The sequence below is a fragment of the Delphinus delphis genome, chromosome 13 (genome assembly GCF_949987515.2).
Source record: "Delphinus delphis chromosome 13, mDelDel1.2, whole genome shotgun sequence".
In the NCBI taxonomy this organism is placed as follows: Eukaryota; Metazoa; Chordata; class Mammalia; order Artiodactyla; family Delphinidae; genus Delphinus; species Delphinus delphis.
The window spans coordinates 59,394,177-59,466,265 of NC_082695.1; the positions used below are offsets into that span (position 1 = coordinate 59,394,177).

Here is a 72,089-nt window from a genome sequence, read left to right on the forward strand (position 1 = left end):
TTCCACGTGTAGATGTATTTCTGATGTATCTGTGGGGAGGAAGGTGATCTCTGCGTCCTACTCTTCCACCATCTTCTCCTGTCTCAATTTCTAATTTCTGAAAGTACCTTACATACACTGTTAGTAATCTTCACAACCATTTGAGCTGGGTAAACTGAGTCAGGAAGGTCAGAATTATTGAACGAATGAATGAATGAGTGAAAAGTTCAGTAGCTTTAACGTATCTGGGACAGTCATAGTCTAACCAATTTTCAATCCACAAGCATTTTTTACAATTCTGAAAACTTCCACATAATTGTAAATGGGACAATAGTAGTAAATTACTATTTGGATAAAGAAAAGATACAAGGTAGCACAACATAGTTTACCAACTTACAAACAGACACATTCAATTTGGTGCTAAGTCATGAAATATTCTTCTGCAATTTATGAAAAATATCCAATAGGCATGTAATGGCCAAAAAGTACAAATGATACAAATATCTATACACATGACAATGTACAAATTGTGACATAAATCTATCAGAAACTAGAAAATCTATGTTGGTCTTATAGTTCCAGCTTGCTAAAAGATACAGGTTTTGGGTGGGAACACAGATAAATCCAGACCTGGCAGGGTTTCCAGAAAGTATGGGAACTAGCAAAGAGTATGCCTCTGGATGGCAGTGGGTCCAACATGAAATAAAACAGTGCCTTAATCGGTATGTTGTATGCTGGGATGGAAAATATAGGAGCAAGGGATATTTGGAGAATCAGACAGCTAAGTATTTGACACTAACAAAATCTACCAGTATCCCACAGGGCCTCAGGTACCATGCAAGGGTTTGAGGGATTCCAGTATTTAATTAAATCAAAATGTGACAATGGGAAGAATTAAGGACAGCCTCAGGGATAGATGAACTGGGGATGTTGCAACAGGACATGTCTCAGTTAACCTGATGGGTTCAAAATGCAGGAAGTGGGTATACGGGACAAGACAATACCCTAACTGTAAGAATAAAGGTTTCGGCAGGGTAGGGCCTCATGTTCCTAAGTGTTGAAATAGAGCTCTTTAGCTTCTTCCTCCTACATGTAAGATTCTTTTAGAGGTTAAGATGATGCTGGGCCTGCAAGCTAAATTTAAATGGCTGGAATTAGGGAGAGAAAATAAGTTACATAGGCTCGGAACCAGGAAAAGCCGAACTAACGGTTTGCCTAAATAGAATTGAATGTTGGAACTGAATATTTTAATATGTAAACATTTTACTGACCCCAAAATGTGGCTTACCACACTCCCCCCAATCTCACACCGCCCACCCTAACCTGCAGTGGCTATGGGTCCCTTGATTTCCATGGAAATATAGAGAAAAGAGACACTGATCTGGCTTTCAGGTATTTAGTAAGTTGTTAGCCTCACATCACATACTAGTATCATGTAAGTAGGCCATCTGAAGTAGGAAGCTTAGGGGAAAAACCTTGAAAAATACTTAAAAGCTTAAGCCACATCTCTATACTACAACACCTTTCACAATTTCTTCTCAGATAAGCATCATCCCCATCAGTGAAAAAACTCGTATCTCATAATAATAAAAACAGGCCTAAATATTAAATGTGTGTCTTTGGAGGTCCCATCTATGGGATATCTTCCTGGTACTAGAAAAGTCGCCAGAAAGATCAATCTTTGCACCCCTCCCTGAAAGCTTACCACCAAGGAAAATGACTAGATCCATAGATTTCCTCCCTCAAACCAGCTTACCTCAAACATAAATCATTAGCAACTCAGCCTTTACTCACATTATCACAGTCATAAGAGTGGTTAGGGAGCAAAGCACTAACCACGGGAACTAAAACAGAGGTCACCCAGGCCAAGCTGGGCTGATGGCAGATATCTGCTCCTTACGCTTGGGTGCATAATGCGACTCGCCACAATGCCTTTTTCACAGACCCTTTTTAAAGTTTCTCCACAAAATCCAACAGGTCATGTTCGTTCATGATGCTTCGAGATAAACAATCGTCAAGAGAAAAACATGCAATATGTCTTACAATGTTGCAGTCCTTAAAAATATGTCAAGGAGATAACCATGTAGACAAAACCAGAGCATTTAAAATAATCTGTATTCTACAAACATACCAGTGAATGCTATTAATAAGGTAATATGACAGAAAACAAAATGAGACATATATGTAAGACTGTTCCCTTTAGTGTACAGAATTCATGGCAGTTGCTGCACTATCGAGCTACTTACATCTATGACTGTCTGTTCTGGTAATACAAAATGAGGCCAAAGTGTGTCAACTTGTTTCCCACAGAAACCAAAAAATCTACATGAATCACTTTTCTCCTGTGCCCTTTCACCTTATCTGCTCCCAGTTCTCCACGAATGTCCTCTTCCTTCTCTAATTATTCTCCTCTTCATTTTGCTTGGCCTTGCACCCAAGCATGCAAGACAGAGAATCCTAGAGGTCCAAGATTCTAGAGTGGCTGTTTGCAAGGGGGAGGAGGAGATTACAGTAACTGCCACACTGTATATACTTCTGTGCAAAAAGGGACAGTATTCAGAATGTCGCTCACATATAAAAGAGCTGGATGGCAGGATACCTGTGTGGCCCAAGGAACTAGAGGTAGCAAATTATGGGGAAAACAACTGTAACCAAAGGCTGCAAGAGGAAATGTTTGCAACCAGCTCTGTCTCCTAGCTCTCTGGTATTTGCGTCCAACGGGCAGAGTCTATTTTGTGAAGCATCAAACACTGAAAAGAAGACTCCTGCTGCTGGAAGATGACAGCAAGTAACATTCATGAGGGTAAGAATGCAAGATCAAGGTTTGTCCTAGACACAATGCCCATAATGGAAAAAAAAAAAAAAAAGAAAGAAAGCAGAAGAGAAATGTTAGTCCAACCTGGCCCATCCTCGCCCTGCCCAAGGAAGGTAGGAGTCAAGGAGACGAAACTAAAAAAGAGCCTTGGACCACAACATTCTCCACAAGGTACACTCAACAAACTTCACCCTACTCTTTAACCAAGTTACAAAAAGAGCTTCTTAATCCCTACACCTGCTCCTTAAAAGCTGCTATAAGTTCACTAATTAGACAGATACGATTTCAGAACAACTGTAATAGTTCAAACTAGATGGCTCTTTCCTTCCAAAGGATATTAATTAAGATATATATAGCTCTAAGTATATGATACATAAAATATTAATACTCTGTAGGATATAAGTAACTGTTAGTAAATTATATTAATGAATGTCTGTAAGAAATGTTGCAATGATTTTCCTAATGTAGGAGCCTGGGGGAGGTAAATTGGTCTTCTAGGATTTCCTCCCCAGAGCTCAGAAATTTAGGTGTTGTTTTAGCTATCCTACACTCTCTCCATCCACCCCCGCCTTCCTGTTGGGGATCAGACCTCCCTATTGGCTATCTCATACCTTGAAACTGCCTGCTTTGTGACATCATTCTCCTACCAAACCCACTACCACTTGGTAGAGTCTTGGGGTTTCCGTTGAGTTGTCTGTAAATAAATTTGGATCATCACAAGTGACCAGTGACCAGTAACCAGTGACCTTTGTACTGGACACATGCGCCATTCAGCTGCAGCCACTCAGAAATGCTCTGGTGTTGTCTCCTCATCCCTTGTATCTGCAGTTGATGCTTCTTCTTCTTCTCTGACCATGTCAGGTAAGAAAAGAAACTTTTCAAAGTTTTTCATTAGATTTATTTTGCCCCTAAATTTACTAGTAGATTCAAAATAGCACGGAATAATGAGGGAAAGTATTGAACTAGAGCTCTGGAGACCTAATTTCAGTTTTGATTTTGGCATTTACTAACTGTGTGACTTTGGACAAATCATTGACTCTCTCAGAAAGCCTGATTTTTTCCTTATCTGTTACATTAGGATAATACATTGGTTGACCACTCTGATCCCTTTCTTTTCTAATATTGAGTCTTAAAGGGTACCCATGTAGAAAATGAAATCAGAGACTTCTCAAGAGTGTTTCAACAGAAAGACAGAAAAGCCAGGTGACAAAGAAAACTAGCAATATATACCAAGATGTTTCATCTCTAATGGTCTCCCTCCACTAATATTTCGACTAGTTGAAAAGAGAAAACAGGGAGAGAGGATGGAGAGTACTCGGCTATAGGGAGGTCCAGAGTCAAATGTAAGGAAGTTTAGGATAGTTTTCATCAACTTTTCACCAGAAAAGTCATACTCTGTTTTTTTTCTTTTACTGCCTCTCTGAATACAGTTGGTACTTGACAGTTTTGAATATAAATATCTTAGAAATATGTTCTAGAAATGATGCTTCCTATATACAAGAAACCAAAGTGGTTATCTAGGGGTCTGCTTTTCAATGTTTTATTCTTTCTAATTTTTAAACTATGTAGATGTTTCTCCAATTAAAAATTTTAAACGATATCTTCTAAATTGAATCAGAAGGACTATTTCCTTTGTGTGATATGTAGCTTCTAAGGCAAGGTTGCTTTTCATCTTTACAGTTCTTTCCTTCCTAACACAGAGAGCACATTGATCAACAGCCATCATTCATTTTTAGATCTTAGCTACTTAAGAAGAAAGAGTCAAGCCCCACATCTCTAATTCCACATTGAGGGAATTCGCTGGCGGTCTAGTGGTTAGGACTCGGTGCTTTCACTGCCAGGGCCACGCGGCGTGGCAAAAAAAAAAAAATTCCACATTTATCTAGAACAATATTGTGGAGTCCTTTCAATGTTCTTACGTTTGAAAATCTCTTTTAATTGGATTCTAGTGATGATGGTGTTTTTAGGTTTTGGGATGTCATCTTCTTGGATGCTGAAGATGATTATAATCTAAGCTCTAGGATAAATACAAAAACCTTCTTGATACTTTTTAAGCTTCCTTTCTGCTTATTATATATTTCTATTCTTTGAAACATATATTTCTACCAGGCTTAATACCTGTTACTTGCTGGGTAAAAATATGAATGAGCACAATAATGAAATTCTTTTACACTTATTATTTTGCTGTTTGCTTTGTACCAGTTTTCACTGAAATACTTGCCTGCATATATTGTGGCTACCTATACATTCACATTGATTGAATTTTGTTGCTTGTTATGCATTTTTACTGATATAGCTTCTCTGTCTGTATGTATTGGCTAGGAATTCATTCAAAATCACCTTCTATCGTGTTTTTTGGTTAATAGTATTCACTAAAATACAGTGGACAAAATTCACTTTCATAACATTGCACGTATGGTACAGAAGGTCATTTGTTAGTAAACTCATTATGCTTTGATACTTGCCACATACCCCAGTTTTCATAACTATGTATTTCGTCTTCATTATGTAATATGTTTTTCATGATTTTTCTTTGTCTTTCTAGAACTTATTGCATCTTCCTGCATATAAATCATACACAATATATCAGTTTATTCATGTATTAATTATTACTGCTATTATTATTGGTGGTGGTGTTATAACCACTTTATAGATGAGTAATCTGAAGTAATCAGATAACTTTTTTCTTTCCAAAAGCACTTAAGAAATTCACTTTTGGGTAATCATTTTGAGGTAGGATGAGAAACCAGGCTTGAAGAGGGTAAAAATGACTCTTTAAATTTACCAGGTGGACTGAGCTATATGTGAACTCTAGGTAATAGCGTGGGAACTGCACAAGCAAAGTGAGACACTGAAGATTACAATGGTAATAGCTGTACTGTTTTCTAATGGACAAAAAAACTGCCTATAGTATAAGTTCTATTTCTCCTGCTTTCTGGCAGTATCATGCTCAGAGTAGCGTCCTGCCAAGGAAGTCAGGATACTTAGGTTCTGAAACCTGGCTAGGATACTAACATAATGAGAGAATTTGAACAAGTCAACCCGACCTCTCTGAGCCTCAGTTTCCTTCCTCATGACACTGTGAAAATAGAAGTTCTCTAAGGACCTCCTAGTTCTAAAATGCTTCCAGTCTAGGAAACAGCATAGAAGTCAATACTAGCGCAGGCTGAAGGGAAAGATAGGGTAGGGAGAAGGTTGCTTCCAGCCTAGAGAACAATGTCTGAACCATACCACTTGGGTCTTCTGCCCATCTGTGCCCAACATGGGAGCACAGGCAGTTAATACAGAAGAGTGTAAAACTGCTCAGTCCTTACAACCATCATAACGGTCTGATTTTTGGTTTCTCAGTAAGTATTGACGTTAGAGGTGTCCTGATAGCAAGAATCTTAAGATAATGCTGTTCCTCAAACATAGTGAGAATTTATCAATCTCCCTGATTTTTTCATTACCCTCTTGTTCTTACAGAAAATTTCCAAAATCCACCTGTACTTGGAACTCTAAATTCTCTGCAGCACTCTCTTCCTGTGGTGAGGAATGCAACTTCCCTAACAGGAAGTGTCTGCAACTTCTCCAGAGTCTCTGCTCCTGCCGTCAGTTTGGCATCAGCTACGGCTACCTCTTTCCAGACACTCATGGGTAGTGCCTACCTTCACCAACAGTCTAGCACAACTATGTTATCTGCAGTTACTGACTAGAGCCAGATCTCCACTTCAGCTGCTTCCTATCCAGGTGTTCTTGACTGGGACATCACAGGAAGCACTGAAAAGAATTCTTCTTCACTCGGAGACTTTACTCTGGCAGTCACTGACCAGCACACAGCTGCTTCCTCCATGTTTATGGCAGCCCAGTATGATAAAACTGCAGACCCCAATAACATGGTCCCTCTATATCCATCACTTTCTGCCAGGCTTGCTCAGGGAACACCATCTCAAATTCCAAATCAGGGACACAGCCTGTCACTTCCCTACCAGGAAGGAAGCCAGGTATATTACTATAACTAAGGCACATTGGGGTCTTTACTGTATGGAGAACTTGGCTCCTGCATGCAATCCTATGGCTCTGTGTCATACACATGAAGTAGGGCCTCTGTGCAACCAGAAATGGTAATGGTACTAAAGGAGATTCAACCCACAAATATTCAACCACCAGCTTCCACCTCTGGAATCTACTACCCTGTGCCTGCTCAACCCATCACAGAAACAAGTTTTCAAGGTGAGTACAAACAGCAAGAAAGTTGAACAATGAGGTCAGCATTAAAAAATGGGGTCAAGTCTACAGCTGGAAAGTGGTGTACAGACAGGTAGAATTTAGATCCTGAGCCTTTAATAACCACTACCTTCGCTCAGGGCTCTCTGTTTTTAGACTCTATATTAGAACACCTAGGGCTTCCCTGGTGGTGCGGTGGTTAAGAATCCGCCTGACAATGCAGGGGACACGGGTTCGAGCCTTGGTCTGGGAAGATCCCACATGCCGTGGAGCAACTAAGCCCATGTGCCACAACTACTGAGCCTGCATTCTAGAGCCCGTGAGCCACAACTACTGAAGCCCACGTGCCTAGAGCCCGTGCTCCGCAGCAAGAGAAGCCACTGCAATGAGAAGCCCGCACACTGCAACCAAGAGTAGCCCCCGCTAGCCACAACTAGAGAAAGCCCGTGTACAGCAATGAAGACCCAGTGCAGCCAAAAAAATTCATGCATAACATAAATAAGTGCAAAAAAAATAAATAAAAATAAATTAAAAAAAAAAGCACGCCTAATTGAGGTGGGAAGGTGGGAGGGACTCTCTAAAGGTCATCTATGCTACATGTACAAGAACCCCGAGAACATACCAATAGGTACCACATTTTTCACTGTTGTAGCCGATCATTCCCCCTGTACTACCACAGTGTATCACTCCCTTCCCTGATCTACTGCTAGAGTCTCTTTGGAAGGTGTTTCAGATCTCTTATTATGATAGTGCCAGTTTACCTGTCCTCACTTCCTTAAATTATACGAGGATTTAAGACCTTGTGGTCCGGGATCCTGTCCAGAGCAAGTAGGCTAAGACTCTGTCTTTGTTTATATGTTTCATCAGGAAGGGCTCTACTCCCTCTCCTAGTTCATGGTGTGAAGTGTTCTTAGCCTTTCAGGAAAGTGGGGAGAATTGAAAGGACTCTATATGAGAATGCTAGGCTTTGTAAAACATTTCATTTTTAAAAAAATAAGACTCATTTTTTATTTGACTTCTAACAATCCTATGAAATACAAAGAAAGCCAAGAAATCAGTGACATGAAATGATCACCAGTAAGAATTACAACAGTCTCCGCTTATCTCGTAGCATAGGGCACTGTCTGTGATTCTTAAGAAGAGTTAGTAGAAATGCCTTGCCCATCTTGCCCCTAAGCACCAACACAGCAATCACGTACCTTGAAAGGTACGTGATTGCTGTGTTGGTGTTTAGGGGGAGCATCTCACTTACCAGGGAATGACTTCTACCTTGATTCCTTTGTAGGGATGGAGACTTCCCTGGTGATGAAAAATTCCCTGGGATTGCAGCCTCCAAGCCAGACATTTTGTGTGACACAAACTCAAGAACTCCCCAAGTCCTGCAGGGGCAGAAATATTCAGATAATTGAGAGTAACCCACCACCTGAACTTGGGGACATTTCAGGGACAGCTCCAGTCCAGAGTGCCAGTAGTCTCCTGGCCCTGCCTCCAGCTCCAAGCCAGGGAAAAATAGACAGGAAGCACTTGGAGGATATTACAACCAAGCTTTCAAAGCCTCTGGATGCCTACCAGATCCCAAGAGAAAACCAAGAGCCTCCACTACTCCCTTTAGATATGCCTGATATTCACCAGCTCCTGGCCTGCACGGATCCCCTCAGCCAAGAGGAGAAGCCTGGTTCTGAAAATGCTGATCTGGGAAAGAACAGCCTGAGTATTGAGGACCGAGGGACAGTTGAAAATGGGATGGAATCTAGCAGTGGTTTTGCAGATATTACTACACTGGCGGAGGATATTCACCTTCCCCAGCTCTTTAATTCTTTGAAAGATCTTGATCAATCCAAAGGTCCCAACGTGATCAAAGCCAAAGACACCAGAGCCATTAAGGCAAATCAGGTGCAGGAAAAGACAAGTGTCATAAAGGTTCCCTCTGATCAACCCAGGAAGAACAAACATAAAGCCTCTGAGCCTATCAGTGGTGCTCCCAAGGCCAAAATCCAGCCAAAGCATCCAGAGGGGGAGAAGTGGTTCTATGCAATGCTGCAGTCAGTGACAGGGCTCCTGTGAACATGGTCAAGGATTCTAAAGGCAAACCTCAGAAAGCTGCATCCAGAAAGATCAGCAAAATGAAGAGCCATGGACAGGAAAGGACCACAAGGACCAGAGGAAGAAAGAAGGCTGAAGAGAATAAGCAGTCAGGGAACAAATTCAAGGCAGAAGAGAAGCCAACAATTCCCCAGACGAAGTGAAAGCAACACCAAACTGAGCTTATCCAAGAGAGCTTTAAAAAGCCTCGAACCTCCATAGGCATGCGCATGCTGGAGTCTGTGAAGGTTTTTCATGCACTGGGGAAGAAGAATGATAAGAGAACTGGGCTCTCCTCCTGTTGGGTCTTGGGAAATTCAAGCAAACCTAAAGACCCCCAGCCACCCCAGCTATCCAGCCATGGCGGAATACCCCACGTGAGGGTAAGGGTCCTGAGAAAACTCAAGTCGAAGCCCAGAAACCAGACAGCAGTGCTGAAAGAGAGTGTCCGTCTCCACCCCAGTATGAGCTGCTGCCTCCTGGGAAGGTCAAGTTGATACCTCTGCCTTTTTCTGCCTGGGACAAGCCTCAAGCTCAACCTGCTCCTCGGAGGCCACAGTCTCTGGCCTCACATCGGCCTGCGGTTGCTGACCGTACCCACCCTGCTTCTACTAACTCAGCTCAACCTGCTTTAGTGAGTTCATCCTAGCCAGCTCCTGCCTCTTTGCCAGGTCCTGCCAAACTATCTCAGCCAACTGTGACCAACCCAACCCAACCCAACCCAACTGGGTTGGACCGACCGTACCCAGCCTAGTGTCCCTCAGTCTGCTGCTCCTAGGCCTGCACCCTAAAAAACTTCATCTTGCACCTCTCTCCAGTGGGAGTCTGTTCCCCCTGCTGTGACTAAGCGCCAGTCCCCAGCCAAGCTCCAAACTCCATTTCTACTCCAAGACTTCAGCAAGCAACCAGTTCCATGGAGGGAACGCAATGTTCCTGAGGCAGTAATGTCAAAGCCCATCGAAAAAGAGCAGAGGCCAGAGCGGGAGGCCATGAAGAGGCGGGCCCAACAACAAGGTGAGAATGCTGCCAAATACACCTCTTTGGGGAAACTGCAATTTTTCATTGATAGGGAAAAAGAAATGGAAATTGCTGACTACTACGGATATTTAAAGTAAGAGCTGCTAGGATTGTTGGTGCCACCTTGGGGACCAGCTGTTCTTCCATGTATAGATAAGATAGGTATAAATTTCTCTATTTATTTTGATGTATTTTCAAACAATAAAACTGAATAAATAAATGTAATAAAATTAATAGGTGAGTAATAAAATTTTTGAATTTTGAGATGCTGCTAACTGTGGTGTGTGTTTTTTTTTTTTTTTTTTTTTTGATGGGGTTGGAATCAAAGTCTGCATGAGAAAGGAAGGACTGAAAGTTGGATGGGACAATGAAGGAAAGGGGTAAAAACTGAGGAAAGAAAAAGGAACTTGGCCCAGGGCTAGGAAGGCCAAAAGACATTTATGGATTTATGAAAGGAAGCAGGAGTGAGGATGAAATGGCAAAAGTAAAAAGCAGGGTCAGAGGTCAGGGTTGAAAGAACCAAATCTGAGTAGAGTTGAAGATGACAGAAGGTGACTCTAGGTTTACTAGGAGAAATAGAAAAGGTCTCTTGGGGAGGTTGGCCGTAAGTCTCACAACCACCAGATAGGTATTTAAGAAAACAGGAGGTTCAGGACACATCTCTGAAAGGTTTGAGTTGCCTTATTCAGGTGTGATTATAGTGGGGGGATAGGGAAATCTACGAGAGAGGTGGCTAAGGCTCAGAGTTATCCTAGGGGTAGCTGACAACAGGGGCAGAACCAAGGGAACTGCTGCATCAGGAGGCCCACGAATAGGGCCTGGTATGTACATCACCCTGTACTCAACACCTAAGCACCAGGGCAGCTAATGCACTATTCAGTTAATCCTGGCAACGACAGGCAAGGCCAGTATTCCTGTGCCACTTCACTTAGAGAGGTGCAGCAAAGGGCTGAGGTCACGTCGCATGTGGAGGTACAAGGCCTCAACTGGAGGCCCAAATGCCTCCGAAGTCCTCAGTATTTACAAGTGCCTGCAGGCGGCCAACCTGGCTTTCAGAGCACAGCATCCTGAGGTTACTGGTGGATGAGATCAAACTTCTGGACGGGCCTAAATATTATCTTGAGGGGCTTCCTCCATTGACCAGGGCGTGTGCCGCCTTCTGTAAACATCACCATCAACTGAAACGCACAAGAAAAATCCGACGGAAGCGTCCACTCTCACGGGTGAAAGCGGTGGAGGCACGCACACTGGGCAGTCGCTCCAACAGCCACAGGACCCAGATGCCCAGCGGTTCACGGGTTCCCTGGGAGGCCTTGTGGGGCAGGTCGAGGGAGTGAGGATGGGAGAGAGTGGCAGGGGTGGGCGTCAAAAGGAATATAGTGGGGAGAAGGGAGAGATGGAGACAGTGGATAGTGGATAGTGACCATGGGAAAACTGGCAATTTTCATTTTCAAAATTAATTTTTTGAGATGTTATTCACATGCCATAACATTCACCTTCTGAAACTGCAAATTCAGTGTCATTTCGTACATTCACAAGCCTATGCAACCATCACCGTCATCTAACCCATCACGTTTTCATCACCCCACAAAGAACCCCACGTAACCATCAGCAGGCCCTCTTCATCCCCTCCTCCTTCAGTCCCTGCAACCATTAATTTCCTTTCTGTCACTATAGTTTTGCCTTTTCTGGACATTTCATGAAATAATACAAATGTGACCACCGTGTGTGGCTTCTTTCACTTAGCATAATGTTTTCAAGTTCGTCCATGTCGTAGAATGTGTCAGTACTTCATTCCTTTTTATGACTGTATAATATTTCACATATACACCACATTTAAAAAATCCATTCATCCATTGATGGGCATTTGGTTTTTCTACACTAATAATCTCCATTTATTGACAGTTTATTCTGTGCCAGGCAGCACCAGGCTAAGTTACTGACCTTATTTCACAGATGAAGAGGCCTGGAGAGTGTGAAGAGTTTGCCCAAGATCAAGAGCTAGTAATTTGGGGAACTGGAGTTTGAACTCAGGCGAACTTCAGAGGTAATAAATTCACATGACAGAACATTAGAAAAGGTACACAAGGGTATTCAATGAAAAGTCACCCTTTTCCCCACGTTCCCCAGCCACACATTTCCCTCCTCAGAGACATCTGCTTTTGCCATGCTGTGGATCTTTCCAGAGAACAATTTATACCTCAACATGTATGTATCACAATTTATTGACTAACCTGTCCCACTGATTTGAAATGTCACTTTTATGGTATAATAGATTCTTTTTTTTTTTTTTTTTTTTGCGGTACGCGGGCCTCTCACTGTTGTGACCTCTCCCGTTGTGGAGCACAGGCTCCAGACGCGCAGGCTCAGCGGCCATGGCTCACGGGCCCAGCCGCTCCACGGCATGTGAGATCTTCCTGTACCGGGGCATGAACCCGTGTCCCCTGCATCGGCAGGCAGACTCTCAACCACTGCGCCACCAGGAAAGCCCTATAATAGATTCTTATACATATTTATATTACTCTTTTCAGAGCTGTCCTGACTCTTTTTTGCCTATCTTTTATGTTTTCCATTTCTCTAAAATTCTTTTTATCTTCAAAAATAATTTTTCCTTTTCCTGTTTGTTTCTCTTAAGGTATTATGTTCATTCACTCATATGATTTTATTTAAATTATTTACTTTTGGAGGTGTCGGGTATTAGTCACAGCATGTGGGCTCTTCGTTACAGTGCGTGGGCTCTTCCTTGCAGCTCGTGGGCTCTCTAGTTGTGGCGCGTGGGCTCCACAGCACGTGGGCTCAGTAGTTGCAGTGTGCGGGCTTAGTTTGTCTGCAGCATGGGGGATCTCAGTTCCTCAACCAGGGATCGAACCTGCATCCCCTGCATTGGAAGGCAGATTCTTAACCACTGGACAACCAGGGAAGTCCCCACTCTTGTATTATTTTAAATTTAGTCCTCATTTCTGAATTTTTTTCCTTTATTTTGAATTCTGTCCTGAGTTCTAACATCTTACCTAATTCTGGTTTATGCTGTTCGTTCACCTTTTTTTCATTATGGTAAAATATATATAAAACAAAATTTAGTATTTCAACCATTTTCAAGTATACAATTCAGTGACATTAAATATATTCACAATGCTGTGTGACCATCACCACTATCCAAATTCAAAATAATTATGTCTAAAGATTGAGCAGGACCTCAGAAAGATGGAGGCAGAATCTCTCCAAACCCTTTCATGGAAGAAGATCAACTAAAACCAAACACCCATAGGTGGCATTTATCAGCATTTACCGTTTCCAGAACTTTTTCACCATCCCAAACAGACTCTAGAGCCATTAAACAATAACTTCCCATTCCCTCTTCGATCCATGTTCTTTCATCTTTTCCACTGTTTTTCCTAACGTCTTTTAGCCCACTTTGAAATAATAGGTTACAGTTTTGATCTGTTTTGTGGACTTGTCTTTTCCAAATTTATTTTATTGTCTGAAGAGATGCTATTCTTATTCTCTTTTCCCTTACACTACCTCTGTACGGGATTTGATCCCAATCCTTTTCTTTTATTGATTTTTGGATGAAAATAGGTTTAAAGCACTTTGAAAAGGAGGTGCGAGGCCATGTGGAAACATGTTCCTCATGGCTGTTTCATCAATGCTTCACTTATTCTGGTGTTTTTTTTTTTTTTTTTTTTTTTTGGTACACGAGCCTCTCACTGCTGTGGCCTCTCCCGTTGTGGAGCACAGGCTCCGGACGTGCAGGCTCAGTGGCCATGGCTCACTGGCCCAGCTGCTCCGCGGCATGTGGGATCTTCCCGGACCGGGGCATGAACCTGTGTCCCCTGCATCGGCAGGCAGACTCTCAACCACTGTGCCACCAGGGAAGCCCTACTTATACTGTTTTGAAATAACTGTTTTCCAGGAGGCATAAACCAGTGGGCTTTATCATTGGACAGAGTGCAGAGAAAGGACCCCACGAAAACTGATCACCTTAGCAAAAATGATTTAGTTATGGTTTCACCCAAGATTGGTCACAAACCAGCCTGGGAAACTCAATGAACCAGAGACAAGGTATAATGCCATCTTTCCTTCTCTCTGCCTCAGCTCTCAAGGATTGGTCACCTACATGTTATTAGTAATTATTAGTTGGTTTCTGTTCATAATTACTATCAGAAGACACAGCACTTATGGGCCTAATTATACTGCCCAGCTACGCACTATTCTTCTTCATTTTGGCTTCCTGTCCACCAGCAGGAACCTGATTTATTTTTGTACTCCCTTCACCACAGCCCAGTAATTTCTGTGAATGACTCTCTGTCTCACCAGAATCTGTATCTCTCACTCTGCCCCAACATCCCACCCCATCATTCGTTCCCCGAAGTGTACTCTAGAAATTTAGGTAAACTGGATATTTTACCACTGTTCACCATCTCTTATGAAACCAGAAGAAGAGCAGCTTTCTTATGGAATGATGGAGAACTTGTAAAGATAAAACACCAGTCTGCAGGAGAAAGGGGAGAAGAGAATGATGGAAATAGTTTCCGGAAAACTATTTTTACATTTTGTTTTGTTTGTTCCTGGTAAATAAATTGAAATCTTCTAAACATTAAAAGAAAATCTAAACCACTAAATTCAATAATACAGGAATATAACTTTTTAAAAAAATTTCTTTGGCTACGCAGCATGTGGGATCTTAGCTCCCCAACTAGGGATTGTACCCATGCCTGCTGCACTGGAAATGCAGAGTCTTAACCACTGGACCACTAGGGAAGTCCCAGGAATATAACTTTTAGAGGAGAAGTTATAAACCCCTTGGTTATATGAACTGGAAATTTTTAGTAAGAAGTCAGATATTTTAAATGACTTGGAGCTTTAAAGAAAGGAAGAAAGGAAGGAAGGAAGGAAGGAAGAAAAAGGGACTTCCTTGGTGGTGCAGTGGATATAGTATCAAAAATAAAGTAATTAATTAAAAAAGAAAAAAAAATGCTGAAATCCACTGACTAATTATTCAGGCTGTTATATCCCGCTATTTCCAGATACATCCCTTTAAAAACTTTTGGTAAAAGGTTATCTTATGTCAGAACAAATGAATTACAAACTTTTCTTTTTGTCCAAAATTTGAGAAATTCCCCTACACTTCTACCTTCAAATTTTATAAAAAGGGAAAAGTAGTGACAACCGTTATACTTACATCCAATTGCATCATCTGGCCACATACCTTCTACATCAATCAAATATCTACAAAACAACAAAATTCGAGTTATTTGTAAATAAAAAGAAAAGAAAATCAAGGTTTTGCAAAAAAAGGTCCAATTTCACTTTACAAATATAGATATAAAAATCGTAAGAAACTATCAGCACATCTAATCAATAATTATTAAAGAATGATATACACCAGGACTACAAAAAGGCATTATTCCAAGGATGCAAGGCTAAGGCAACTTTAGAAACTCTATTAATATAATTATTTACATTAATACAACAACTTAACTAATAAATGAAAGAGAATAAAATACAGGACCAAACTGGCAGATGTTAAAAAGTTATCTGATAACATGCAACAGTTTCGGTGAAAATGCTCTGTACGCTAAAAAGAGGAGACTTAATATGACAGAGTATTCATCAAGAACCAACAAATAACAAAAGACAAATTAGGATAAATATTAACATCATATCTAAAAAACCCTATCTAACCAACCATAGGAGCCAGAAACTTAGGAATCACCATCACTGACAGCTATTTCTCCCTCACCCTCATCCTCAACCCACCACCAGTGCTAACAATGATACTGCCTACATACCTCTAGAATCTATCCACATCTTTCCACCAAAATGACCACCATACCCTGGTTCAAGCCACCATTATGCCCAATTTCTACAAAAGTCTCCTAACTTGTTTCCTCACTTCCATTCTTTTTCCCTGCAGTGTATTCTCCACTCGGTAGCAAAATGATAGGTTGAAAATGCAATTGGGTATGTTCCACACACTCATCTTCAACAAAAAAAGTTCAATGGTTTCTTATTACTCCTAAAGTCTGAAACCTTAAACATAAGCCTGCACGATTGAGCTCCTACCCTCACTTGTAGCTCCATTATAATCACATGCTCCCCCAACAGCCCCACCTTCCTGGCCAGTTCCTCCAACACAACATATGCTTTCCTCTTATAGGGTCTTTTGTTATTCCTTATGCTCAGAAATCTCTCCGAAACGTCCCTATCTGCTTAATACCTACTCATCCTTCAGATATCAGCTGAAACATCCCTAAATAAACCTTCTCTAATCTCCATGATGAGATCAAATCCTCCCTAAAATATGCTCTCATGGTACCATGTTCCTCTCCTTGGCACTTGTCAGAGTTGTAATTCTACATGCAGAGTATGATTCTTGAATATCTATTCTTCCCTCTCTGGACTGTTAGAATTCACAAAGGACAGGTCAAGTCTCTTCACTCACAAAATTTCACAAGTCTTTTTGCTAGCAACCAGCACAGTGTTTAAACATAACACATGCTCAATAAGTATTTCCTGCATGAACCACCATAAATTGGTACAGTGTAGCAACATCCACAAAAAGCATAAGGGCATCAATTCTTTGATGCAGAAGTCCCATTCTGAGTGAAGTTAACTGAGATAAAGCATATATATTCAAAGGTGTTCACACAGCAATGTTCATTACTATGACGTTTTATAATATCAAAAACTTCGGACTTTTATATGTTCATCAGTGAGCAAAGCAACAATGCAGCCTTAAAAAAAAATAAACAAATGGGACCTAATGAAACTTAAAAGCTTTTGCACAGCAAAGGAAAGTATAAACAAGACAAAAAGACAACCCTCAGAATGGCAGAAAATATTTGCAAACGAATCAACAAAGGATTAATCTCCAAAATATATAAATAGGTCATGCAGCTCATTATTAAAAAAACAAACAACCCAATCAAAAAATGGGCAGAAGACCTAAATAGACATTTCTCCAAAGAAGAATACAGATGGCCAAGAGGCACATGAAAAGCTGCTCAACATCACTAATTATTAACGAAATGCAAATCAAAACTACAATGAGGTATCTCCTCACACCAGTTAGAATGGGCATCATCAGAAAATCTACAAACAACAAATGCTGGAGAAGGTGTGAGGAAAGGTAACCCTCTTGCACTGCTGGTGGTAATGTAAACTGATACAGCCACTATGGAGAACAGTATGCAGGTTCCTTAAAAAATAAAAATAGAATTACCATGTGACCCAGCTATCCCAGTACTGGGCATATACCCAGAGAAAACCATAATTCTAAAAGACATATGCACCCCAATGTTCAATGCAGCACTACTCACAATAGCTAGGTCATGGAAGCAACCTAAATGCCCATTGACAGATGAAAGGCCAAAGAAGATGTGGTGCGTATATGCAATGGAATATTACTCAGAGATAAAAAAGAATGAAATTGGGTCATTTGTAGAGACGTGGACGGACCTAGAGACTGTCATACAGAGTGAAGTAATTCAGAAAGAGAAAAACAAATATTGTATATTAATGCATAAATGTGGAATCTAGAAAAATGGTACAGATGAACCGGTTTGCAAGGCAGAAATAGAGACACAGATGTAGAGAACAAACATATGGACACCAAAGGGGGAAAGCGGGGCAGGGCGGGGGTCAGTGGTGGTGAGATAAATTGGAAGATTGGGATTGACATATATACACTAATATGTATAAAATAGATAACTAATAAGAACCTGCTGTATAAAAAATAAATAAATTTTTAAAAGTCAAAAATAAATAAATAAAAAATTAATTAATTAATTAATAATTAAAAAAAAAAAGAATGAGGTTGGAAGACTGTCAAAACAGCACACAGATCACATACTCAAGCCCTGGAAGATGGGGAAGTGCCGTAAGTCCCCCACTTTGGATGACATCTCCCTGCCTCACAAGTCTCAGTCCGACTGGGCTAGCTTTGGCAAGGGGACGGAGCTGGATCAGGAGCCGCTGCTGCCATATCTGGATCAAGTTCCAGTTTTAGTCTATCATCCAACACCTAGCCAGACTTGCCTAGCAACTCAGCTGAGAGGAACAAAATAGGATAGCTCAAAAGAACAGGCCTCATACAGCATCAGCCTAAAGCAGTTTATGACCCTGGAAGAAATGGATCAGAAAAAATGATCTGGGGGACTTCCCTGGTGGTGTACTGGATAAAGACTCTGCACTCCCAATGCAGGGGGCCCGGGTTCATTCCCTGGTCATGGAACTAGATCCCACACGCATGCCGCAACTAAGAGTTTGCATGCCACAACAAAGGAGCCCACTGGCTGCAACTAAGACCCAGCACAACCAAAAAAAAAAAAAAATCAATCAATAGAATAAAACAAATATTATAAAAAAAGATCCGGGAGTGTGTGATCTGTATGATGGACTTTGTTTATGAGAACCCAATTTGATTTCTGCTGTGTATGCAGATCACCTGGGCTGTACAGATGACTGGCTGATGAGATCCTTCACGTGCCCCTCCTGCATGGAGACAGTTGATGCAGCACTGCTTTTGTCCTACGAGACTAACTGAGCCAGTGTCTCTCACCTGACTTCAAGAGAATCATCATTTTTGGTGGTTTTGGTCTTTTGTCATTGAGCCCAAAGAGCGGGGGATTAGGAATAAGATCATGCATGAAAGTTTCCTAAAAATTCCTGAACGGCTGCAGATGTTGGGGAAAAGTACGTAATAGTTCAGAAATTTAGGGGGAAAAGTAGGATGCTATTTTTATGTAAAGCCTTCGCTCAGTGTTTAAAAATATAATTGTATTTAGATCTTGTTATTGCTCCAGTACATAGGATTTGTGTAAAGTGTTACAGCAGCTATATATGTTTCAGTTGTGTGTCGAAGATTAGGATAAAGATAGTGGTTGTTTTTCCTAAGTGAGATATCTTTCTTCTTTCCCCTACCCAAATTCTTTTCTGAAGTTGCTGGCATTTAGGTCAAGGTTTTATTTAAAGCTACATTTTATAACACTGGCACAAAAAAAGTAGTTTTAAGCTTTTTTGCATAGTTCTTTTTTTTTTTAGAATAAACATAGAGCATTTATTTTTTACTTTATAGGAACTCCACAAGTTAAGGTCCCATTGTTCTTTTGCTGTGATTGTTGTTCCTATTGATGCTGCTGTTTTCTGTCTTTGCTGGTTCTTTCTAATCTACCATTTGTCATTATTGGCATACGATCATCTCAGGGTCACAAGATGGCTGCTGTAAAACCAAGTATCATATTCTAACAAAACAAGGAGGAAGCAGAAAAAGAGTCCCAACGGTCATTTTCCTAATGCATATTTATCTTTCTTCAGAGAAAAATATCATTCTCATAAGCACAATAACAGTCTTCCCCTAATTACTCATTTGCCAAAACAGATTGATATGACCATTCATAAGACAATTCATGGCAAGGAGGGATATGATAATGATTGCCTCAGTCTAACAAGGATTTATCCACGAAAGCTGAATTCTTCTCTCCTCAAAGAAATCAACACTTTTCTACATACAAAACACAAGTCTCTTGAAGGGTTCTTCATAAGTGCATTATAGAAGAATTTAGTATGTCATAAGCACTTAAGGATTTGACATTCAACTGTAGTAGTATCCATGTTGGTTAATTTTCTTACAAGTCCCATGATGAGTTTGAGAAAACCTGAAAGAATTAGAGTATCAGGTTCTATTAAATCCTTACATGTATCTTGCTTAAGTTTTGGTTCATTAATTTATATCCAACTACATAAAGCAAATTTGGAGGGAAATAAATAAATAAATAAATAAGATTGAGGTCTCCAAATATTTTCATAGGAAGATGTCCACCATATATTAAATTATAAACCAGAATGTCTAAATACTATACCATTAAATCAAATGTACAGTCAGTGCTGTATATCCAACAGTTCCATATCCTGCAGATATGGAAGGCCGACAATACTACATCATTTTACATATGGGACTTGAACATCGGAGGATTTTGGTATCCATGGGAAGTCCTAAAACCAAACCCCTGCAGATACCAAGGGACCACTGTATATGCTTCTATCTGCATTTTTTACATCTGAAAAAATATGTGCTAAATTATTACTGGTGGTAACCTCTGAGTAGGGGGCACAATTGCCTTCCACTTCATACATTTCTATGACTGCATTTTTTGCATTCAGCTTACATTAGCTTACATTACTGCTGTAAACAGAACAATTTAAACATGGTCTGCCTCTTGGGGTTAGCAACTCACCTGCAGATATGGTAGCCAGTCCTGTTTAAATTATGGGTACAGTGGACACCAATAAGTCTGTCTATAAAACAGGGAATATGGAATTAAGTAAGCAAAGTAAATACACTAAAACCAAGTTATACAATTTTCTGAAGAGTAGCCTTTATTAGTTACCACAACACTACCACTATCCTGAAAAGGAAAAACTCTGAAGAAAAGAGTGTTTTTGCAGGAATGTACTATCAAGAATTAACTACTATATGTCAAAATTCATTGTCTCTGGGAAATTTTGCATAGCCTCCAATCAGATGCAGTAGCGTGGACTGGAGAATGCCCATCAGGAATTTATGTGACTATAGAAAAAGGGAGTGGATAAAAAAAAAAAACAGGCTACCAGAAGAATAGCATTTGTTTTTGAGTGAAACAGATGGAATGCCTTCACTTTCAATGCTCAATATTAAAAAGAACAAACGGTTTCTGAAGGGCTCTTGGGGTCCCAAAGCACTTCCATTCCTTCTCTCATTCAGTGCTCCTCACATGCCACGGGTCTATGTGCTTGTGGAGTTCCCGGGTTAACTAGTACCGTTTTTGTTTCACAATGAAAAAGTAAGGCTTGAGACGTAAGCCCAAGCTGCACAGCAGGCAAACAGAAAAAAGACTAGAATTGAGTCTCAGGTTTTCCCAACTATGCCACAGTATTTCGTGGTCCAGCACTTAAAAAAATTATATGAGAAAGTAAATAAAACACAACAACACGTAGCTGATCTCTGCAAAAGATATGTCTGTGACTATGTGGTGATTGGCATTCGTCATCTCCTGCCTGGATTACTATCGCCCTACAATTCTAAAAATCTCTTCTATTTCAACTAATCCACAACATGGAAGATGTTATCTTTCTAAAATATAAACTTGGCTGGATTGCTCTGTTGCTTAAACATCTTCACTTAGCACAGAATAAAGCCCAAGTTTTTAGCACAGCATTGAGAACTCTTTACAAACAAGTATCAGTCTCTCTCTCCAACTGCATTATAAGTTCAAACTATGACTTACGGGCTTCACTGGTGGCGCAGTGGTTGAGAGTCCGCCTGCCGATGCAGGGGACACGGGTTCGTGCCCCGGTACAGGAGGATCCCACATGCCACGGAGCGGCTGGGCCCGTAAGCCACGGCCGCAGAGCCTGCACGTCCGGAGCCTGTGCTCCACAACGGGACAGGCCACAACAGTGAGAGGCCCGCGTACTGCAAAAAAAAACCCACAAAAAAACCACGACTTACAAGGACCTACATCATCCACCTCCCTCCTTTGCCCTGCCAGCCTCCCTGATCTCATTCTCTACTGCCCTGCCCTCACTCACTTTCCCCTGTCCAGCCACACTGGCTTCCTTACTATTCCTCAAATATGCCAAGCACAGTTGTGCCTCAGGGACTTTGCACCTACTATTCCTTCTGCTTCAGAACACACCCTCCCACCCCATCTCCACTCTCCCAGAACACACCCTCCCACTCCATCTCCACTCTCCCACATAACCAATGGCTTGTTTCTCACTTCAAGGCTCTGCTCAACCGACATCTTATTAGAGGGGACTTCCCTGATCACCTAACACATTCCCTTACCTCTTCATCTTGTTTTGTTATTCTCCAAAGCATTTACCACCACTTGACAATCCATATATTGACTTATTTATTCATCTCTCTCCCCCACTAGAAAGTAAAGTACGTAAGGGAAAGAACTTTGTTCTCTTCCTACTTCCTAGAACAGTGCCTTCAACTTAGAAGGTGTTATACAAATATTTGCTGAAAATGAATGTATGGATTCTTTGCCCTTTCACATTACCCTCTAGTCACACCAGAGGCTGCCCTTCCAGAGCACAAGTTCAAGCCCTGTGCCTTTTGTACCTGTTCCCAATACCTGGGCTGTCCTTTCCTCATTCCGCAAAATCCTCTTACCCCAAGCCCAGCTCAAACGCTGTCTCCTCAGTCAGGCCTTCCTCAATTTCTCCTCTATATTCCTGATGCACTTGATTCTTTTATCATAATTAACCCACTTATAGTCACTACATGTTTATCTTCCTAGATAACTGTAAGTTGCTACTGAACAAAGACTTCTACTCACCTCTGTATCCCCGTGCCGTAACAACAAACCTATAAGGCTCTCGGTGTTTACTGAAACAATTTATTTTCTGAGTCTCTACCAATTCTAGGGAGTGGATAGTATAGTCTCCTCCTCATTATCAATGAGCCTGGCATCTGTGGGAGGGGCTTATAGCAGAGGAAGTCACCAAAGGATCATAACTAAGGTCCTGAGACTGCAATGGCAGAGAGTATGGTGAAGTTAGCTCACTGGAGGCAGAAGACCCACAGAGGAGTCAGCATATGCAATGGACTACACTTGGTATAACATGTGAACAATCAAGGTTTACAAATGTGTTCTCATGCACTTGTAAGGATCTTCTAGCCCATGGGGAACAGACAGAACACACACACAAAGGAGCCTGGAGGAAGCAAGTTTGCCAGCAGCTGCACCCTAACATCTTAAGAGGTAACATTTCTGTGACTACAGCTTACACAAATCAGATAATTTGCCTCCTTTCTAGACACCCTGGTTATCACACGCAAGGCCAAGCCTGTAAAGTTTTAAAGCTAAAGTACAGGGACAATCTGTGAATAGGGCTTAAGATATTTAAGAGCTAGTACCTGCATTAAGCCACCAGGTTATAGAATGAAAATTTATCTTGAAATTCCAGTCTCTTCCTCTCTCTCTCACCTCCTTTCCCCTATCTTCCCACCTCCATCTCTATTCCTTCTCCCCTACTCCCTGTTTTATGTATATATGTGCATCATTTTATATATACACGGAATATTTACTGTCTGTTAGATTTATTTAATAAAGTGCACACTCCTCAGGCTCAATTTAGAAAGAGGACAAAATGAACACTTTCTCATGGGGGTGAGTGGCGTTCCAAAGATTCCTCAGTCTTAAAACATGGCAAACACCATGTTCCTTCTGATAGATAGATGCTAGAAAAAGGCATGTGGATCCTTAAAATTCACATGCTTTTAAGACCTACTATCAACAGAGTAGATCCTAAAGCAGAAACAATAAAACACCAGCCTTTTAAGTTCTTCCTGCCTGAAGATGAGAATAAGAGGTGGTAGTGTACTTCCTCACTTGCACCCAAAGTGTAAAGGCAGCAAAAATATCTTAAACAAGTATGATGAGGAAGCCACTCTTCTGGTCCACTTGTTTTGCTTTGCCTCTAGGGATCTGTCTCACTGCAAACCTTTGCTTTATGTTTTCTCTTTTATATACGCTAAGAACCTGAGAGTCTTAACCTTTTCTTCCACCGCTCAACCAATAAATAGGACAAAAGAACATTTTTATTTTTTTATGTATTTTCCATTCAAATTTTTAAAAAAGAGATAAGTAAGCTAGTTCAGTTCATATTTCTCACAAAATCACTTTCCAAACTAAATTGTTTGTGACCATGAACAGGAAAAACACCGTCCTCTATTAGCACCATCTGACATTTCCACCTTAATGTTACCAAGCACAACAGGCCTAATGTCAGAAGTATTAAAAATGTTAAAAATCCCCAACCCCACTCAAAATGCATACCAAAGTTCTGGTAAAGGAAAACAAAAACAAAAACAACTCACCATTATCTTTATTTTCTTTCAGAAACCCATTAACAGCACACTGGAATTTAAAACTAGTGTCGTCATCTGGCACCTGATACCCAATTGTACAAATTTCTAAATAAGGAATAGTTTCTGGTAAGTCCTATAAGGCAAAACCATGAAAGTATGTATTATTTCCTTTGTAGGGAAAGAATAAAATATTCATTAGAGAAGGCAGAATATAAACCAGGAGAGTACATTAAACTTAGTATGTCAGTCATTCTGATAAGAGCCATTTTTTCCAAAGCTGTTTTAACCAGTAATTATCACTTGATTTTCATTAAAACTGCAGAATGGACAGTTACTAGGCATGCAAAAGGAAAAGCAAATCTATGTGAATGAATGCACATGTAACTCAAAATGATATAAACAGTTCTACTTACATTTATGTTCTATCTTACATTTCAAGGGCCATAAAGCAGCTGTGATTTAAGTAGAATAGTAGAATAGAGTCAGAAGAACTTGGATTCGAATTAGGAAATAGAGCAAATTTCAGGCATTGTTGACAAATGGTATGCCTGGCATGGGAGAAATAGACTATCAATAGAAGACAGAAAAGGATAAGTGAAAATTCTCTAGTTCTGAATTTAAATGGAAAGTAGCAGTATGAACCTATGACATATTTTAAAAATATTAAAAACAAACATACATATTTCCTAGCTCTGACCACTGAAAAAGTCTAGAAAAAACTGATGTCATGTCAAAAGGACTCAGGAGTCACTGAGAAGCTCCAACTGGCCAAAGATAGGGTCTCAGTTAGAATAATAACTGTAACAGAGTCCACGGTGATATGAATAAATAAATTTTACAAAACTGGTCACCACTGGAGGATATTTGTGAATCAACTCATTATTTTGAAAACTGTTAAACAAAAGAAGAGAATCATGCCTCTACAACTGGGCAACCAAATAGCTGATGAGGGGAATCTTCTCCCCATAGAAATATACCCAGCTAATAAGTGAAAAAAAGAACAACAGAATTCACCAACATTTGAAGCCTCAAGTGAATTAATGGATGTAGGTATGAATCATCAGTGACTGCTAATATCACAGAAAGAGACAATTATATGTCTCCATGGAAGAAAACATCATCACCTACGAAACTGTCTTGCCAAAACAAAACATGCAAGCTTCATTCTGATCAACTACCAATTTACAGGAAATAAAAGGATTGAAGAATATGTTAACAACACATGGAATATAATCATCAAAATCTAGATCGGACAAATTACCTGGTTTCTTTAAAAATAAAATTCAAGGAGGAAAAAAAAAGTGAGAGAGATATGGAGGGATAACCAAGAGATTAAACAAGACTTAAGAGACCTAACAATCAAGGCAATGTGTGGACCTTATTTGGATCTAATTCAAAATTCTTAAAGACAATTTTTTATGACATTGAGGAGACAACTGCAAATTTGAGCACTCGCTTGGTATTTAATATTAAAAAATGATATTAAGGAATAAAAGTCCGATATTTTAAATACACATACCCAAAATGTATAGCTGGGGCTTCCCTGGTGGCGCAGTGGCTGAGAATCTGCCTGCCAATGCAGGGAACACAGGTTCGAGACCTGGTCTGGGAAGATCCCACATGCCGCGGAGCAACTAGGCCCCTGAGCCACAACTACTGAGCCGGCGCGTCTGGAGCCTGTGCTCCACAACAAGAGAGGCCTCAATAGTGAGAGGCCCGCGCACCATGATGAAGACTGGCCCCCGCTTGCCGCAACCAGAGAAAGCCCTCTCACAGAAACGAAGATTCAACACAGCCAAAAAATAAATAAACTAAATAATTAATTTTAAAAAATGTATAGGTGTAATTACATGTTGTCTCGGAGCTGCTTCAAGATAATATGGAATGGGGTGAAACAGGTGGGGATATAGATAAAACATGACAGCCATCAGTTGGTAAATAATAAAGCTGTATGAGTTCGTGGGTATACAAGGAACACTCACAGTATTTTGTATACTTTTGTATATGTTTAAAATTTGTGATAATTGTTTAAAATCAAGACGACACTGTAGAAAACAGTTTCTCAAAGATTAAACGTAGAGCTACCGTATGATTCAACAACTCTGCTACTACCTACGCTGCCCATCTAAAAGAACTGAAAGCAGGGGTTTGAGCAAATATTTGTACACCAATGATCATAGCAGCAAGATTCACAATAGCTACAAGGTGGAAACAACCCAAGTGTCAATCAACCGATGAATAACAAAATATGGTATATACACACAGTGGGATTTATTAAGCCAAAATAGGAATGGTATTTTGTTACATGCTATAACATGGATGAACCTTGAAAACAATAGGTTTAGTGAAATAAGCCAGACATAGAAGGATAAATATTGTAGATTCCACTTATACGAGGTACCTAGAATAGGCAAATACATAGAGACAGAAAATAGAAGAGCGGTTACTAAGGGCTGGTGGGAGGGAAAATGGGGTTGTTACTTTTTGATGGTTACAGAGTTTTTGTTGAGGATGATGAAAACGTTTTGGTTATAGACAGTGGTGACAGTTACACAACACTGTGACTGCATTTAATGCCACTGAACTGCATATTTATAAATGGTTAAAATAAATATGATTTATGTATATTTTACCACAGTAAAAGAAAGAGGAAAACTCAGTTGAAATTTCAATTCTTCCTTGTCCGAGAGTCAGTTTCATCGTCTTTAAAATTAGTAATTGTAGTTGTCTATCCTCTGAGTTTAGTGCAGAGTAAGCACTCAGTAGGAGGTATCAGTACTACTTCCACTTCAACAGCAAAGGACTCTTGTGAAGAGTAACTAAGTCAATGGATATGAAAGAACCTTATAAATGGCAAACTGCTATACAAATGTTAACAAACATTAGGTGTTACTGTCTCCCAAGGCCATGGAACAGGTCAGGAGAAGGATAATTCTTTTGCATTGGTATGTCCTACATGGGTCAAGAGAACACATGGGTTTCTGTATTATATCAGAAGATATTAGGAAAAGAAAGCATAAAACGTAGAGAACAATTGTCTTTAACAGTGATGCTTAAACATGCTCAGGCAACAGCTTAAAATAAGTGCTAAAGACATAATGGACATACTTTTCTTTCCTTTTAGGCTACTACTATTCTTACTAAAAGTTTACTTCATTTTCAAAATATAGAACATGGAAGCTTATAGACTTTCTTAAGCATCTCTAGAGGCTACTGCTGAAGACTATAGTTCAATTCATATCTTTAATCTAATTTTGAAACAGCAATTACAAATGCGTATTTAAGGAAACGACTAGCTTCCCTTTTTGAACCCATGAAAGAAGGTCAGGATTCACCTTAGCATAAGATGATAACTACTGAATTACTACGAATTTTTACAGTATCAGAAAGAAGGTCATTTTCAATTACGGGTTCCATTTACCTCTGGCTTAAAATAGCGGCGAGTATATGTTAAGTCAATAATCAGCCCAAGTTCTTCATTGTGTTCTTGGAGTTTGTTAAGGGGGGAAAAACATTCTTCTGGAGCAAGATTCTTTTCAAAACTCTGTCAGAAAGAATAAAATAAGAAAGAACATGCGTTTAAAATCCTTTATTATATTATCCATTTATTCAAACCCTGTGATGCTAACATATGAGATTCAAAGTAAAGTTTTTTCCTCTGGAGTTTACAAGCGGTATTACGATCCTTTCTTCCAGAGAGATTAGATGGAAGAAAATAAGCTCACTTCTATATAGTTATTTCTATATCTGTTTATTTCATGTTGGTCTCCTAACCAGACTGTAAACTCCCAGAAGGCAGGGACTACATCAATTTTGCCTACCGCTGTACTGCCAGCTCCAAGCAGAGTGCCTGTAAATAGACACGTAAATAAATACTTCTTGAATATCTACCTATATCAAGGATGGTTTTCACTGCTAAATAATCTTTTATGTATTTGGCTTATTTATGTACTCTGCTCGATTGATCTGTTTGGTTATTCAAGTGCCAGCAACACACTTTTCTTTTTAAATTAGGAGACTATCTTTAGAGCAGTTTGAGATTCACAGAAAAACTGAGCAAAATGTACACAGTTCCCACTTATACCCTCTCTCCTTCATCCCACACAGCCTTCCCCATTATCAACATGCCATACCAGTGTGCTTCATTTGTGAGAATTCATGAACCAACACTGACACATCAGTATCAATCAAAATCCATAGTTTATTGCATTCATGGTACAAGTAACTGACTATTTCTTTATTTCTAGTATAGTCATCCCCAAACATTTACATACTGAGATACATATTACTCTCTTATTAATTACATTATTCTTTACTTATAGTTAGGGCATTCCACTGGTTTTGGTTTTTTTAAATTAAGTACAAAAGTAGGTTGTATTTATCTATGAATTCCATTTCTGGATAGTAAAGGCGGTATTAAAAAGTATTTGCTATAAAAAGGGAAAATGGAGTACGATGGGGTTGAGAGTCAGGGCTCTATATGGTGAATTCAGATTTCTGGAAGAATACGGTATTAACTTTTGCTTACCTTTTTTAAAGGAACTTTGAATGCAGTGTAACGAGTCCCAGGCATCCGCTGTCCAACTGGGAGATAGTCTTTCCACCTATTTATATATATTTTGTTAGGCAAATTTTATGTTTGGCTGTCTCCTTGCATAGGATGAATGCGCCTTGAAAATGGAAATCATATCCCTCTATAGTAGGTCCCTCTTCTTTCTGCTTTGCACTTTGCTGCTCCACTTATTCAACCCCACGTTGTAATAAGCTATACTTCCCTCGTTCCTGTTTTCCCATCTTGAAAACAGATAAAAGGCAACAAAACAATGCAAAGGTCTCAAAAAATTAGGGATATCTAAAACCAGAGATGCCCAGAACTTCTGTATCTCTAATAAAACCTAGCCCGGTGTTGACTACTATGGTATCATTAACACATACATGTTGACTGAAATAGTTTGAACTCAATTCTTCCCCTTCACAGTTTAGTTTTAGTCCTCACACAAAACATGATAATAAAATTCTTTAATGCTAGGAATCACAGTGAAAAATAATATCTGAACTGACTTCTGTAAGATGAGTTAGAACTAAGGTTAATTCAGTGTATCTGAAGCATAGAAAGTGAGGGCAATAGTGGCACAAGATAGGGCTAGAGAAGCAGAGAGGATTCTAGACCACGCAGAGTCTTAAAGGCCAACAGTTTGTTTTCTATTCTCAAAACAATGCTTTTGAGCGATGTCTATGAGCAATGTTCCAACTTGCTTTTAAGGTTTCTTGTGTGAATAATGGATTGGAAGGAAACAAGAAATATGGACACTACTTAGGACCTAATTGCAGCACACAGGCAAGTTCAGTATTAGGATGCTGAGGAAAAGGTGACAGATTCGGAAGAAATTCAGGAGATAAACCGAAGCGGGTTTAATGGGGTATGAGATGGAGGAAAGGAAGGTCTTAGGGAATTAAAGGGTTTACTGCACACATGAGCAAAGTCTCAAAATTAATCATTTGAACGTACAGAGGTAGATCTCTCAAATGACACTGGTTAGGAAGCAACAGTACGGCCTTTATAATTCCTAGAGACAACACAAATCAACTGTTTCGATGGAAAATTCGGCAGTACCCGTGCGTATTTTCACTCAACCTTAGTTCCAGGTCCTCTTACTCACATTTTCTGTGCCAAAACAACACAGCTTGAGGAATTGAAGGGGATTCCATCCTGGTAATTAAGGAGTGTCCCCAACACTGACAGTCCCATCTTAAAAAGCAGTCCCTCTGCATTTTACCCGAGGAGCTATGGCCAGAGCCTCCCTTTGAAAACGATGAGGGGAAATCAGAACATCACACACTGTCCCTTTCAGCTACTGTGAACTGAGCCGCGAGACGACCAATACCCCCTAGCACAGCGCGGACGGGGCAGCGCGCGGGGGCAACAGTCACAGGTGACGGCACAGGAGACGAAGCCCAGGCCCAGGGGCTCTGAGCTCCACCAGCAACGCCCAGTGGCCAAGGCGTATTACCTTTCCGGGATGTGCTTTCCGCCCTCCCTCCTGGCCGACGAACCTCCGGAAAAGCCACGACGCTGACACCAGCGCCCACGGGCATGATGCCACTGGCTCACGTGACCCCCAAGATGCCGCCCACTCAACGCCAAGAGTGCTGAAGTCGCCAACCCAGCGCACTCGGTGCCAGCACAAGGCCCCGAACCACAAGCGCCAAGGCACAAGCCCACACAGCTCGCGGACCTCCTTCTACTGCGCATGCGTCACCGCCCGTCCAGATGACGTCCTCACGCCGAGACACTTCATTAGTAAAGAGGAGTCTGACGCCTGCAATTCCCTCCTTAGCCGGAAGATGGTAGCAGAGGTCCATTAGTTCGTGTGTGCACCCCTCAGAACTCCAATCATATGGGACATGGAAAGTTGTCCCACTCTCCCAGTATCTTGTGTGGTTCTTTCAGATATTTCCGAAGTGCTTACGTTCACACTTGTATCTTGTATGTAAGTATTTCTACGTAATGGAGATCCTGTATTTTATACAAGAGCAGCATACTATACATAGTCTACAATCTGTCTTGGATAGTGATTTTGCCAGTCAATTTTTGCGTACACCCATTCGATTCTCTTTAATAGCTGCGTCACATTACATACTTTACATGGCCAGTCCAATATTGACGGACTTTTAGTTGTTATCAGTTTGGGGGTATTTTGTTTGTTTGTTTTGTTTGTTTGTTTTTGTCCTCTGTTATAGATAGGCTGCAATGTGAACCTCTTTATACATGTGTATAGCTATATACAAATTTCTAGACATAGAAATTCTGGAATGAAAGAGATGCAAACTTAAAATATTGAAAGATTTTCAATCCATCTAATCTGCCTAATCAACCTTCAAAAATACTCTATCAACTTATACTCCACTCACAGTGAAACATTTATTGGGTTTCTATTATGTGCCTGGTATCATGCTGGAGGTTGACAGTATGGATTTACATTTTAGACAATACCAAAATATGCCTGAGAGAGATAAGAGTGGAGCTCAAGTATAACATTTCCTCACAGTATCAGGCATAGGGATCTGTACCTGTTAGAAAAACTATGAATCCTGCCACAAGTGGAACAGCAAAGAACAGCATGTCCTACAGTAGGTCTGAAGGTATAATAGCATACTAAATTCCATTGTTATTTATAATAACCTATGTTTTTTGTTAGTTTTACTTTTCAGTTTCTAATTTCTGAAAGTATCTGACATACACTGTTAGTAATCTTCTTCACAACCATTTGAGCTGGGTAAACTGAGTCAGGAAGGTCAGAATTATTGAATGAATGAATGAATGAGTAAAAAGTTCAGTAGCTTTAATGTATCTGGGACAGTCCATAGTCTAACCAAGTTTCAATCCACAAGCATTTATTTACAATTCTGAAAACTTCCACATAATTACAAATGGGACAATAGTAGTCAATTACTACTTGGATAAAGAAAAGATACAAGGTAGCACAACATAGTTCACAAACTTACAATTAGGCACATTCAATTTGGTGCTAAGTCATAAAATATTCTTTTGCAATTTATGAAAAATATCCAATAGGCATGTAATGGCCAAAAAGTACAAATGATACAAATATCTATAGACATGACAATGTACAAATTGTGACATAAATCTTTCAGAAACTAGAAAATCTATGTTGGTCTTATAGTTCCAGCTTGCTAAAAGATACAGGCTTTGGGTGGGAACACAAAAAAATCCAGACCTGGCCATAACGGGGTTTCCAGAAAGTATGGGAACTAGCAAAGAGTAGGCCTCTGGATGGGAGTGGGTCCAACATGAGATGAAATAATGCCTTAATGGGTATGTAGTATGCTGGGATGGAAAATATAGGAACAAGGGATATTTGGAGAATCAGACAGCTAAGTATTTGACACTAACAAAATCTACCAGTATCCCATAGGGCCTCAGGTACCATGCAAGGGTTTGAGGGATTCCAGTATTTAATTAAATCAAAATGTGACAATGGGAAGAATTAAGGACAGCCTCAGGGGTAGACGAACTGGGGATGTTTACACCAAGACATGTCTCAGTTAACCTGATGGGTTCAAAATGCAGGAAGTGGGTATACGGGACAAGACAATACCCTAACTGTAAGAATAAAGGTTTCGGTCAGGGTAGGGCCTCATGTTCCTAAGTGTTGAAATAGAGCTCTTTAGTTTCTTCCTCCTACATGTAAGATTCTTTTAGAGGTTAAGATGATTCTGAGCCTGCAAGCTAAAGTTAAATGGCTGGAACCAGGGAGGGAAACTAAGTTACATAGGCTCGGAACCAGGAAAAGCCTAACTAATGGTTTGCCTAACTAAATAGAATTGAATGTTGGAACTGAATATTTTAATATGTAAACATTTTACTGACCCCAAAATGTGGCTTACCACACTCCCCCCAATCTCACACCGCCCACCCTAACCTGCAGTGGCTATGGGTCCCTTGATTTCCATGGAAATATAGAGAAAAGAGACACTGATCTGGCTTTCAGGTATTTAGTAAGTTGTTAGCCTCACATCACATACTAGTATCATGTAAGTAGGCTATCTGAAGTAGGAAGCTTAGGGGAAAAACCTTGAAAAATACTTAAAAGCTTAAGCCACATCTCTATACTACAACACCTTTCACAATTTCTTCTCAGATAAGCATCATCCCCATCAGTGAAAAAACTCGTATCTCATAATAATAAAAACAGGCCTAAATATTAAATGTGTGTCTTTGGAGGTCCCATCTATGGGATATCTTCCTGGTACTAGAAAAGTCGCCAGAAAGATCAATCTTTGCACCCCTCCCTGAAAGCTTACCACCAAGGAAAATGACTAGATCCATAGATTTCCTCCCTCAAACCAGCTTACCTCAAACATAAATCATTAGCAACTCAGCCTTTACTCACATTATCACAGTCATAAGAGTGGTTAGGGAGCAAAGCACTAACCACGGGAACTAAAACAGAGGTCACCCAGGCCAAGCTGGGCTGATGGCAGATATCTGCTCCTTACGCTTGGGTGCATAATGCGACTCGCCACAATGCCTTTTTCACAGACCCTTTTTAAAGTTTCTCCACAAAATCCAACAGGTCATGTTCGTTCATGATGCTTCGAGATAAACAATCGTCAAGAGAAAAACATGCAATATGTCTTACAATGTTGCAGTCCTTAAAAATATGACAAGGAGATAACCATGTAGACAAAACCAGAGCATTTAAAATAATCTGTATTCTACAAACATACCAGTGAATGCTATTAATAAGGTAATATGACAGAAAACAAAATGAGACATATATGTAAGACTGTTCCCTTTAGTGTACAGAATTCATGGCAGTTGCTGCACTATCGAGCTACTTACATCTATGACTGTCTGTTCTGGTAATACAAAATGAGGCCAAAGTGTGTCAACTTGTTTCCCACAGAAACCAAAAAATCTACATGAATCACTTTTCTCCTGTGCCCTTTCACCTTATCTGCTCCCAGTTCTCCACGAATGTCCTCTTCCTTCTCTAATTATTCTCCTCTTCATTTTGCTTGGCCTTGCACCCAAGCATGCAAGACAGAGAATCCTAGAGGTCCAAGATTCTAGAGTGGCTGTTTGCAAGGGGGAGGAGGAGATTACAGTAACTGCCACACTGTATATACTTCTGTGCAAAGAAAAAGGGACAGTATTCAGAATGTCGCTCACATATAAAAGAGCTGGATGGCAGGATACCTGTGTGGCCCAAGGAACTAGAGGTAGCAAATTATGGGGAAAACAACTGTAACCAAAGGCTGCAAGAGGAAATGTTTGCAACCAGCTCTGTCTCCTAGCTCTCTGGTATTTGCGTCCAACGGGCAGAGTCTATTTTGTGAAGCATCAAACACTGAAAAGAAGACTCCTGCTGCTTGAAGTTGACAGGAAGTAACATCCATGAGGGTAAGATCAAGGCTTGTCCTAGAAACAATGCCCATAATGGAAAAAAAAAAAAAAAGAAAGCAGAAGAGAAATGTAAGTCGCAAGTCCAACCTGGCCCAGCCTGGCCCAGCCCAAGGAAGGTAGGAGTCAAGGAGACGAAATTAAAAGAGAAGAGCCTAAGACCACAACACTCTCCACAAGGTACACTCAACGAACTTCACCCTACGCTTTAACCAAGTTACAAAAAGAGCTTCTTAATCCTTACTTTTGCTCGTTACAAGCTGCTATAAGTTCACTAATTAGACAGATATGATTTCAGAGCAACTGTAATAGTTCAAACTAGATGGCTCTTGCCTTCCTAAGGATATTAATTAAATAAGATATATATAGCTCTAAGTATATGATACATAAAATATAATACTGTGTAGGATATAGGTAACTGTTAGTAAATTATATTAATGAACGTCTGTAAGAAATGTTGCAATGATTTCCCTAATGTAAGAGCCTGGGGGAGGTAAATCTGTCTTCTAGGATTTCCTCCCCAGAGCTCAGAAAGTTAGGTGTTGTTTTAGCTCTCCTACACTCTGTCCACCCAACCCCACCTTCCTGTTTGGGATCGGACCTCCCTATTGGCTATCTCATACCTTGAAACTGCCTGCTTTGTGACATGATTCTCCTATATCATATAAGTGACCAGTGAGTAGTAACCAGTGACCTTTGTACTGGACAGATGCGCTGTTCAGCTGCAGCCACTCAAGACATCCTCTGGTGTTGCCTCCTCATCCCTTGTATCTGCAGTTAATGTTTTCTCTTCTTCTCTGACCATGTCAGGTAAGAAAAGAAACTTTTAAAAGTTTTTCATTAGATTTATTTTGCCCCTAAATTTACTAGTAGATTCAAAATAGCATGGAATAATGAGGGAACGTATTGCACTAGAAGTCTGGAGACCTAATTTCAGGTTTGATTTTACTATCTGTGTGACTTTGGACAAATCAGTGACTGTCTCACAAAGCCTGATATTTTCCTTATCTGTTACGTTAGGATACTACATTGGTTGATCACTCTGATCCCTTTCTTCTCTAATATTGAGCCTTAAAGGGTACCCATGTAGAAAATGAAAGCAGGGACTTCTCAAGAGTGTTTCAACAGAAACACAGAAAAGCCAGGTGACATAGAAAACTAGCAATATATACCAAGATGTTTCATCTCTACTGGTCTCCCTCCACTAATATTTCGACTAGTTGAAAAGAGAAAACAGGGAGAGAGGATGGAGAGTACTGGGCTATATAGGGAGGCACAGAGACAAACGTAAGGAAGTTTAGGATTGTTTTCATCAGCACAGGCCAACAGGAACCAAGAGATAGGAAACAATATAAGAATGAAGAGGGAAAGCATTGAGGAGCTCTCCAGAAAAACGTAGTTTGCAATGGAATGTTGATGGGAACCAAAGATTTTAAATTAAAGCAGAAACAGCATAGAGTGAATTCTGCTCAGAGCAGGGCAAAACAAAGTTGATTGTAGCAAATCCTTATTTTAACAGACTAAGAGGAAAGTAAGGACAGAAGAGGGTATCACCAGGAAAGGCAGCCTACCAGAAAAGTCATACTCAGTTTTTTTTTCTTTTATTGCCTCTCTGAATACAGCTGGCACTTGACAGCTTTCAATATAAACATTTTAGAAATATGTCCTAGAAATGATGCTTCCTATATACAAGAAACCAAAGTGGTTATCTAGGGGTCTGCTTTTCAATGTTTTATTCTTTCTAATGTTTAAACTATGTAGACGTTTTACCAATTAAACATTTTAAATGATATCTTCGAAATTGAATCAGAAGGACTATTTCCTTTGTGTGATATGTAGCTTCTAAGGCAAGGTTGCTTTTCATCTTTACAGTTCTTTCCTTCCTAACACAGAGAGCACATTGATCAACAGCCATCGTTCGTTTTTACATCTTAGCTACCTAAGAAGAAAAAGAAAAAGTCAAGCCCCACATTTCTAATTCCATATTGAGGGAAATCGCTGGGGGTCTAGTGGTTAGGACTCGGTGCTTTCACTGCCAGGGCCACGCGGCGTGGCAAAAAAAAAAAAATTCCACATTTATCTAGAACAATATTGCGGAGTCCTTTCGATGTTCTTAAATTTGAAAAATCTTTTTTAATTGGACTCTAGTGATGATGGTTTTTTTGGTTTTGGGATGTCATCTTCTTGGATGTTGAAGATGATTATAATCTAAGTTCTAGGATAAACACAAAAACCTTCTTGATACTTTTTAAGCTTCCTTTCTGCTTATTATATATTTCTATTCTTTGAAACATATATTTCTACCAGGCTTAATACCTGTTACTTGCTGGGTAAAAATATGAATGAGCACAATAATGAAATTCTTTTACACTTATTATTTTGCTGTCTGCTTTGTACCAGTTTTCATTGAAATACTTGTCTGCATATATTGTGGCTACCTATACTTTCACATTGATTGAATTTTGTTGCTTTTTATGCATTTTTACTGATATATCTTCTCTGTCTGTATGTATTGGCTAGGAATTCATTCAAAATCACCTTCTATAGTGTTTTTTGGTTAATAGTATTCACTAAAATACAGTGGACAAAATTCACTTTCATAACATTGCACGTATGGTACAGAAGGTCATTTGTTAGTAAACTCATTATGCTTTGATACTTGCCACATACCCCAGTTTTCATAACTATGTATTTCGTCTTCATTATGTAATATGTTTTTCATGATTTTTCTTTGTCTTTCTAGAACTTATTGTATCTTCCTCCATATAAATCATATACAATATAACAGTTTATTCATGTATTAATTATTACTGCTATTATTATTGGTGGTGGTGTTATAACCACTTTATAGATGAGTAATCTGAAGTAATCAGATAACTTTTCTCTTAAGAAAAGAAATTCACTTTCTTAAGAAATTCACTTTCAGGTAATCATTTTGAGGTAGGATGAGAAACCAGGCTTGAAGAGGGTAAAAATGACTCTTTAAATTTACCAGGTGGACTGAGCTATATGTGAACTCTAGGTAATAGCGTTGGAACTGCACAAGCAAAGTGAGACACTGAAGATTACAATGGTAATAGCTGTACTGTTTTCTAATGGACAAAAAAACTGCCTATAGTATAAGTTCTATTTCTCCTGCTTTCTGGCAGTATCATGCTCAGAGTAGCGTCCTGCCAAGGAAGTCAGGATACTTAGGTTCTGAAACCTGGTAAGGATACTAACATAATGAGAGAATTTGAACAATTCAACCCGACCTCTCTGAGCCTCAGTTTCCTTCCTCATGAAATGAGACTGTGAAAATAGAAGTTCTCTAAGGACCTCCTAGTTCTAAAATGCTTCCAGTCTAGGAAACAGCATAGAAGTCAATACTAGCGCAGGCTGAAGGGAAAGATAGGGCAGGGAGAAGGTTGCTTCCAGCCTAGAGAACAATGTCTGAACCATACCACTTGGGTCTTCTGCCCATCTGTGCCCAACATGGGAGCACAGGCAGTTAATACAGAAGAGTGTAAAACTGCTCAGTCCTTACAACCATCATAACGGTCTGATTTTTGGTTTCTCAGTAAGTATTGACGTTAGAGGTGTCCTGACAGCAAGAATCTTAAGATAATGCTGTTCCTCAAACATAGTGAGAATTTATCAATCTCCCTGATTTTTTCATTACCCTCTTGTTCTTACAGAAAATTTCCAAAATCCACCTGTACTTGGAACTCTAAATTCTCTGCAGCACTCTCTTCCTGTGGTGAGGAATGCAACTTCCCTAACAGGAAGTGTCTGCAACTTCTCCAGAGTCTCTGCTCCTGCCGTCAGTTTGGCATCAGCTACTGGTACCTCCTTCCGGACACTCATGTGTAGTGCCTACCTTCACCAACAGTCTAGCACAACTATGTTATCTGGAGTCACTGACCAGAGCCAGATCTCCACTTCAGCTGCTTCCTATCCAGGTGTTCTTGACTGGGACATCACAGGAAGCACTGAAAAGAATTCTTCTTCACTCGGAGACTTTACTCTGGCAGTCACTGACCCACACACAGCTGCTTCCTCCATGTTTATGGCAGCCCAGTATGATAAAACTGCAGGCCCCAATAACATGGCCCCACTATATCCATCACTTTCTGCCAGACTTGCTCAGGGAACACCACCTCAAATTCCCAATCAGGGACACAGCCTGTCACTTCCCTACCAGGAAGGAAGGCAAATATATTACTATAACCAAGGAACATTGGGGTCTTTACTGTATGGAGAACTTGGCTCCTGCCTGCAATCCTATGGCTCTGTGTCATACACAGGAGGTAGGGCCTCTGTGCAACCAGAATTGGTAATGGTACTAAGGGAGATTCAGCCCACAAATATCCAACCACCAGCTTCCACCTCTGGAATCTACTACCCTGTGTATGCTCAACCCATCACAGAAACAAGTTTTCAAGAAATCCCTGATACTCACCAGCTCCTGGCCTGCACTGATCCCCTCAGCCAAGAGGAGAAGCCTGGTTCTGAAAATACTGATCTGGGAAAGAACAGCCTGGGTCTTGAGGACCAAGGGACAGTTGAAAATGGGATGGAATCTAGCAGTGGTTTTGCAGACATTACTACATTGGCAGAGGATATTCACCTTCCCCAGCTCTTTAATTCTTTGAAAGATTTTGATCAATCAAAAGGTCCCAACGTGATCAAAGCCAAAGGCAACAGAGCCATTAAGGTGAATCAGGTGCAGGAAAAGACAAGTGTCATAAAGGTTCCCTCTGATCAACCCAGGAAGAACAAACATAAAGCCTCTGAGCCTATCAGTGGTGCTCCCAAGGCCAAAATCCAGCCAAAGAATCGAATGCCTGTTAGGGGGAGAAGTGGTTCTATGCAATGCTGCAGTCAGTGACAGGGCTCCTGTGAACACGGCCAAGGATTCTAAAGGCAAACCTCAGAAAGCTGCATCCAGAAAGATCAGCAAAACGAGCGAGCCATGGGCAGGAAAAGACAAAAAGCACCAGAGGAAGAAAGAAGGCTGAAGAGAAAAAGCAGTCAGGGAACAAATTCAAGGCAGAAGAGAAGCCAACAATTCCCCAGACGAAGCGAAAGCAACACCAAACTGAGCTTATCCAAGAGAGCTTTAAAAAGCCTCGAACCTCCATAGGCATGCGCATGCTGGAGTCTGTGAAGGTTTTTCATGCACTGGAGAAGAAGAATGATAAGAGAACTGGGCTCTCCTCCTGTTGGGTCTTGGGAAATTCAAGCAAACCTAAAGACCCCCAGCCACCCCAGCTATCCAGCCATGGCGGAATACCCCACGTGAGGGTAAGGGTCCTGAGAAAACTCAAGTCGAAGCCCAGAAACCAGACAGCAGTGCTGAAAGAGAGTGTCCGTCTCCACCCCAGTATGAGTTGCTGCCTCCTGGGAAGGTCAAGTTGATACCTCTGCCTTTTTCTGCCTGGGACAAGCCCCAAGGTCAACCTGCTCCTCGGAGGCCACAGTCTCTGGCCTCACATCAGCCTGCTGTTGCTGACCGTGCCCACCCTGCTTCTACTAACTCAGCTCAACCTGCTGCAGTCAGTTCTTCCCAGCCAGCTCCTGCCTCTTTGTCAGGTCCTGCCAAACCATCTCAGCCAACTGTGACCAACCCAACGTAACCAGGTTGGACCGACCGTACCCAGCCTAGTGTCCCTCAGTCTGCTGCTCCTAGGCCTGCACCCTACAAAACTTTATCTTTCACCTCTCTCCAGCGAGAGCCTGTTCCCCCTGCTGTGACTAAGCGCCAGTCCCCAGCCAAGCTCCAAACCCCATTTCTACTCCAAGACTTCAGCAAGCAACCAGTTCCATGGAGGGAATGCAATGTTCCTGAGGCAGTAATGTCAAAGCCCATCGAAAAAGAGCAGAGGCCAGAGCGGGAGGCCATGAAGAGGCGGGCCCAACAACAAGGTGAGAATGCTGCCAAATACACCTCTTTGGGGAAACTGCAATTTTTCATTGAGAGGGAAAAAGAAATGGAAATTGCTGACTACTACGGATATTTAAAGTAAGAGCTGCTAGGATTGTTGGTGCCACCTTGGGGACCAGCTGTTCTTCCATATATAGACAAGATAGGCATAAATTTATTTATATTGGTATATTTTAAAACAATATAACTGAATAAAAAATGTAATAGAATTAATAGATGAGTAATAAACCTTTTGAATTTTGAGATGCTGCTAACTGTGGCATGTTTTTTTGTTTTGTTTTTGATGGAGTTGGAGTCAAAGTCTGCATGAGAAAGGAAGAACTGAATGTTGGATAGGAGAATGAAGGGGTAAAAACTGAGGAAAGAGGAAGGAACTTGGCCCAGGGCTAGGAAGGCCAAAAGAGATTTATGGATTTATGAAAGGAAGCAGGAGTGAGGATGAAATGGCAGAAGTGAAAAGCAGGGTCAGAGGTCAGGGTTGAAAGAACCAAATCTGAGTAGAGTTGAAGATGACAGAAGGTGACTCTAGGTTTACTAGGAGAAATAGAAAAGGTCTCTTGGGGAGGCTGGCCTTAAGTCTCACAACCACCAGATAGGTATTTAAGAAAACAAGAGGTTCAGGACACACCTCTGAAAGGTTTGAGTTGCCTTATTCAGGTGTGATTGTAGTGGGGGGATTGGGAAATCTACGAGAGAGGTGGCTAGGGCTCAGAGTTATCCTAGGGGCAGCTGACGACAGGGGAAGAGCCAAGGGAACTGCTGCATCAGGAGGCCCACGAATAGGGTCTGGTATGTAAATCACCATGTACTCAACACCTGAGCACCAGGGCAGCTAATGAACTATTCAGTTAATCCTGGCAATGACAGGCAAGGCCAGTATTCATGTGCCACTTCACTTAGAGAGGTGAATATAATCATCAAAATCTAGATGGGACAAATTACCTGGTTTGTTTAAAAATAAAAGTCAAGGAGGAAAAAAAAAAGTGACAGAGACATGGAGGGAGAGCCTAGAGATTAAAGAAGACTTCAGAGACCTAACAATCAATGGCAAAGTGTGGACCTTATTTGGATCTAACTCAAAATTCTTAAAAACAATTTTTTATGACATTTAGGAGACAACTGCAAATTTGAGCAGTCACTGGGTATTTACTATTAAAAAATGATATTAAGGAATAGAAGTCCTAGATTTTAAATATACATACCAAAAATATATAGCTGGGGCTTCCCTGGTGGTGCAGTGGTTGAGAATCTGCCTGCCAATGCAGGGGACACAGGTTCGAGACCTGGTCTGGGAAGATCCCACATGCCGCGGAGCAACTAGGCCCCTGAGCCACAACTACTGAGCCGGCGCGTCTGGAGCCTGCGCTCCACAACAAGAGAGGTCGCGATAGTGAGAGGCCCACGTACCGCGATGAAGACTGGCCCCTGCTTGCCGCAACTAGAGAAAGCCCTCTCACAGAAACGAAGATCCAACACAGCCAAAAAATAAATAAACTAAATAATTAATTTTAAAAAATGTATAGGTGTAATTACATGTTGTCTCGGAGCTGCTTCAAGATAATATGGAATGGGGTGAAACAGGTGGGGGTACAGATAAAACATGACAGCCATCAGTTGGTAAATATTAAAGCTGGATGAGTTCATGGGTATACAAGGAACACTTACAGTATTTTGTATACTTTTGTGTATGTTTAAAATTTGTGATAATTGTTTAAAATCAAGATGACACTGTAGAAAACAGTTTGGCAGTTTCTCAAAGATTAAAAGTAGAGCTACCGTATGATTCAACAACTCTGCTACTACCTACGCTGCCCATCTAAAAGAACTGAAAGCAGGGATTTGAGCAAATATTTGTACACCAATGATCATAGCAGCAAGATTCACAATAGCTACAAGGTGGAAACAACCCAAGTGTCAATCAACCGATGAATAACAAAATATGGTATATACACACAGTGGGATTTATTAAGCCAAAATAGGAATGGTATTTTGTTACATGCTATAACATGGATGAACCTTGAAAACAATAGGTTTAGTGAAATAAGCCGGACATAGAAGGATAAATATTGTAGATTCCACTTACACGAGGTACCTAGAATAGGCAAATTCATAGACACAGAAAATAGAATAGAGGTTTCTAAGGGCTGGTGGGAGGGATAATGGGGTTGTTACTTTTTGATGGTTACAGAGTTTTTGTTGAGGATGATGAAAATGTTTTGGTTATAGACAGTGGTGATAGTTACACAACACGGTGACTGTATTTAATGCCACTGAACTGCATATTTATAAATGGTTAAAATAAATATGATTTATGTATATTTAACCACAATAAAAAAGAGGAATAACTGAGTTGAAATTTCAATTCTTCCTTGTCCGAGACTCAGTTTCATCGTCCATAAAATTCGTAATTGTAGTTGTCTATCCTCTGAGTTTAGTGAAGAGTAAGCATTCAGTAGGAGGTATCAGTACTACTTCCACTTCAACAGCAAAGGACTCTTGTGAAGATTAACTAAGTCAATGGATATGAAAGAACCTTATAAATGGCAAACTGCTATACAAATATTAACAAACATTAGGTGTTACTGTCTCCCAAAGCTATGGAACAGGTCAGAAGAAGGATAATTCTTTTGCACTGGTATGTCCTACATGGGCCAAGAGAATATATGGGTTTCTGTACTATATCAGAAGGTATTAGGAAAAGAAAGCATAAAACTTAGAGAACAATTGTCTTTTACCCCGATGCTTAAACATGCTCAGGCAACTGCTTAAAATAAGTGCTAAAGACATAATGGACATACCTTTCTTTCCTTTTAGGCTACTACTATTCTTACTAAAAGTTTACTTCATTTTCAAAATATAGAACATGGAAGCTTATAGCACTTCTTAAGCGTATCTAGAGCCTACTGCCAAATACAATAGTGCAATTCATATCTTTAATCTCATTTTGACACAGCAATTACAAATGTGTATTTAAGGAAACGACTAGCTTCCCTTTTTGAACCCATGAAAGAAGGTCAGGATTCACCTTAGCATAAGATGATAATTACTGAACTACTATGAATTATTACAGTATCAGAAAGAAGGTCATTTTCAATTACGGGTTCCATTTACCTCTAGCTTATAATAGCGGCGAGTATATGTTAACTCAATAATCAGCCCAAGTTCTTCGTTGTGTTCTTGGAGTTTGTTAAAAAAAAATCCAAGGTGGAAATACATTCTTCTGGAGCAAGATTCTTTTCAAAACTCTGTCAGAAAGAATAAAGTAAGAAAGAACATGCGTTTAAAATCCTTTATTATATTATCCATTTATTGAAACTCTGTGATGCTAACATATGAGATTCAAAGTAAAGTTTCTTCCTCTGGAGTTTACAAGCAGTATTACGATCCTTTCTTCCAGAGAGATTAGACGGAAGAAAATAAGCTCACTTCTATATATTTATTTCTCTGTTTCTTTATTTCATGTTGGTCTCCTAACCAGACTGTAAACTCCCAGAAGGCAGGGACTACATCAATTTTGCCTACCGCTGTACTGCCAGCTCCAAGCAGAGTGCCTGTGAATAGACACATAAATAAATACTTCTTGAATATCTACCTATATCAAGGATGGTTTTCACTGCTAAATAATCTTTTATGTATTTGGCTTATTTATGTACTCTGTTCGATTGATCTGTTTGGTTATTCAAGTGCCAGCAACACACTTTTCTTTTTAAATTAGTAGACTAGTTTTAGAGCAGTTTGAGATTCACAGAAAAACTGAGCTAAAAGTACACAGTTCCCACTTATACCCTCTCTCCTTCAAACCACACAGCCTTCCCCATTATCAACATGCCATACCAGTGTGCTTCATTTGTGAGAATTCATGAACCAACACTGACACATTAGTATCAATCAAAGTCCATAGTTTATTGCATTCCTGATACAAGTAACTGACTATTTCTTTATTTCTAGTATAGTCATCCCCAAGCATTTACATACAGAGATACATATTACTTTCTTATAAATTACTATATTCTTTATTTATAGTTAGGGTATTCCATTGTTTTTGTTGTTTTTTTTAAATTAAGTACAAAAGTAGGTTGTATTTATCTATGAATTCCATTTCTGGATAGCAAAAGTGGTAGTAAAAATAACTTGCTATATAAAGGGAAAATGGAGTACGATGGGGTTGAGAGTCAGGGCTCTATATGGTGAATTCAGATTTCTGGAAGAATACGGTATTAACTTTTGCTTACCTTTTTTAAAGGAACTTTGAAAGCAATGAAACGAGTCCCAGGCATCCGCTGTTCAACTGGGAGATAGTCTTACCGCCTGTTAATATATTTTTTGTTAGGCAAATTTTACGTTAGGCTGTCTCCCTGCATAGGATGAATGCGCCTTGAAAATGGAAATCATATCCCTCTATAGTAGGTCCCTCTTCTTTCTGCTTTGCACTTTGCTGCTCCACTTATTCAACCCCACGTTGTAATAAGCTATACTTCCCTCGTTCCTGTTTTCCCATCTTGAAAACAGATAAAAGGCAACAAAACAATGCAAAGGTCTCAAAAAATTAGGGATATCTAAAACCAGAGATGCCCAGAACTTCTGTATCTCTAATAAAACCTAGCCCGGTGTTGACTACTATGGTATCATTAACACATACATGTTGACTGAAATAGTTTGAACTCAATTCTTCCCCTTCACAGTTTAGTTTTAGTCCTCACACAAAACATGATAATAAAATTCTTTAATGCTAGGAATCACAGTGAAAAATAATATCTGAACTGACTTCTGTAAGATGAGTTAGAACTAAGGTTAATTCAGTGTATCTGAAGCATAGAAAGTGAGGGCAATAGTGGCACAAGATAGGGCTAGAGAAGCAGAGAGGATTCTAGACCACGCAGAGTCTTAAAGGCCAACAGTTTGTTTTCTATTCTCAAAACAATGCTTTTGAGCGATGTCTATGAGCAATGTTCCAACTTGCTTTTAAGGTTTCTTGTGTGAATAATGGATTGGAAGGAAACAAGAAATATGGACACTACTTAGGACCTAATTGCAGCACACAGGCAAGTTCAGTATTAGGATGCTGAGGAAAAGGTGACAGATTCGGAAGAAATTCAGGAGATAAACCGAAGCGGGTTTAATGGGGTATGAGATGGAGGAAAGGAAGGTCTTAGGGAATTAAAGGGTTTACTGCACACATGAGCAAAGTCTCAAAATTAATCATTTGAACGTACAGAGGTAGATCTCTCAAATGACACTGGTTAGGAAGCAACAGTACGGCCTTTATAATTCCTAGAGACAACACAAATCAACTGTTTCGATGGAAAATTCGGCAGTACCCGTGCGTATTTTCACTCAACCTTAGTTCCAGGTCCTCTTACTCACATTTTCTGTGCCAAAACAACACAGCTTGAGGAATTGAAGGGGATTCCATCCTGGTAATTAAGGAGTGTCCCCAACACTGACAGTCCCATCTTAAAAAGCAGTCCCTCTGCATTTTACCCGAGGAGCTATGGCCAGAGCCTCCCTTTGAAAACGATGAGGGGAAATCAGAACATCACACACTGTCCCTTTCAGCTACTGTGAACTGAGCCGCGAGACGACCAATACCCCCTAGCACAGCGCGGACGGGGCAGCGCGCGGGGGCAACTGTGACAGGCGACAGCACAAGAGACGAAGCTCAGGCCCAGGGGCTCTGAACTCCACCAGCAACGCCCAGTGGCCAAGGCATATTACCTTTCCGGGATGTGCTTTCCACCCTTCCTCATGCTGACGAACGAACGTCCGGGAAAGCCGCAATGTTGACCCCAACGCCCGCGGGTATGATGCCACTGGCTCACGTCACCCCCAAGATACCGCCCACCCAATGCCAGGAGTAACAAAGTTGCCAACCCGGCGCCCCCGGTGCCAGCACAAGGCCAAGAACCACAGGCGCCTAGGCACAAGCCCACGCAGCTCGCGGACCACTTTTTTACTGCGAATGCGTCACCCCGCATCGAGATGACATCATCACGCAGGCGGAATAACGCACTTGATTAGTAAAGAGGATTCTGATGCCTGCAATTTCCCTCCTTAGCCGCAGGCTGGTAGCACACGTCCATTAGTTCGTGTGTGTACCCTTCAGAATTCCAATCATATGGGACATGGAAAGTTGTCCCACTCTCCCAGTTTCTTGTGTGGCTCTTTCAGATATTTCCCAAGTGCTTACATTCACAGTTGTATCTTGTATGTAAGTATTTGTATGTAACAGATATCCTGTATTTTATAGAAGAGCAGCATACTATGTACATACTATATACTTAGTCTACAATGTGTCTTGGATAGTGACGCTGTTACCTTTCTAAAATATAAACTTGGCTGGATTGCTCTGTTGCTTAAACATCTTCACTTAGCACAGAATAAAGCCCAAGTTTTTAGCATAGCATTGAGAACTCTTCATAAACAAATATCAGTTTGTTTCTCCAACTGAATTATAAGTTGAAACTATGACTTACAAGGACCTACATCATCCACCTCCCTCCTTTGCCCTGCCAGCCTCCCTGATCTCATCCTCTACTGCCCTGCCCTCACTCACTTTCCCCTGTCCAGCCACACTGGCTTCCTTACTATTCCTCAAATATGCCAAGCACAATCGTGCCCCAGGGACTTTGCACATACTATTCCTTCTGCTTCAGAACACACCCTCCCACCCCATCTCCACTCTCCCAGGACACACCCTCCCACCCCATCTCCACTCTCCCACATATCCAATGGCTTGTTTCTCACTTCAAGGCTCTGCTCAATCGACATTTTAATAGAGGGGACTTCCCTGATCACCTACCACATTCCCTCACCTCTTCATCTTCTTTTGTTATTCTCCACGGCATTTACCACTACTTGACACTCCATATATTGACTTATTTATTCACCTCTCTCCCCCACTAGAAAGTAAAGTACGTAAGGGCAAGAACTTTGTTCTCTTCCTACTTCCTAGAACAGTGCCTTCAACTTAGAAGGTGTTATACAAATATTTGCTGAAAATGCAGACTCATCCACCAGAACACAGGCACCTGTTCCCTCCAACATGAAGCCTACACAACCCACTGAAACAACGTTAGTCACTGTGGGCAGACAACAAAGCCTATGGGATCTATGAACCTGCAGCCTGTGAAAAGGAGACACAAAACACAGTAAGTTAAGCAAAATGAGAAGACAAAGAAATACACAGCAGATGAAGGAGCAAGGTAAAAACCCACCAGACCAAACAAATGAAGAAGAAATAGGCAGCCTACCTGAAAAAGAATTCAGAGTAATGATAGTAAAGATGATCCAGAATCTTGGAAATAGAATGGAAAAAATACAAGAAACGTTTAACAAAGACTTAGAAGAACTAAAGAGCAAATAAACAGTGATGAACAACACAGTAAATGAAATTAGAAATTCTCTAGAAGGGATCAGTAGCAGAATAACTGAGGCAGAAGAACAGATAAGTGACCTGGAAGATAAAGTAGTGGAAGTAACAACTGCAGAGTAGAATAAAGTGAAAAGAATTGAGAACAGTCTCAGAGAACTCTGGGACAACATTAAATGTACCAACATTCAAATTATAGAGGTCCCAGAAGAAGAAGAGAAATAGAAAGGGACTGAGAAAATATTTGAAGAGATCATGGTTGAAAACTTCCCTAATATGGGAAAGGAAATAATCAAGTCCAGGAAGCACAGAGAATCCCATACAGGATAAATCCAAGGAGAAACATGCCAAGACACATATTAATCAAGCTATCAAAAATTAAGTACAAAGAAAAAAATTAAAAGCAGCAAGGGAAAAGCAACAAATATCATACAAGGACATCCCCATAAGGTTAATATTTCAGCAGAAACTCTGCCAGCAAATAGGGTGTGGCACAGAATTCTCTTGCATTCCTATACACTAATGATGAAAACTCTGAAAGATAAATTAAGGAAAGACTCCAATTTACCATTGCAACAAAAAGAATAAAATACCTTGGAATAAACCTACCTAAGGAGAGAAAAGACCTGTATGCAGAAAACTATAAGAAACTGATGAAAGAAATTAAAGATGATGCAAACAGGTGGAGAGATATACCATATTTTGGACTGGAAAAATCAACATTGTGAAAATGACTATATGACCCATAGCAATCTACAGGTTCAATGCAATCTATCAAACTACCAAGAGCAGCTTTCACGGAAATAGAAGTAAAAATTTCACAATTCCTATGGAAACACAAAAGACCCCAAATAGCCAAAGCAATCTTGAGGAAAAAAAATGGAGCTGGAGGAATCAGGTTCCCTGACTTCAGACTATATTACAAAGATACATTAATCAAGATAGCATAGTACTGGCACAAAAACAGAAATATAGATCAATGAATTAAGATAGAAAGTCCAGAGATAAATCCATTCACATATGGTCACTTTATCTTTGATAAAGGAGGCAAGAATATACAATGGAGAAAAGAAGGTCTCTTCAATAAGTGGTGTTGGGAAAACTGGATAGCTGCATGTAAAAGAGTGAAATTAGAACACTCCCTAACACCAAACACAAAAATAAACTCAAAATGGATTAAAGACCTAAATGTAAGGCCAGACACTATCAAACTCTTAGAGGAAAACATAGGCAGAAAACTCAGTGACATAAATCACAGCAAGATCCTTTTTGACCCACCTCCTAGAGAAATAGAAATAAAAACAAAAATAAACAAATGGGACCTAATGAAACTTAAAACCATTTGCACAGCAAAGTAAACCATAAACAAGATGAAAAGATAATCCTCAGAATGGGAGAAAATATTTGCAAATGAAGCAACTGACAAAGGATTAATCTCCAAAATATACAAGCAGCTCATTTAGCCCAATATCAAAAAAACAAACCACCCAATTCAAAAATGGGCAAAAGATTTAAATAGACATTTCTCCAAAGAAGGTATAGATTGCCAACAAACCCACAAAAGGATGCTCAACATCACTAATCATTAGAGAAATGCAAATCAAAACTACAATGAGGTATCATCTCACACCAGTCAGAATGACCATCATCAAAAAAATCTAGAAACAATAAATGCTGGAGAGGGTTTGGAGAAAAGGGAACCCTCTTGCATTGTTGGTGAGAATGTAAATTTATAGAGCTACTATGGAGAACAGTATGGAGGTTCCTTAAAAAATTAAAAATAGAACTACCATATGACCCAGCAAACCCACTACTGGGCATATACCCTGAGAAAACCATAATTCAGAAAAAGTCATGTACCACAATGTTCATTGCGTCTCTATTTACAATAGCCAGGGCATGGAAACAACCTAAATGTCCCTCAACACATGAATGGATAAAGATGTGGCACATATATACAATGGAATATTACTCAGCCAGAAAAGGAAACGAAAGTTAGTTATTTGTAGTGAGGTAGATGGACCTAGAGACTGTCATACAGAGTGAAGTAAGTCAGAAAGAGAAAAACAAATACCGTATGCTAACACATATGTATGGAATCTAAATATAACCAAGAATGGTTCTGAAGAACCTAGGGGCAGGACAGGAATAAAGATGCAGACATAGAGAATGGACCTGAGGACGCAGGGTGGGGAAGGGTAAGCTGGGATGAAATGGAAGAGTGACATAGACATATATACACTACCAAATATAAAATAGATAGCTAGTGGGAAGCAGCCGCATAGCACAGGGAAATTAGCCTGATCCTTTGTGTCCACCTAGAAGATTGGTATAGGGAGTGTGGCAGGGAGATGCAAGAGGGAGGGAATATGGTGATATATGTGTACCTATAGTGATTAACTTTGTTATACACTAGAAACTAACACACCATTGTAAAGCAATTATACTCCAATAAAGATGTAAAAAAAAATACAGGGGAGACAGAAGAAAGAGGCCACAAACACACATATAGAATGATCTGGTGCATGATAATAAACAGCAACAGAAGAGTAAAACAACAAACAAACTTCCTAATATTGATGTAGTGAGGAAAGAATGACCTTTTCAATAAATGGTACTGCATCAATTCAGTATCCATAAGGAAAAAAAAACAAGTCTTGAATTTCTACTTTATATCACCACCTAATTCAATTTCAGATGGACGGTAAATATAAATATAAAAGGTAAAATGAAAAACAAAGACCTCTAAATATCCATCAAATGATGTATGGATGAACAAAATGTTTATATCTATACCATTAAATATTATTCAGTCACAGAAAACTAGAAAGTACTGATAAATATAACATAGGAAAGCCTTGAAAATATTGTTTAGTGAAAAGAAATCAGTAACAAATTACATATATTATTTGATTCTATTTTTATTAAATGTCCAAAATAGGTAAGTTAGTTGTGTCTAAAAGTAAATTTGTGGTTGCTTATGGCTTGGGGATATCGGGAATTACAAGAGTGATAGCTAAAGTGTATAGAGTTTCTTTTTGAAGTGACAAAAATGATCTAAATTGACTGTGATGATGGTAGCCCATATCTGTAAATATGTGTAAATATCTGTAGCCCATATCTGGTAGCCCATATGGTAGCCCATATCTGTAAATACGTGTAAATCTTTAAATATAAAAAGAAACCTTAATTGTTCTCTAAACAATTAAATGAGTAGATTGTATGGAATGTGAATTTCATCTTAGTAAAGCCACTATTAAACAAAAGTAAAAACTTCTAGAGTAGTAAACAAAGATGAAACCTTTCATGGCCTAGGTCTGTAGTCAAATGTTTTGAGGGAAGTTTATGAGGGAAGTTTATCATGATACAGTCCTACTTCAAGAAAAGAAAAATCTCAAATAAACAACCCAACTTTCTAGCTAAAGGAATTAGAAAAAGTAGAGGAAAAAAAGCCCAAAGTAAGCAGAAGGAAGGAAATAATAAAGGCCAGAGTGGAAATACATAGAGACCAAAGAGTAATAGAAAATATCAATAAATTTAGCAGCCAGTTATTTATAAAGATAAACAAAATCGATAAATATTTAGCCAGACTCCTCCAGGTAAAGAAAGAAGACCCCCCAAAATAAAATTAGAAATTAAAAAGGAGACATTACAACTGATACACAAAAGCACAACCATAAGAAAACACTATAGACAGTTACACACTAACAAACTGAACAACCTAGAAGAAATGGATAAATTCCTAGAATGTACAATCTCTCATGACTGAATTAGGAAGAAATAGAAAATATGAAATGACCAATTACTAGTAAAAAAATTAAATCAGTAATCAAAAACTCCCAACAAACAAAAGTCCAGCATCAGAAGTCTTCACAGAGGAATTCTAGCAAATATGTAAAGACAGTTTCTCAAACTATTTCAACAAATTGAAGAGAGAGGAGCACTACCAAACTCATTTTACAAGACCAGCATATGTGATACCAAAACAAGACAAAGACACTACCAAGAAAGAAAACTACAGACCAAATCTCTAATAAACACAGATGCAAAAATCACAAACAAAATAATACCAAACTAAATTCAACAATATATAAAAAGGATCATATATCATAATTGAGTGGCATTCATTCCAGGGATGCAAGGATGGTTCAATAACCAAAAAACAATTAATATGATACACCACATTAACAAAATGAAATATAAAAATCATACGATCATCTTAATACATGCATGGAAAGCATTTGACAATATTCAACATCCATTCATGTTTAAAACTCTCAACAAAGCTGTTATAGAGGGAACCTCCTTCCACATAATGAAGGTCATTTATGACAAGCTAACATCATACTCAAGGGTGAAAAGCTATAAGCTTTTCCTCTAATATCAGGAATAAGACACATGCCCACTCTCACCACTTCAATTTTACATAGTAATGGAAGTCTTAGTAACAGTAATCAGACAAGAAACGAAAAGAAAAGGCACCCAAGTTGGAAGGGAGGAAGTAAAACTTACTATTTCCAGATGACATAATATTATATATAGAAAACCCTAAAGACACCACCAGAAAACTATCAGAACTAGTCAGTGAATTCTGTTAACTTGCAGGATACAAAGTTAATATACAGAAATCTGCTGCATTTCTATACATTAACAATAAACGGAAAGAAAAATCAAGAAAACAACCCCTTATAAAATTATATGAAAAGGAATAAAATACCCAGGAATAAATTTAACCAAGGAGGTAAAAGAATGTACTCTAAAACTGATAAGAATTGATGAGGGAAATTGAAGAAAATAAAAATAAATTGAAAGATATTATGTGTTCATGCACTGGAAGAATTAATATTGTTAAAATGTTCATACTACTCAAAGCAATCTACAGATCCAATGTAATACCTATGAAAATAACAAGGGCATTTTTCACAGGACTAAAAAAAAATAATCCTAAATTTGTGTGAAACCACAAAATACCCTGAATAGTCAAAGTAATTTTGAGAAAAAAGAATAAACATGTAGGTATCACACTCCCTGATTTCAGAGTATAGTAAAAGCTATAGTAATCAAAATAGTGTGGTACTGGAACAAAAGTAGACACATAGATCAATGGAGCAGAATAGAGAATCCAGAAATAAACCCATGCACATATGGTCAATGTATATACAACAATGAGGTAAGAATATATAATGAAAAATAGACAGTCTCTTCAATAAGTAGTGCCACTAAAACTGTATAGTTACATGTAAAAAATGGTACTAAAACATTTTCTTTCACCATGTACCACAATAAACTCAAAATGGATGAAAGACTTATATGTATGACCTGAAGACCTGTAAGACATGAAACCCTAAAAGTCCTAGAAGAAAACATAGGCAGGATGCTCTTTGACATTGGTGTTAGCAATATATTTTATATCTGTGTCCTTAGGCAAGGGAAACAAAAACAAAAATAAATGGGACCTAATTAAACTTAAAAGATTTTGCACATCTAAGGAAACCATCAACAAATCAAAAAAGACAACCTACTGAATGGGAGAAGATATTTGCAAACATGACATCCAATAAAAGTTTACTATTCAAAATATATAAACAACTCAACATCCAAAAAACCAAATGACCAGATTAGAAAATGGGCAGAGGACCTGAATAGGCACGTTTTCCAAAGAAGACATAAAAATGGCCAACAGGCACATGAAAAGATGCTCAACATCAGGGAAATGCAAATCAAAACCACAATGAGCTGTGACCTCACACCTGTCAGAATGGTTATCATCAGAAAGACAAGAAATAACACATGCTGGCAAGAATGTGGAGAAAAGAGAATCCTCTTGCACTGTTGGTGATAAAGTAAATTGGTGCAGCCACTATGGAAACAGTATGGAGAGTCCTCAAAAAATTACATATAGAACTACCATGAGACTCAGCATTTTCTCTCCTCAGTGTTTATCCAAAGAAAATGAAAACACTAATTTGAAAAGATATATGCACCCTCAATTGATATAGCAGCATTATTTATAATAGCTGAGATATGGAACCTGAGTGCTGTAAATCAACAGATAAACAGATAAAGAAGATGTTATACACACACACACACACACACACACACACACACACACACACTGGAATATTACTCAGACATCTAAAAGAATGAAATTATGCTATTTGTGACAACATGTATGGACCTGGAGTGTGTTATACTTAGTGAAATAAGTCAGACAGATAAAAACAAATAATATATATTTTCACTTATGTATGGAATAAAAAATAAAACAAATGAACAAATATAACAAAACAGAAACAGATTCATGGATACAGAGAACAAACTAGTGTTTTACTAGAGGACAGTGAGGTGGGGGTCCAGGCAAAATAGGTGAAGGGGATTAAGAGGTACAAAGTACTAGGTACGGAATAAATGTTACAATCATTTGATATACAGCACAGTTAATATAGTAAATATTTTGTAATAACTTTTTGTGAAGTATAATCTATAAAAATATTTAATTACTATGTTTTACAGCTGATACTGATATAATATTGTATGTCAAGGATACTTAAATAAAAATAATTAAGTTCCATCACAAGAAAAATATTTTTGTAACTATATATGGCGATGGATGTTATCTAGACTTATTATGGTGATCATCTTTCAGTGTATACAAATATCAAATCATTATGTTGTACAGTTGAAACTAATGTAATGTTAAATGTCAATTATACCTCACTAAAAAGTTAATTAAAAAGAAAAGAAATAGCCTAGAGGAAACTCTGCTGAGGAGACTCTTAAACAATTTGCAATTTACTCTCTGAATATCAAGTACAGTATGGAAGTAGAAATATACTCGCAGTTCATATTTCTATACCCTTTATACACCATCTTCAGGTACTTTAGTTCTTCCTTTGGTAACTAAGGTGTAAATAGGTGGCGAGATTTCTATGTTCTATTACTAGAACCCTTCGTATAAAGCTAAAATATCCCATTGTGCTTAAACTAAAGCCATACATTTGTAATGATGAAATTGCAGGTTTCACCAAACTAAAATGACAGATATGAAGGATAGGGTTTTGGGGAGGTGCTAAAGAGACTTTTGTAGTAAATCAATGTGTCTAGATTTCAGCAAAAAGTTTAAACACAGAATTAGACTAAGGATGAGACCAGGTTACCTTTGGGGCAAAAGGCACTGTCTTTGACTTACAAATGTAAGGACTGTCGTACACATCCTAAGGATTCAAAGCCAGTTATTGAATCTCTGATTCAATTTTAATTTGCAAATGTTTCTAGGTGAATGGTATGTATGTATGTTTTTATGTATCTATGTATCCCTGAAAAACAGGAAATGTATAGGCAGGACAGTGTGATGATTTGCCTCTCTATTCTCCTCTCACATAAGTCAGGTCTGTGAGGCAATTTATAAAACCTCTTCATCATTCACAACTTTTTTTTCAAAATTATATGGAAGTATACATTTGAGAATTAGCTTTGACATAGAACCAAGAACATTCAGGAGAATTCTATTTGAAGATTCTTTTCAGGTATTCTTAAGAAAAACTATTCAAGGTAAGCATCTTATATAAAAACCTCTCTCCCTAAAGGAGCTCCCTCAGAACATAAACACTTAGTTTCTCTCCTCAAATCTAAATATTTACCTGCAATGATCCTCTTTGCGCCAATCACTCCTTTCTATTCCTGAGATTTAGGTACATTTTGCTTACCTCATAAATATGTTTCTGAAAAGTTCCTGCAAATTCAATGTCTTAAAATGAATTATATTTTAAGTGCACTAGGGGAGTTCATTATTTACAGAAACCTTGAGATAAATCCTTTTGTAATTTGAGCAAACATTTAATAAGTAAATAATCATCGTTTCATTATGCTTGGTTTATTTGTAGTGGTGTTAAAGTGAGGGTTGAACTAAATTGATGCCTTGACATATCTAGTTATAGCTCTCCAGATTTCTCCATGTTTCTCTTCAACAGAGTTGTGTGTATTACATACACCAAGTTCCTACCAAGAATATTCATTTTTCAGTGTGCCCAACCTACTATTAGGCCTCAATATTCATCCCATTAATGTACTCATGATGATAACAATGATAAGTCTCAGACCTATCCTAGTCTGCTAGGATATCTGAGTATGTTTTTTGACTCATTTCCTTCAGCTTCTCCATTTAATGCTGAAGTTCTCCAGGAATCTAACTGATATATTCAGTTAAGTTTTCTAAACTTTACCTTTTTTAGTGGATCCCTGAAGTAGAGGTTGTTATTTCTGTCTTAGTATCTATTTTCCAATTTCTATGTAGTAATTAAATCTGCAATTTTTACCTGAGCAATAGCTCCCCAGGAGGAAAAATTAAAACACAGCATTTTCCAGATTCCTTTGAAGGTAGAATGTCATGTGACTAAGTACTACCAGTAGAATGTAAGAAGAAGCATTGGGTCCAACTTCTAGAGAGAGTTCATACCAGAGTAACATACTTTAGTTTCTTCTTTTCTGCTGGTTGGAATACAGACACAATGGAATTTGAAAAGAACACCAGATGCTAAGTATTGCAGAGAAATAAATTAGAAGGAAATTGGGTCCCTTTAGATTTATTTGAGATGAAAAGGAAATGCATTAACATTATTTAACTCACTATTGTGTTGAGGGATCTGTCACTCACAAGAATTTAGTAGCAATTTGTTCATTCCTGTTCTCCACTTTTTAGCTATGTGAACTTTCGCAAGTTACCTAAGCTTTTAAAGACTCTTCCCTTTGACGTTTATAACATGTAGGATTATCCATGCAGAGAGATTAGTTTGTGTCCTAGCATATAATAAGTACTCAGTAAATTCTAGTTTTATTATCTAACTGTTTCTATGGCTTAACCATACTTAAGCTTGGGATTATTAATTCTATATTTCAAGATTCATATTGAATAAATATTCAACACCTGACATCAGGACATATAGCTGCCTACTGTGATAGCCCTAAATACTTCAAGCTCATCATGTATTAAAACCAACTCATCATACTATTTTCAACTTACATTTTTCCTGAATTTTCTATTTTAATGAATAGAAACTGTACATCTAGTTATGTAAACAAGAATGTCAATTATTTTAGGCTACTTATAATCCAAAATATAGTTCCCAAAAGCTATAGGTTGTCTTTATAATCTTTAATATACATTCTCACTCCTCCACTTCCCTTGTTTCTAGCTCAAGTATTTATCTTATTTGCATTATTGTAAGGAGCTCAAAATTGAGTTTCCTTCCTATATATCACCATCAAGGAACTTTTTATAGATGAGTACTTAATTAGGCAATCATTCTACTTAAAAGCACTTCTAAGGCATGATCTTGGATAGAAATAAAATCCAAACTTCATACTACAATCTTCAGTTATGCTCTATACCTTCCTAAGTTTTAATTTCATTCCCGTCTCTTTCCCAAATCAGACCCTTAATTTCATCTATAAAAATCAAGTCTTTTATTGTCACTTTTCCATCTCTACTTTGAATCACCATGTTTCAATAAAACATTTATGTAGTCATTCATTTTTGTAAGAACTTGACAGGAACTAACTGTTTTAGTCTGCTGAACAACCTTATGAGGTAGATATAATTATTATTGCCAGATGAGGAAAGTGAGACACAGGGAGGTCAGAGGCTTATTTAAGTTCCCACAACCAGCCAGGTAGACCAGGGATTAAGCCTGCTTGGTGCTTACCCTCTTTAACACGGGGCTTTGTTACTTGCCATACTAAACCCCAAGTGCACTGTGCGTTCTATTTTTCTATTTCTTTTTCTAAAATGTACATTTTTTAAAAATATAGCTTACAACCTGGAAAATCCCTTAATATTCGCTTCAGTTCCCACTCCTGCAAAGGTTTTCTGACACTTCCAGGAAAAGTAAGTCACCCTCTTATTTGTGTTCCTTTAGCACAAGGTCCATGTTTGCCTCTCAGCCCTTACCCTCTACTGTTACTATTCCTTTGTCTCTCTGATCAGGTTTTGAGCGTGTTATTCAATATCATATCCCAGTACTTAAAGAGAGCAAGGGACTTAGTAGGTACTCTACAATCATTTGCTGAACAAATTTTTTTAAAAAAGAATAGTAAATTAATGAGTGAAAGAAAAACATCATGATGATGACCTATGACCTACACAAAGACACACACACTTGTACATGCAACAAAACAAAAACTATACTGTGCAGTGGGAAAAGCAATTTACTGAAGGCAATCTGTTGTTTAGATTTACCTTTGGAGCTAAAAATCTGTATTGATTTTATGAAATGATCTTTTTTCTGGGTCTTATATTAGTTTTTAAAGCAGCTTATTTAGCAGATCACACTAAGAGATTAAAAAATAAAATTGACAAATTATGCCAAGACAGAAATATTCTACGTACTCTCTCAGTTGCATGGAGCAGTTACTCTTCTTGGTGGACACAGCCACTGAATGATGCTATGCACAAGGAAATTTGGACACTTTCTTCAAGCATCAGCTTTTAATAAAAGGACAACTTTTTTTGCAAGGACATGAGCATAGGGTCAATCTTCACCAAAACTAATACAGCAGAGAGCTAGCAATTATACTGCTGTTAAATTCCACCCACGCTCATGAACCCCAAGCCTACCTTATCTGCTAGAAAAGAATCCAGGCAGAAATGTGCCTTCGCTCCTGAACTGTATTAATTCTAGGCTCAGTTTATCACCTAGCGACAGCTCCAACTCTTTGATTGCCACTGCCCATCTCTACTTTGAATCACCATGCCTAAAAAGGTGCTTCTCAGGGATTTATAACCCCCTGGACCACTTCACAGTAGACTTTTCAAAGCAAAGTATACTCAAGTAGATAGTTGTTAATCTATTACATATCTAAATAATGTGATTTATTTAGCCACCTTGGCATTTGGTATCTAGGAACACTTTGAGTTCTATTAATAGATGAGTTCAGGAAAGGATCTATTATTGTACCTTTATTTCGATAAGAAAGAAAATCTTAGAATTATGATGTAATCTTCTCCAAAATAATATATAGAAATGGAAGTTTAAGAAGCTGGAGAAAAACTTGTGCTTTTTGTTAAGCTTACTGGTAACATTAATGTGTTTGTGCTACCAACTGAAGTGCCACTGACATTTAATCAAAGCAGGAAAAAATCAAATACATATAAATTGACTAAACTAGTGAAACTATCAGACCTGAAAGGGTAGAACCTGAGAGGGTAGAACACAGATAACAAGCTGCAAGCAGCCACATCAAAAGCATAGGAGAATAGGAAGAAGTATAATAACTTCATGGAGGTTCTAGAGGCCCAAGTTCAACAGCAAGTGGCCAGAGTATTTCAAAGATATCCTGTTTGAATTTTCATGACACACCTGCAGAAGATTTGAAAGGAATTTGGAAGATGAAGATGGAAATAGAGAAACTCACCAATAATTCACTGGTGCAGGAGGTATTATTTTGGTCAACGCTGTATTTATTTTTATCTTTTTCATGAAAAATGTTCATTGATATTTGAAGAATGAAAGATGGGAGTGGAATTATTGGCCTCTTTCTGAGTTTCAAGTGATCTTCTGTCCATTACTCCCCATCTCCTGATAGGTCTTTATTATTAGGTCTGGTGGGTTCAGGGGAGGAATTACTTCTCATAGGAACTACAGCAGGACCTAGAGATAAAACCTCCAGTGTAAATCTGCAGTACATTGATTCAGAAGAAAGAGGCCAAAAATCTCAAGAAGAAATTAAGTCTTTTCTGTGCTAAAGGAAGTGAGAATGGTGGTCTTCATTAGAATTAGGGCATAGGACCTCAATAAAGGGGAAGGTATGTCTAGTGTGGTTGTCATATGCTGGTGTATCAGTACCCTAGAATTTCTTCTGCTTAGTTCTTAGATATTAAGAATTCTTTAGGTAGTATTATGTTCTGCCCCCTTTGGTTGCAGTATTCTTTTGGTTATCTTATTTCTGTATAATAAGTCATCCTAAAACTTAGTAGTTTAAAACAGCAATTTATTATTATCTCTGTGGTTTTGTGGGTTGACTGAGCTTACCAGCCCAGTGTTTGCTCAAGGCCTTATACGTAGCTTCAGTCAGACAACAGCTGGAGCTGGAACCATTGATAGAATGGACTAGTTTAGATAACTAAGATCACTTATGTGGTTGTAGTTTATGCTGGCTGTTAGCTGGAAGCTGGGACTGTCTATGGGAACACCTATACATGATTACTCCATGCACCTTGGATGTCCCAGCATGTTTACTGGATTCTTAGTGTCACTACTACCAGATTATATTAGATAACAGTCACTGACCCCATGTCATACAGATTCAAAGAGGGAGTATGGAGATATAGATTTTACTCTTGATGGAAGAGCACCAAAGTCACATTGCAGAACAAAGGAATGGTAGATACTGTTGTGGTCATCATTGGAAAATATAATCTTCCACAATTATTGATATGCAATCTCTGGGTTGTTAAGCTTCAGATAGTATGTGCCAAATCCTCCATATATTACAGCCTTGTCTTTTAGATCTCTTTCTGCTTTATATGTTCTACTTCATGAAAAATTCTGAGCTTTCATGCTCTTTTGAGCATCATTCTTTCAGCCTCTTCCCCTATCAAAGTTATCTGATCTTGTTTCCATTCTGTCAGGATGGGTAATCATACATGATGTGGGACATTTTCCTTTCTTTTTCTATATACATCTTCCCAGGTCTTTGCTGATAAAATGAGACTCTGAGGAGATTTAGCATAATGTGACTGTTAAAAGGTAAACTGAGGTACATTAAAATTTTGAAGATTTTATTTGAGCAAAGATCTATTTGAATCAGGCAGCAACAAGCCAAAAAATGATTAGAAATATTCCATCAGCAGGAGCTAAGGGAAAGACTTTTATCGGGCAGACTGGAAGCAAAACAAGCAAACAGGGAAATGATTTGATTGACTATAACTTAAGCTGTTGCCCTATTTGGGAAAGTCTAATTGGCTATTTGTGATTAGTTTTTCTTAAATTTTGATTTATTAACCTTGAGGCATTTATAAGAATTGAGACTAGCTTAGGTTTTGGTTTGCTTACCTATGCTGCCAAGTCATAAGACCCACCTTGTTTAATAGCCTAATGGCCTCCTTGTTCAAGTACTTTAACAGAATGTATGCTTTTCATTGCTGGCTAGAATTTAGTCTATACAAGGCTGTGGAGACCTTGAATGTGTACTGTAAAAACTTTAATAAAATACCGTTTGCTTTTCAGTTTTAAAGTTTTGAAACAAGGCCAGGCATAAGAAGGCAACTACTTTAATTTCCCCTGATCAGGTAAAGATAAGCATTGATAGCCTTACAAAGCTTTGCAGGTGAAGCCGCCCTGAAATGGCAATTACAATCTCCAAAGGTGGAGGAGGAGGGAACACAGATGTACACAATTATTGACGAAGCCCTATAGACGCAAAAAAAATTCTGTCATCAGATCTACTTCTATTTCCCTCATGTCTCCCAAAAAGGTCCCATCATTGATCATGGAGGAGGAAATAAGCAACCATTTTATAGATCAAGATAGTTTCAAGCAATGGTTAAGCACTAGACTTAAAGCCAAAGGATCTGAGTTCAATCAAATTCCAGTCCTGTAACTTATTTTTTAAACTTAGTCATCTCTCTCTGCTTCAGTTATTTTGACTGTAAAATGAGGGTAGTATTAGTACTCATCTCCAAAAAATGTTATAAGAATTTTACATACCTGGCATATAGCAAGTACCATAGGTATTTTCTATAATTCTTATTTTGTCATTGACCACCTTTGAAGCACTTCCATGATGTTAGAGGAGAGTAACAGGGTGACCAATATGAGATGAAAGATATACTTTTGGTGTATTGGCTTGTAAATGTGTTACCTTTCCCAGAGAATATAATGCCCATGAAAGCCATAATCGTATCAATGTGCTCATGTTGGGTCCATGACGTTTTAAGGAGGAGAGCATATGGTGGAATTTCAGGCACCATGGGAGGTCAGTGAGGGAAATATTTCTGTTGAAGAAGAAAACTCTTTTAAAGTTGCTGATTTTACCTACTCATGAAGCAGCTTTTTTCTTTTAGTATAAAAATAAAAGTTATTTGCAGGTTACTTGTCATTTTTCATTATAAAGATTTATTCTATAACTTTTAATTTATGAAAATGACACAAGGTCAGATGATGACTGATGGTTGTAGCTCCCAAAATGTAAAGAAGTGCTGACTAGAGGGAAATTGAAATTCAAAGTTCATGATCCCATAATCAGGAAGAATATGTTGGCTCTGAAAACCATTAATGAGAATAGATAGAAAAAGATGTATTTTTAAAGTAGTATTCTAAGTCAGATAATTACTAAGAAGCTAAGAAGAAAAACAATCACATCAACATGACTGCTATTCCAAAACAAACAAAATATAAACCAATACTGGAAAGCAATAGCCCCCAAACAATTTTCAGCACCTACTCTATTATAGTACCTACTTTACTTTACATAGTACATAGACCTATGAGATTTTATTAATTTAATTTTACATTGAGGGAAATCAAGAATCAGAGAAATCATGCAAGTTACCCCAATCCTGCAGATGGTGGATTTATGTGTCACAAGTCAAAATTGAATGTCTCTGGCTCTGTGCTCAGGCTCTGAAAACCCATTCTGTGTTCACACATCAGTGCTAACAACAGAAGTCCTGGTTTCTCATCCTGGCAGGAATGGTGATCCACAGTCTATCCTAAAATGTTTTTCTGCCTCATTTTTCATCATCTCCCCATCCACAGTCTATCCTAAAATGTTTTTCTGCCTCATTTTTCATCATCTCCCCAGACCAACTTTACATTCCAGGCATAACAATCTTCTCCTCAAGCTTATTATTTGATTTGCCTAATCCTGCCCTTCGTTAATTCCAGTTTCCTACACATGGCGTTCTCCTCTCCTCCACTCTGCTGATTTAAACCTTGACATTTCTCAGAACATCTTCAACATGATCCATTCTGTGCATCAACCTCTGAGCTTCCATATTTAGTACAACTACCCTTCCAATGAACTCCATGTGTCATTGTTAGAGTTCAGTTTGCCCCACATCATAGCCTCTTTTGTTTCTGTGAAGTATATAGCTTGCCTCCTTGAATAGGGCAGGGTCTTTATGCGTCCTTTTTGATCTTTATCTAACACATAGTAAGCTCTCAATAAATCCTGGTTAATTGACTATTCATCAGTTCTTGGTCAGTTCTGTGACCAAAAAAAAAAAAAAGAAAAGAAAGGAAAACAAACAAGCCTTAGGTTTAGTCTGTCATTGATACAGAATTCCATGAGAGAATTCACTTTTGGGAATGCAAGTGATTGGGAGGAGTTTATAGGAAAAGGAACACCAGCAGAGGACAAATTTCTCCTTCTACTTTGCAGAAAATGTCACTGTATTACATAGATGGGAGAAAGCAAAACTGTATAAATGCAAAGTACAACATAAATTTTTCCTAGCCATTTTGGGGTGCTAGTTAGTGCTAACATTAGGCAAAGTAGTTGATTCAATACTGAAAACCAAAGAGGTAAATTGACAGGTCTTTTGCCAGATGGCTTTCAAAATTTCTATGATAAGAATAAAAACTATGGCTAAGATAATCAATAAGAAAAAATTGCCCAAGTTCAAGCCAATAATTTGGAAATCTTCACATGCTTTGGCCAAAGATATATGAATGTGACTATGTTTCATGTATCGAAACTTGGGCTTGCATTTAATCTTTTGGTGACTCAATCTCATTATTTAGAAAACAAAGACATTCAACTAAACAGTTGTTTCAGTCATTTTGAATTCTCTGTTTCTTTGAACAGGCTTAATCTCAAATAAAGAAGTAGGGAAACTTTATAATTGGCAATCACTTCCTGTTTTTCTAGAATCTATATCTCTCATTATACATCCCACCTTCCCAAAATAGAAAATGCTATCATGCTAACTTTTCATTTATCACTGACAAATCCATACCTGTATTTTGCACTTTGTAACTTTCTTAGGTATTGTCTTATGTGGCTTTCACTGATGTGTGTGAGACAGAAGCAAAACTTATTTCCAAATGTGAAAACTGAGTTTTAAGGTAAGAAACTTGCTCACAGGACTTTAAAGTATTAGAACAAGTATTTGAATCCCAAATCCTTATTTCTTCCTTGGGAACATGTTCTATCTCAGGGTCCAACACTGTGTGGTTGATGCTCCAAACTGATCTAATCATACAGGGCCTGTGCCCTCTGTCCCACAGCTTTGCTATTCTGTTCTTCCTCTCTATTCATAGAAAGACTCTATTCTCACATTCCTTATTTAAACAGGATACGTTGCTTTCCTAAAATCTCAAGCATAAGCTAAAAGGGTCTGTATTAATTGACTAATGAAACAAAATTTTCATAATAAATATCAAATAGGATAATATCAGAGTCAACCCAGTAAGCCTAGGAATGTAACGGTAAAAATTTAGAGTTTCAGGGTTTAATTAGGAAAGGAAATAGTGCACACAGAGGGCTTCTGAGGTTTTTTTCCTTTCAAATCTCCAACATATTGCTTTGAACAAACACACACAGTGGCAGGCATTGAGAGTGGTTAGAAGTAAAGTTTCAACAGATGTAATAAGAAAGTCCTAGCTTTAGGAATACATATACATATATATATTCTATATTTTAAGTTAGACAAGATTGTAAATTGAAAGTACAATGTACAATACAATGGCATGTGGTCAAGTTCTGAACTTTGAGTTGGCCAGCTGAAGTGCTCAGTGAGAAGCTGAAAGCACGGGTGAAGATGACTATCAAGATATAGTTTTAGGAGGTAGATTTGATCTAATCTCTGAAAGATGTGAAGGTTCTAGAAATGGGTGACAATGCTGGCACTGAGGCTGACAGTTAAAGTGTTGGAAAACAGTACATGCAGTTTTTGTCAAAAGACTACACATGTAATCTTCACCTAATCTTCCTCCTCTTATGTTAGGATGAAAGATTGAATCAAGGTCTGCCCTTAGTATCATGACACAAGGTATTCTGCAAGAAATAAGAAAGAAAACTTAGTAGACAGGGAAAGATTGACTGTAATATGTGTTAAACTACAGTGTCCCAAGTAATACTGCTTTTAATTTGGGGTTTATCTCTTACTTTGTGTTCCAAAACAGTGTCAGGTCCTGTGATTTTCCAGTATTTAAAAACTTCAGAACACTACTGCTCCCCAGGAAGACAACTAAATTCGAGGAAACCAGTGAATTTTATAGAAACAGAAGCATAGGTAAATTGTTTTTTCTCTTGGGGGAGGAAGGAGGGCTGTTCAATAATTTTTACCTTCATAATAATTTTAAATACAATTCACCTCAGAGCCCAGATGACTGGTTTACATGTGTAGACATAACAGTCTAAGCATTTTCAGAAATAAGTAGAGGAATAACTAAGGGTACTAAGAAGAGCCAAACACCCTCACCTTCAACCTCTGACATTCTTCAGTTTCCATTTCCCCTTGCCAGAAATATAGACTAACCTCTCTCTTTCTTAATTAATAGACTTTGCTTTTACAGCGGTTTTAGAATTACGGAAAATTTGATCAGAAAGTACAGTTCCATATGCTCCCCTCTTCTCCTCCCCACAGTTTACCCTATTATTAACATTTTGCATTAGTGTGAACATTTGTTACAACTGATGAAAAATATTAATATTATTAAGTAAAAAATATTTTTGTGTGTTATATAGTTCTATGAGTTTTGAAAAATGTATAATAACATGCCCACCATTATAGTATCATAAAGAATAGTTTCACTGCCTTAAAAATCCCCTATTTACCTCTAACACCTCCCATTTATTTCTTAAAATGTGAAAACCTCTTGAACTGTACAGTGGGAAGGAGCTTACAGTCAGCTATTCTTGACCTTGCATAGTCAGACTTTTATAATGCAGTCCTTCCTGTAAGAGAGATTGCTTTTTTCCCCCCTAAATTTATTTATTTATTTATTTTTGGTTGCATTGGGTCTTCATTGCTATGCACAGGCTTTCTCTAGTTACAGAGAGTGGGGGCTACTCTTCTTGAGGTATGCAGCTTCTCATTGTGGTGGCTTCTCTTGTTGCAGAGCACAGGCTCTAGGCATGTGGGCTTCAGTAGTTGTGGTTTGAGGGCTCTAGAGTGCAGGCTCAGTAGTTGTGGTACACAGGCTTAGTTGCTCCACAGTATGTGGGATCTCCCCGGACCAGGGATCAAACTCGTGTCCCCTGCATTGGCAGGCAGATTCTTAACACTGCACCACCAGGGGAGTCCCCAGACTTTTGTAGAAGAGGTTGGAAGTGAAATACTGTTGTTATTTTTTTAATTAATTAATTATTTTAACTGAAAGATAATTGACGTACAGAGTGTTAATTCCAGGTGCACAACATAGTGATTCAATATTTATATACATTACAAAATGATCACCACAATAAGACTAGTTTGAAAGTGAAACATTAATGAATTATTAGTTCCTGAGGCATGCTAGATCCACATTCTTCCCTTCTGCTCCATTATTATGCTGTATTTCTTAGGATAAGACTGAATGTAACTGCCAAGTGTTTACAATTCAAATGACGATCAAGCATCAGCCTTGAAATTATTTTAAAAAGTATCATAATTTCCATGGACAAATAAATTCTGACCTCTTCCCTCTATGGTTGGAATTTTGAGATGGGAAGACATATTTGAAGTTACATTTAATGGATGAGACTCTCTAAGCAGAGCTAGAGGCACATGGTAGGGGAAAGAAGAGAAGGATTGGGCACTAGTTGTTTTTGGCCAGATTTGGCTCCAGACTCTAAAATCGAGAGGTAAGTGAGTCTTTGAAGTTTTATTCTAGGATTCACAGATATTCTCAGCATGAAAAGTAGGGAAACAGGTTTTATGGGCAGAAGCTTTGCTCAGGAACAAAGTATTTTTGATAAAGGACATGGGCTCTGTAGTCAGATAGGCATGAGTTAAAACTGTGATTCTTAGATATGTGTGACCTTCCATACCCAATTTCTCCATCAGACACATGAGAAATAGTACATATATTTCAACTGGTTGTCATAAAAAAAAAGAGATAATGTTTGCCAATATTCTCATTAGATACTCACAAATATAATGTAATTTCCAAACAATGAGGAGTCATAGTGGTGAGTGGCTAAATGGGATGTTTTCACAAGAGTTAGAAAAGAAAGCAGGGCAAAAGTAGTGACCAAGATGGTGGAGTAGGAAATCCCTGAGCTCACCTCCTCCCACAGGCACACCAAAATTACAACAATTTACAGAGCAACTATCAATGATAATGGCCTGAAAACTATCAGAATATATAACCTACCACTAAAGATATAGAGAAGGAACCACAAAAAGTCAGTAAGGCTAGAGACAATGTATAGTCACGATCCGACCCCTGGGTAGGTGACCCACAAATAAGAGGATAATCACAATTGCAAGGGTGGTCCCCAAGAAGTGATGGTGGGGTGGGTCCAAGCCCCACATTGGGATCCTGTGCCTGGGAATCCTGTACCAGGAAGATTCGCCTCCAGAAGTTTGGCTTTGAAGGTCAGAAGGGCTGGATTTCAGAAGAGCCAAAGGACTGTATGAAACAGAGATTCTGCTTTTAAATGGTGCATACAAAATCTCACATGCTCTGAGACCCAGGGCAGAAGTAGTAATTTAAGATGAGCCTGGATCAGACCCAACTTGTTAATCTTGGAGAGCCTTCTGGAGAGGCAAGAGGCAACTGGGACTCACTCTGGGAACATAGACACTGATGGCAATGCTTTTAGAGAACACTTCTACCAGGAGTACACTGGTGCTGGCAAGCAGAATTTTGGAGTTTCCCTCTAGCTTATTAGCACCAGGACCCAGCCCCACTCACCACCCAGCCAGCACCATTTCTGGGACTTCCCAGACCAAGCAGCTAGCTGCATGGGGACACAGCTCCACTTAACATCAGATTGGAAACAGCTGTAGAGACCCCTAAGGCCCCAGGCGTCCCAGTATCCTGACACCCACAAGAGGGCCCAGGACTAAGCCGCATCCACCAGTGGTCCAGCACTATCCCTGGGATCCCTTGAGTCCCATCAGGACACAACCTCACCGACCAAAAGGCTGGCATCAACTCCAGGGTTGTCAGGGTCCCACAGTCAGAGATCTTGGGGCCCAGTTTCTGCCACCAGTGGGCCAGCACCAACTCCAGGTCACTTTGGACCCCTCAGTCAGCCACGCAGGTATCTGGCCCCACCCACCAGTGGACTTGTTCTAGATGCAGAACCTAGCCTCACCAACCAAAGAACAAATGTCAGCTCTGAGAATCCTGAACCCAATAGCCAAAGACCTCAAGATAAAAATTCACCCACCAGTAAGCTAACACTAGTCCTGGGACCTTATCCACCAGTGAGTGGGTACCAGCTTCAGGTCTCACTGGGATATAGCCCCACCTACCAGTGAACAACATCAGCTATGGGACAACTTAGGACCTTCAGCCAACCATACCAGGATCCAGCCCCACCCACCAGTGTGGGATGGCACTAGCACAAGGCCCAGACCCTGTCCATCCACAAGTGACAAAAGATCTGGGAACACTGCATCCCTACAGATAGTCATGTCAGCACCCAGCTCACCTGCCAGTGGGCTGACACCAGATCCACGAACCAAGGGCCATGCATCCAGCCACTCCTTGACCTAACCCACCAAGCAACAGGCTGGCACCAGGACAAGGACTCCTTGACTCCTTAATAGATATATAAGTACATGGGCTGAACACAAGCCCAGTACATGGGCTGAACACAAGCAGATGGAAACCTCCACACTAGGCAGGCCTGGCAACAACCAGGCTAGGAGCCAGCCATGCCTATCACTGTGTCCATAGTAGTTAGCCCTATCACAGTAGAAGGGCCCAAACAGCCCACATAGAGAGCACCCCTAGAGCATATACCTCTGGTTATTGCACTGCTAGAACCTGTAGAATGTCTGTTATATAAGGTCACTTTTCCAAGATCAGGAAACATAATCAATCTATCTAAAACACAGAAATAAAAACAGAGAATTAGGCAAAAAATGCGGCAACAGAGGAATGAGTTCCAAAAGAAGGAAAAACATAAAACCTCAGAAGAAGAACTAAGTGAGATGGAAATAAGCAAATTACCCAATAAGGAGTTCAGGGTAGTGACATAAATATGTTCAGAGAACTCAGGAAAAGAATGAACAAACACAGTGAGAATTTTAACAGAGTTAGAAAATATAAGTAAGAATGAGACAGAGCTGAATAATATAATAACTGAAATAAAAATACACTAGGAGGAATCAACAGTAGATTAGTTGATACAAAGGAAAAGATCAGTGAACTCAAAGACAGAGTAGTGGAAATCAACCTAGCTAAACAGAAAAAGGGAAAACAAATAATTTAAAAAAGAGAGTTTAAGAGACTTCAGACAACATCTAGGGTACTAACATTTATATTGTAGGGATACCAGAAGGAGAAGAGATAAAGGGACAGAGAATGTATCTTAAGACATAATAACTGAAAACATCCCTAAAATTGAAAAGAAACACATCCAGACACAGGAAGCACAGAGTATCCTAAACAAAATCAACCAAATGAGGTCTACAACAAAACATATTGTTATTAAATTGGTAAATTGTAATTAAATTGTAACTAAAATGGTAAGAATTAAAACTAAAAAGAGAATATTATATACATCAAGGAAAAAGCAACTAGTTATGTTCAAGGAAACTCCCATAAGGCTATCAATGGACTTCTAAGCAGAAACTCTCCAGGCCAAAAGGAAGTAATGAAAAGACAAAAACAAAAACCTAGAACTTAGAGAACTTTAGTTGGCAAGACTATCATTCAGGTTTGAAGGAGAAATCAAGAGTTTTACAGACAAGCAAAAACTAAGACTTCAGCACCACAGAAGTGTTTCTATAAGAAATTTTAAAAGGAAAGCAAAGGCCACAGCTAGAAATATAAAAAGTATGAAAAGACAAATAGTATTGTTAAAGGAAAATATAAAGTTAAAGTAGATTATCGATGACCTATAAAGCTAAGAGCAAGGTTAAAAGACAAAAGTAGTAAAATCATCTATATCCATAATATGTGGTTAAGGGATAGATACAAAACCAAAAAGATGTAAAATATGATATCAAAGATATTAATCATTGGGTGGGAGGAGGAAAAAATACATTCAAACTTAGATCATCAAGTTAAATTAATCATGTATATATATAGAGAGAGATTGCTAAAAATAAACCTCATGTTAACCACCAACCAAAATTTGTGATACATAAAGAAAAAAGAGAAAGGGATCCAAACTAACACTAAAGACAGATATTGAATCACAAGGGAGAGCAAAAAAAGAAAAAAGGAACAACAACAACAAAAAACTACAAAAGCAACCCCAGCATAATTAATAAAATAGCAATAAGTACATATATTTTAATAATTACTTTAAAGGTAAATTGAACAAATGCTGCAATCAAAAGACGTGGAGTGGATGAATGGATATAAAAATAAGACCCATATGTATGCTGGCTACAAAAGACTCACTTCAGATCTAAAGAAACACACAAACTGAAAAAACAAGGATTGAAAAAGTTATTCCATGCAAATGGAAATAAAAGGAATGTGGAGGTAGCAATAAATGTACCATACAAAATAGACTTTAAAACAAAGACTGTAACAAGAGCCAAAAAAGAACATTGCATAATGATAAAGGGATCTGTTCAACCAGAAGATATAATAATTGTAAATATATATGCACTGAATATAGGATCACCTAAATGTATACAACAAATATTAACACATAAAATATGAAAAAATGATAGGAACACAATAATAGTAAGGGTCTTTTACACACCATTTACATCAATGGACATATCATTCCAGACAGAAAATCAATAAAGAAACACAGCCCTTAAATGATACAGTAGAACAATAGACTTAATAGATATATAAAGAACATTCTATCCAAAAGCAGTAGAATATATTTTTCTCAACTGCACATGGAACATTCTTCATGACAGATCACATGCTAAGACACAAAACAAATCTCAGTAAATTAAGAAGGTTGAAATCATTTCAAGCATTTTTTTTTAACTACAATATTATGAGACTAGAAAAGAACTGCAAAAACCACAAATACATGGAGTGGAGGCTAAACAATATGCAACTTAACAATGAATGGGTCACTAAAGAAAGAGAAAAAGGAATCAAAATTCCAGGAGACAAAATAAAACAAAAACACAGCTATCCAAAATCTATAGGACACAGCAAAATCAGTTATAAGAGGAAACTTTACAGCAATATAAGCCTACCTCAGGGAACAAGAAAAATCCAAATAAACGACCAAAGCTTATACCTAAAGGCTCTAGAAAAAGTAGAATAAACAAAATGCACAATTACTAGAAGGAATGAATGATAAAAATCCAGGCAAAAATAAATAGAAATAGAGACAAAAATCAATAGCAAAGTTCAATGAAACTAAGAGATCGTTCTTTGACAAGGTAAACAAAATTGATAAACCCTTAGCCAGATCCATCAAGAAAAAAGAAAATGAGAGAGAGCCCAAATGAATAAATCAGAAAAGAAAAAGAAGTTACAGCCAATACCGCAGAAATACACAGAATAATAAGAGAATACTATGAACAATTATACACTAATAAAATGTGCAACTTAGAATAAATGCACAAATTCCTAGAAATGTACAGTCTTCCAAGACTGAATCAGGAAGAAGTAGAAAATATGAACAGACCAATTACCAATAATCAAATTGATTCACTAATCAAAAAACTTCCGCAAAACAAAAGTCCTGGACAAGATGGCTTCACAGGTGAATTCTTTCAAACACTTAAAGAGGAGTTAACATCTATCCTTATCAAATTATTCCAAATATTGAAGAGGAATGTATACTTTCAAACTCATTCTAAAAGGCCAGCATCAGCTTAATACCAAACCAAAGACATTACAAAAAGGAAAAGCACAAGCTGACATCACTGATGAACATAGATGCAAAATTTCAACAAAATATTAGCAAACTTAATTCAACAATACAATAAAAGTATCATACACCAATATCAAGTGAGATTCATCCCAGTGATGCAAGAATGGTTCAATATCTGCATATCAATCAATGTGATACATCACATTAACAAAACAAAGATAAAAATCATATGATTATCTCAATAAACTCAGAAAAATACTTTTGATAAATTTCAACATCCTTTTAATATTAAAAACTCTAAAGGTTGATATAGAGGGAACATACCTCAATATAATGAAGGCCATATATGATAAGCCCACAGCTAATATCACTCAATGATGAAAAGTGAAAGCATTTCCTCTAATATCAAGAATAAAACAAGAATGCCCACTATTGTCAGTTTTCTTCAGTATAATTTTGGAAGTCCTAGCCAAGGCAATCAGACAAGAAAAAGAAATAAATGGAATCAAAATTGGAAAAAAAAAGGTAAAGCTGTCACAGTTTGCCTATGACATGATATCATACATAGAAAATCCTAAAGACACCAGTAAAAAATTATTAGAACTCATCATATGAATTTGGTAAAGTTGCAGAATACAAAATTAATCTACAGAAATCCACTGCTTTCTATAAACTTACAATAAACTATCAGAAAGAATAATTAAGAAAATCCCATTTACATTCATATTAAAAAGAACAAAATACCTAGGAATAAATCTAAGGAGGCAAAAGACATGTACTCTCAAAACTGTTAGATGTACAGTAGCAAAGATTTCAAACTATACTACAGAACTACAGTATGATTCTGACACAAAAACAAACACATAGATCAATGGAAGAGAATAGAGAGCCCAGAAATGAACCCACAGTTCTATGGTTAATTAATCTAGGACAAAGCAGGCAAAATTATACAATGGGGAAGAAATACTTCTTCAACAATGTTGTTCAGCAAACTGAACA

At 38.7% G+C, this 72,089-nt stretch overlaps 1 protein-coding gene, 1 long non-coding RNA gene and 3 pseudogenes across 2 annotated transcripts; 3 read left to right on the forward strand and 2 right to left on the reverse strand.

Moving 5' to 3' along the window:
* Positions 1 to 2,974: 2,974 nt before the first annotated feature.
* Positions 2,975 to 10,888, forward strand: LOC132436616 (uncharacterized protein C2orf78-like; annotated as a pseudogene).
* Positions 10,889 to 11,606: 718 nt separating this feature from the next.
* On the reverse strand, positions 11,607 to 21,651 carry LOC132436619 (uncharacterized). Its single transcript, XR_009521821.1, has 5 exons — positions 21,367 to 21,651; positions 20,338 to 20,398; positions 15,282 to 15,328; positions 14,508 to 14,591; positions 11,607 to 12,977 (listed from the first exon to the last, which is right to left on the reverse strand). It is a non-coding gene; the product is annotated as an uncharacterized lncRNA (long non-coding RNA).
* LOC132436617 (RING finger protein 11-like) lies at positions 17,969 to 18,647 on the forward strand (annotated as a pseudogene).
* A 2,098-nt stretch (positions 21,652 to 23,749) lies between the features above and the next one.
* On the reverse strand, positions 23,750 to 30,216 carry LOC132436618 (RNA/RNP complex-1-interacting phosphatase-like). Its single transcript, XM_069541293.1, has 5 exons — positions 29,975 to 30,216; positions 28,492 to 28,567; positions 27,385 to 27,507; positions 23,973 to 24,096; positions 23,750 to 23,874 (listed from the first exon to the last, which is right to left on the reverse strand). Exons 1-5 carry the CDS (start codon positions 30,214 to 30,216, stop codon positions 23,750 to 23,752), a joined length of 690 nt encoding a protein of 229 aa, XP_069397394.1.
* Positions 30,217 to 30,368: 152 nt separating this feature from the next.
* On the forward strand, positions 30,369 to 39,899 carry LOC132435754 (uncharacterized protein C2orf78-like; annotated as a pseudogene).
* Positions 39,900 to 72,089: the final 32,190 nt, after the last annotated feature.

Coding starts and splice junctions, on each gene's coding strand:
- LOC132436618 (XM_069541293.1), bottom strand. CDS start 30,216: ATGCGCAGTAGAAGGAGGTCCGCGAGCTGTGTGGGCTTGTGCCTTGGC. Junction 28,568..29,974: donor GGAAAGCACATCCCGGAAAG/GTAATACGCCTT, acceptor ATATATAAATAG/GTGGAAAGACTATCTCCCAG. Junction 23,875..23,972: donor GAAAGAAAATAAAGATAATG/GTGAGTTGTTTT, acceptor TTCTGACATTAG/GCCTGTTGTGCTTGGTAACA.